The sequence below is a fragment of the Limanda limanda genome, chromosome 22 (assembly GCF_963576545.1).
Source record: "Limanda limanda chromosome 22, fLimLim1.1, whole genome shotgun sequence".
NCBI lineage: Eukaryota > Metazoa > Chordata > Actinopteri > Pleuronectiformes > Pleuronectidae > Limanda > Limanda limanda.
Window position 1 is genome coordinate 6,286,590 of NC_083657.1, and position 72,089 is coordinate 6,358,678.

Genomic DNA, 72,089 nt, shown 5'->3' on the forward strand with positions numbered 1-72,089 from the left:
AAAAGTTGTCTTATGTGTAACTCATGATGAACATTGTGAACTCAGCTACAATAAGTCATCAAGAACATTCTCTTATTTCACCTAGTTTCCTTATAGTTATCATTTTAACTTTGACAATGTTCAGCTACTCTCATGGAAACTAATAAATGTCCCTCCTGTTGTTGAACAAACACATATTAACATTAAAGTGTGATAAATAATAATATCTGTTATTTGTTACTTTAAGGGTTGATAGTATAAGTAATAAGCAATATTTATGCAATACATAGAAATATATAAAATATGCATACATACACACAGCCTTGTATTTGTCATTTCACACGGTCCCCTATCTACGAGCTGAGTGTTTCCTCTGATTGGTTAACCTGTGCCACACGTTGCAGCTTCTCCCTCCAGGAGACTCGGGTGTGAACCACTTATCATCTGAGTGGATTGACAGAGGAGGGAACACGTCTCCTGTGTCTCGTCCATGGAACCGTCTTACTCCCGCTTGCCTCCTGGAGACGGCAAAGGCCAACAACCCTGCTGTTTCCGGGGATGTAAGGAGGAGATGGTGCACAGTTACGGTGTGTCAGGGTTCACTGAGTGACACTAAGACAGTAACCTCCCCCCACGACAACTCTAATCCCTCAGCAGATGGGTCGATCAGCGCCTTGCAGATCGATGGACATTGACAGGTTTAATTGATTTCTGTGGGAAAAGCGATGATGGCTCATCCGGCTAAAAGCCTCCAACCCCCACACACAGAGAAAGCAGCACACGGATTTGGATTGTGTGTGTCTGAGGCATGGGAGGCAGTCTGAGAGTAGATTAAGAGGCCAGGAGAGACCTGCAGTCACTAATGGCTCTTCACACAACTGATGAAAGTGTGCAAAGGTGTTAAAAGTCGGACATTATTCTCCTTCCACTTGGGATGAAGATGAAATTCAGGACTCGACTGAATGTAAACAGGAAGAAATCACATCCCCAGGTATGAAATTAGATGTGTGATTTATAAATGAGGGATCTAATCACAATTTGTCACAGTTGACAAAACATACATTTAAAACACAAGCAGCATCAAGGAGATATAGATTTGCTCTTCACTCCTGTCTCAAGAAAATCTGATTTCATTACCTACATGTGCTGCTAAGACACACACGTGCGGAGATACACATGCCTGGGGTGAAAAGGCTTTTAGAGCCAATCCCACATGGGAAGCATCTATCCGACCTCTGCATGTGTGAACATCTTCACCAGTGAGTTTAGACCAATCCACGCCGCTGGTGGGTAATCTGCATGGATTAGTCAGAAAAACCTGGGGGCAGAGATGTGCTGCTGGACCCTTAATGAAAGTTCCTCCAAAACTCAGTATGTTAAATCTTTCTCTAGAAGAAGACTACTAAGTATGTTTGCATTATTACATCTAGATCACTTTGTATAATGCTTTTGAGGTGCCCATTTGTTTATATTGAAATAGCAGAAATCAGGGACCATTTACAGAAGGCTGAAGAACAACCACAGGCACAGACCCATCATTTCTCCTCCCTTTCAGAGTGTGAGTAGAATCACGTTGTGCACTGGTGATGACTGAGCCTGGTCCAAGACCTCTGAATCTCCCTTTTATTCAGGGTTTCCCTTGGTTCAGGTGTTGTGCCGATTGACAGCTGTTTCCTCGGGTTGGAGAGAAAACTGACCAATCAAGGTTTTGTGGGTGACTGTATTCATCTTCCCACATGTCCAAATAGCTACATTGACATTGAAACTAACGGAAAAGGGATAAACAATATTTTCTGAATGAACCAAACCTCCTCAACACACAAACACGACCGTCGAGCCAGGCCACTATCAAGGTAACAGTTTACAGATGAGTGATCCAACCCCTGGAATCAGTGTTCACACGATGCACCAGCTCACTGAGGCAGCTCTCTGGACCCGGTCCAAGCAGAAATGCTTGAATGCAACGTTAAAACTCAGCACATTTAGCTGATTTCTTGGCACACGACTTGCACCCTGGCAGCACCAGCTCTTTTGATTATCCCTTAAAACTTGAGCACTTAAATGGCAGGACATGTTTTGATTGCTCGGGAGTCTGCGTATTCCTTTAAACACCATTTCCAATTTTTTACAGACCAATCAACGGCGTTGCACTGCCTAATTAATCTCCTTGAAGTTCTCGTGATTCATCATTTCATATCTTATTTGATGTCTGCTGTTCAATAGTATGCAGATTTCTTGTTTTACCTCAGCAAACAGATGGCAGGGAGAGACAAGCTGCATGTGCTTGGACGGCTAACAAAGTATATGGACGACTGGATTCGAGCTCGGATCGAAATCTGTGAAGAATAACATGGGGTCACATTTATTTATATTCCTTAGCTCAAGTCTCGGCAGAAATAAGGGACGGAACTCTCAAGGACGATTTTGATATTGTTTATGAAAAAGGGAACTCCAACAATTGTGCACAACAAAGTCTGTTTACTGGTCTAGAGGAGAATTACTGCACGTGTGAGAAAAAGTTATCCAACTTTTGTCTATGTGAAAGTCTGATAAAGAAATTCAAAGGCTCCGGGTCCAGAGAGTTAAACCAATGCAGAAGTGCCTGAAACTTGTATTCATAAATAATGACCCTGCAACTGATTAATAATGACACTACAACAACAAGGTCTAGATCGCCCCCTGGTGGCATAATCCCAAATCCTCTATGTTAGCAGATGGGATGTGGAACAAACTCAAGAGTATCCGCTAAGCATAGCAAACTGTATATAGCTTTGATTATGTTTATTAGAACTATATATGTGATTATATTTGGAGTAAAATATTTAATAAAAACCTTCGGACAGTTAATGAGTTTGCATTTGTATGTTGAGCCACGTGAACAAAAAGTTGTGCTGTGCCTGAACGATACTTAATGTGCGAGAGGAAATAAAACTGATTAAAATACAGTCTGCAGCCTCAGAAGAAGCCCCCCCCCCCCTCTTCTCCAACATGTTCATATTAAACACAGTTTGAATGAAATTAAAAAATATGTGCCTGGATGCGAAGAAAAGGCCCTCCACATTATACAGGCAATAATTTTTTAATTTCACTTTAAGTAGGCGCCTGGAAGGAACATTTAATTTGCCTTTTGTAATTGCATTAGGTTTCATACGTTTAAAACTTCGGCTGCATAAGTTGTTGATTAAAAGAAGAAGAAGAAGAAGAAGAACGGGAAAAAAACAACAACTCACAAATCATGGCAATTAATTCTATATTATAAACAGTCCCTGGATGTTAAAGCTGAGTTTGGCCTCTCATCATGAAAACATGTATTCATCTCCACAAACATGCACATTCCTCTTCTGTGACACCGAATGGAAAAGTAGTGTGGATTATCTTTTAAGCATCACTCTTAGTTTCCTTTTTTTTTCTCGGGATCAAATTAGTAAAAACATAAATAGATTTATGTTTTTCCAGTTAACAGGAAATTATCTACTTAGCGTTTTCTCAGCCGATCCATCACCTTTTGACTACGTGTCACATTAACAACCCGTGACTTTAGAAGTAAGTCTCGGCATAAATTAGACCAAATCTCGGGGAGCTGACTCTCGGTGGAAATGCTTCCTCCTGCCACACGGTTCATATTTCACAGCACACCCGCTCGCATTAATTGCGTTCGCGTAGCAAGATATTCAGATGCAAACTGCTTTTAATACAAATTACTTCAGACAGCAAGTAATAACTTTTCCCTCTTTCACAACAACAGTTGCCATCTCGCACATCTTTCATATTCGTGGCCCAGGAGAATACACCCACGGCCTTCTAATCCGAGCTCCATCCTCACACCCCTCACTCACACTGCTGGGTTCTTTCCACCAATTGCTGCTTGTCTCCATACTGGTTGAGGATCAACTCCATTTCCCCATCAACAAAAAATTCTGTGTGAAATTAAATTCAGGTTCTTATCAGTATTCTAAAGATATAAACACTGTGACAGATCGAGCGTCTTAAGACAGTACATGTTAATAATTGATTTGCCATCGTGGGTTTCAGGCAGACTGGCTCCTCTTCCAACTCTTCCTCAGCCTTGATCTCCTTCCACCTCAACCCCTCGTAGTCGAGCATCAAGCAACGCCGGCGTGGACATGCTCTCTCCTCTTCACCCGCAGGTGAGCCCGTCCACTTGGTATTCTGCTGGAGTGTGGCTGTGGCCTGGCCTCTCCTCACCTGGCTAACCCCTTGTTCTGCTCTCCCAAACTACCTGTGTCTATTAAGGTCAGGCCGGGGAAGTGGCCAGTCTGCAGCCCTCAGAAGCTCAGTCGGGTAGGAGTAAAACAGAACGGACTGAAACAGGTAGAAAGGAGAAACTAACCGCGGCTCCACATGACTAATGGCTGATCTGAATAAAGTTTTAATTGGAACAGAAAAACACCCAAAGTAAAACTACGTGCCCGTTAACAGACTGAGGGCTTTGGAGTATTTGAGCACTTAGAAAAGTGTTTAACAATATGCAAAAACACAAACATGACTAATGAGTTGAGAAAGATAGAAAATGCTAATGATTCTTTAGGCAGCGCCACAGGTCGCTGGAAGGTTTGAGGAGTAGGAAAATTATACGATTCATAAAAAGTGGAATAATAGTTCTCTTATAGAAGCAGAACTGCTTTTCTTCCAGTGTTTCTTCTTGAGGTAGGCCTGCAGAGAAGTTTGTGTGTCACCCATGTAGCTGTATACAAGTATTGACCCAAATCATCCTGAAGTCAAATATGAGTTAAATCAATATTATTTACTTCTTATCCCACTGATCTATATGAATGTATCTGGCAATAGACTATAGAGCAACCAAGATTATTGACACTGTTTCATTTACTATATTTCTATACAACAATTTCTTGAAACATAGCCATTTTAAAGCTGGAAAAGAAACAGGAGTACATGAGGTGTCCTAGAAAGTTGTGTGATTCACTGCACCAGTGTGAGGGCAGACACTAACCTAATTAAAGTGGATCAGGTGTTTTCTATGATGTGACCAATCTGTGTTTATTACCCTGGCTTTGTTTGGCTACGGTCCTTTTAAAATTCTGTGCTTCTTCTATTAGTTACTTCTCCTTTAGTCACAGCGAGCTCAATCAGCCTCTATCTTCAGTGCCACAGTAAACCATGTCCTCATGAAACCTTGCATACAAAATGACACCATACACTTTCAGGCAGTGCGCTGCAGAATCCAATTCTAACATTTATTGTAATTTACAAGAAGGTGCTGTGTGAAGGTGGGTTTTTAGAAAAGAAAAGTAGGTTCTGTGAATCCTTCTAACATAGACGTCTATCAAATTATGCCTATACAAATTGATCCGAGCTTATTTGACATTCTAGTTATAAAAGAGTAGACACCTTAATGTCTTCTTGTGTTTCCTAAATTGAATAGGTTTTTAAAAGCAGCTCCTAGTACCAAGATACAACACCCTGATGATCATTCATTTCTTTTTCACGTTAACTCCTTCCAAGATTCTCTGAGCTCAGTGAAATGTCTTAGATGAAAGATTATGACACCGCAGGAGGTCCGTTTTCCTGATGGCAGGGTGTGTTTAAAGACGGAGAGGTCACTGGCGGTGCAGCGCCAGCCTTTCCGCCTTAATGACGCCTCAAAGTGAGAGCCCATCATTCCCCCTAATTATTGTTGATTGCATTCATTATGTCAAGGCCTGATATCTTGGAGGCACTGCTGGAGGTTGGAGCTAAATGGCAGCTACGGGTTGCGCTTGTTTCTCAAAGCTAATTGGACGTCGGCTCGAGAGGCAAACAGAGAGAGGAGGAAGTGTCTCCCATCAGCACTGTCCATTGTCAAATGCATTTTTTATGAGCTGGCCGACCCCCTGTGGAGCCGACCGAGGCCCAGGGTTCTGGTGCTCGGGAGATGTCAAGCACCTCTTCCCAGAAAACCCCCGGGCTCTGTTTTAATGAAATTAACAAGGCTTTGCTAAAGAGCCGTATCTAAAAGAAAGAATCAGCTGCAGTGACATCTGACACAGCGGTGGACTACATTTCTTAAATAAACTTTATACGAAGAAGCAGGATGTCCTTGAAATCAGAACGGAGACGAAAGAAAGAGACATTTAAATGTTGGCTGCTCCTCACGAGCGTCTCCATGTATTACTCTGCAGCTGTGTTAAAAGAATGTAAATAACACAGGCCCTAAATGCATCTGAAGGCACCACAGGGAGATATTTTGTCTGCAGGTTACATTTCTCCTGAAAAGAGAAAGAGAGGAGATTAGGAAAAAAAAAGCACTACGGGAGCAATTCTAAATCTCACAGATCAGCAGTGAAGGGACGGCCAAGCTGGCAGCCAAGATATGGAGGCACAATGGTGAATCACTCCCACGCGTCCCTCTACAACGCACGACAGGGCCAGTGACTCTGAAATACTGATTCACCTATATGCCTGCTAGTGCGGATTTGTTCCCACACTTCCACGCACCAACATGGAAGGTTTTTTTTTTGCGTGCTCAGGCCAGTGATGCTGGCTGCCTCCCAAATCGGGTAAAAAACCCACAGAAAGGGTGTGAACATCTAACGCAGAGGGTAACGTCTGTGAATATTAAATATGCCTGATTACTCCGGTTCCTCGTGTCCCGTGCGAACGTGTGTCGTGTGTCATCGGCAGTGTTTGCATTCACGAGAGCTCCGTTTCTGGAGGTGAGGCAGAGAAATTCCTTCCCTGCCCTGGTTTCCCTCATCAGCTTACTTCTCCAATGGAATCTCCTCTCTGTCCCCTTAATGCAGCTTTTTGCTTGTGTCTGCACGTAAAAGAGCTCAGGGCTCTTCTCCGCATTACGGAGATTGAAGAGAGAGCGAGAGCACGAGCGAAAGAGAGAGAGAGAGAGAGAGAGAGAGAGAGAAGGGATCCATTTCTCAGCTGCTGCTCTATCTGTAAACCGACACAAACACGTCTGATGTGTGTGTGTGTGTGTGTGTTAGTGTGTGTTCCTGTGCGCCACTAACTGAGCATGCTGCTGTAAATTGCATGGTTAACGCCTTGTAACAGATTTTGCATATCCTGCCATACGCAGGATGCATGCGACTTGGAAGAGTTGTATAAATCCTCAAACTGTCGTGCAGAGCTACTCACACTGCCACGGCAAACAGACACTTCTCAGCAGCTAAGCTACCGTCGTGACTGACAATTACAGGATAATGGAAACGTTGTAAAACAGCAGCACCAGTGTAGACCCTGTTTCAGTTCATAAACAATGATGACGCAGTAAGCTGTTCGGGTAAAAGGAAGTGTGGAAGAGTCCGATAGCTTGTCGAGCTAGGAGAAGGGATTGGGCTCCAAAGATCGTGAATGTTACTTAGCTAAGTTGAGTTTGACAAACGGTGACAGACTTCCAGGTCTGTATGAGATTACTGAGCGGATAGCAGACATTAACCAATATATAGATCGCTCCGGCTCTCACCAATTACACACATATACTGATATGATCATTTGAACATTTGTACATTTGCACTAACTGTTACTTTTTTTACTACTGTATTATCCCGCCTATAGTGTATTGATATTTATATATATTTATATCCTGCTCATAGTGTATTCATCGTCCTTATATCTTACAATTCCTGTTAATACTGTAATATTCCATATATATTTCCTACTGTACAGATCTTATTTATTTACATTTTCACTTTAATATGCACCATACTCTGCAATTTTACTGCCTTTTTTTGCACTTCTGGTTAGATGCTATACTGCATTTCGTTGTATAAGTACTTGTGCTGTGCAATGACAATAAAGTTGAATCTAATCTAATCTAATATTGTTCCTGCATTCAGATAGTCAAATATTCTAGCTGCCTTTCCCCATGCACCCGAATACAGTGTAGAGAACCCTATGGAAGATCTGTCTTTTCTCAGGAAGACAGATGCAGCACAGCCTCCTCACTGCATCTCCACGGGTTCCATATTGTTTTTGCTGCTGGACTGTGCGCTGCTCAGTGAGGAGGCCGGTTTAAGCGAGATGGTTACCGACGATGGCACTCGTCACCACACGGCACCTGTCAGTGCCTGCGCTGACATGAGGGGCCGAGGTGCACCCCCCCTCTCCCTGTAAAACCCTCGGATAGAGAGAGAGGGAGGGAGAGGGAGAGAGGGATATGGCAGGTCGCCTGTAAAAGTCTACCACTTGGCAGCACTGCATCATTAACGGGCCGTGCTGAAGGCCCGAGCCTGGCCCGCTTCCAGGGAAAGAGAGACTCCAGCAGTGCGCCGTCTCCTCACCACCTCCCCTCCCCTCCCACCATATACTCTTCACTATGCAAAGTCAGCACTCTCAAACCATCTACCTTTAACACATCATGCATGCCCGCCGGCCTCCTTTTCAAATTGATTAAAAGAAGAAAAAAAGAGGAGAGAACAACAGGAGCAATGAGGAGGATGTAGCACAGCGTGAGCATCAGAACGGCCACCTGGTGGCTGCTGCTCTCAATTGTCCCTGAAACCTTCCCTTTTGTTTTTTTGTAAGTGCACAGAGTCAAACAAACTCAAGCTCAATTCCCTCATGTTGAGTTTAGATCAAGAGGCTTCTCCCTAATACAATCCTATTCACTGTAAAACACCAATTACCAACAAAAAGAGGCAGCATCCATTGAAAGTGAAAGTTACACCATTAGAGCAAGTGGTGTCTTTAAGGGAATGCAAGGTTAGCAGAACGAAAACAGCGAGGCATCTAAGAGGGGGACATTAAAAGACGCCTATACCTCGACGAGTGGGAATCACTTATGATAATTATCACTGCTCCAACACGCCCCGGACCCAGAGTCGCAAAACAACACACTTCAAGAGAAGGATATAAAAGAGATGGAGGCAGTGGGGCCGTAGGGCTGTCACCTCTTCAACAAAATGAAGTTTGAAACTAATCTGACATGACAGGTGATTTGCTCAGATACATTTTAATGGTCTTTTCAGGACAGTTTTGCTTGTGAGGGACATAACATGTGTGGCTTGCTTCACCGATAGATCTAGAGAACATTCAATAGATCAAGCCATGGACGACTATCCAGAAATTAAAACCAAAATACACCAGATACAGATACATTTACGACCTTTGCTGAACCACACTTCTAGGCAACTCTTTAATCCTTTGGCCTGCAGATTCACGGCATCTTCAGTTGAGCACGAGGACCACGATCTCTGGGTGGGTTTGACAATAATGAGCTGCACAGTCCACCTAGTCACTACAGTGGTGTTAAGATGGGGAATCCATGAAGTCAACACCTCTCATGACTGATTCTCTGACGGCTGCTGCTTGCTTTCTGCTCGTGACACGCTAACAAACCTCATTAATTTCACCACCAGTCTCCTTCTGGTGAATAAATGTGAGTATACTTGTTTTCTCGCTCTTGACCTTCGTGTATGCAATCATCATTTCACTTGTTTTCATCACCGCGTGTCCACAGCTTCACAAAGCGATGTGCCAACAGTGATTGGTCTGATGGGGCCTTCAGGGAAAAGAATGATACTGCATTAAGGGCCATCTGTTGGCCACCGGGGAAATTGACAGTTGCAGTGATCATCTGATAATGTTCATTCTCCTTTCTTTTCTTTTTTTTACTCCCCCTCCAGACTACTTCATCAACACCTCTTACACACAGTTTTGTGTGTGTGTGTGTGTGTGTGTGTGTGTGTGTGTGTGTGTGTGTGTGTGTATGTGTGTGTGTGTGTGTGTTGCTTCTCCATGATAGAGGCCAACCTCCAAAGAAGTTATGCATAAGAAATATTGGAAGCAGCAATAATACAATCTGCCATAGTGTCTGGCATCCACAGGTTTGTGTGTTGGAGAGGAAGCTATGAATAAATGAGGTGGTTGTGCGCAAGTTGGATCCAGAAATTGCACATACATGTTTAATTATCTCTGAGAATCATTTTGCTAACAATGCTTCGATGGCCAGAAAATGTGTTTGCAGCATTACTGCTTTTTTCTGGTCATGTTCCTTGTGTTGTTCCTACTGCAAATCTATTTGTGGAACATCACAAACCATTATTACCTCTCTCAGGCCCCGGTGTTGAAGGGTTCTGCTGCCACTGATACTGGGAATCTAAAAAACGAGGGGTGGGCCAATTATTTCATGATGCCGTGATGGGGGGGAAAGTGCTTGAAAGGGCTTCTTTCTATCCCAAAACTCAGCGTTTCACTCCTGCTCCTCCCGCCTCAGTTCGGCTGCCACGCTTGGCTTCTCCCACAACTATCCACCGGCATTGATCACACAGTAGCGGGATCTTTTGCGAATAGAGCTTCGACCGTGTGTTCAGGCTAACAAGGTGAAAAAGTCATAATGAGCAAACCCAAAGAGGAGGTCTCGGGCTTGTCTCTGACCCTACAGCACTGTTAGCAGTCCCTCAAAGCGAATCATTCAATATATTACTCCCGCGGGAACAGAGGGGGGCACTCAGTGGAAAGTATGGAAGGAAGTGTTTGTTATCCATGACCCTGCAAAGCGCTGACCTGAACGCTAAAGGACAGAGAGTAGAGGAAAGCTCTAGAGTCTTTTTATCTGTAGACTTAGCAACGTGAATTATCACAGGCAGAGGCAGAAACTGCTAATACAGGAGAAAAATAAACTGCAGGTGAACTGAACAAGCGTGCTCAGTGCGGCGGCGGCATATGGTGGCCAGCAGCCACGGTTGCCATTTTCACTTGTGTTGGTTACTTGAAACCCTCTATGAAGAGCTTTTGGCATGTCAGCAAAAGCTGTTTGGAAAAGCAAATAGTCATTATCTCCTACCCAGGCAACTTTGAGCAGCTTGGCGCCCAGCGTGAGATCCTCTGTTGATGATGTAAGCCCATCCACTTCACACGCACCTTCAAAAACATATCATTTTATCTCTTGACTCAGCGCTTGATGTCTCACTTCCAGTACTCTGAATAAAGTCATATCAGACCAAAGCATCGACAAGGACACATTTCGAGAATAAATAGCAAATGAAAAGAAAAAATATTTCCTCCAGCAGTTTCAAGCTTCAGCGAATTAAATTCATCTCAAATAAATATCCCGAGCAGTGAATGACTTCTTGTCACATCTCTCTTCGGGAAAATGTTAAAATCATGCTCTGTGTAACGCATTGAATCAAGTACAACTTTACTCAGGTACTTGTTCTTTAGCTAAGTTCTATCAGTGTTATCTCTTGTGTTCCACATTCTACTGCTGTATCTCCTGAGCCACCCCACATGTCCCATCTGCTAACGTGGAGGAGATATGTGATAATGCATGCAGCCACCGGGAGGCGATCAAGATGTGTTGCCTTCACTTCTGGGGAGCTGTCATTTCAAAATAAAGGAGGGGAAAAATGCCAAGGAACTATTGACCGAGCTGATTAAAGTGATTTACACTTCACACCTAAACTCAGGATTCGGGCTGGAAGGGATTTCATTTTCCATTAGTTCATCTGTCACACTGCAGTCTGTCAGAAAAGCAAGAATACGACGCCTTTGTCTGCCACCGCTGATTAGTGACTCTATTTACTCCTAGTTTTAATCACACTAATATCAAGCGGAAGAGAGATTTTAGGATGGAAATAAACAAGGGTTGTAAAAGCACAAACTGTATATCGTTAAAATGTCATATTTCACACGGGTGAAACTGGGATCTCACTCATTTAAATCAGAAAATTACTCTGATTGTATAGATGGAGGCGAGAGGAGGGAAAAATAACTTTGAGCTAAAGGTCATATATCAACCGACCAAAACTCCAGGGCTGGTTTTTCCCCCCCTGCAATGATTGCACCTGTTTGTAATGGATTTTGAAAAAAAATTGGCTCATATCTGTGGGGCGCCATACATCTCTCCTGGCTGCACTGTCACATGAGATTGGTGACAAATATTTACAGGCTTAATTTAAGACGGCACCGTGCCTTCCATGGCAGGGAAATTTTGATAAATAGGTGCAATGCCAGCATGGACACCGGGGATATGACAATCCATGATTAGAAATTGATTTTTCTTTAACCCCAGGTTCAATTATCGGGGTTTTATGTTTGATGGGACCATAATGGCTCCTATCTGCAAATACAGCCCGTCATGGCTGATGCCATTTTGTTTTCTTTTCCATCAGGTTTGATCGAGCTGTAATTGATTCACTAATTGCCTTTAATTATAAAGTAAATGACTTCTTTCTACCCTGCACGTTGGGTTATCTGTTTCGCTCGCTATCAAAGAAGAAGTTAATAAACTGGATGCTGGGGTTAACATTCACAATCAGTGCTGTAATTCTCATTAGATCCCAATAAGCATAAAGGGAATTGAATTACTTCACGAGCATATAATTACTTCGTATTAAAAATCTGCTGCAATCTTGACAACAATTGAATCAAATTGTTTGCAGGATGAAGCCTGAATCAATCATTTATTACCTTGAATGTCACCCGGGACGCGGTTATCTCTCAAACATAACACTACTTTATCTTTTCTACTCGCCTCTTTGTTCGCTCCGTGGTGACGTTTTCACCGCGGCAGATGCCACTGAGCTATTTGCGACCTATCGAGACAAATGAGTCACATGACGAGACGTTTTCCAGCACATTATTTCTGAAACAAAAGTTCCCCTTGCTCGACGGCGCCTGAGGCGGAGGTGTGAGGAGATTTCTGCTGGTGTTGCGGTTGTTGTCGGGTTAAACCCACTGCTTGCTTGCTTTGCCACCCCTGATAAATAAAACATCCAAGTTCTCCGGGAGGAAGCCACCCAGCCTGCATCACTCTTCCCCTGAATGCACTGCGGACACTGTCTCTACTTACCCACTGGTCTTCACCCCTGACTCCCTCTCTCTCTCCCTCTCCCAATCCTGCACCCTGCATTCACATTCCCTCCGAAAACATTCAAGCTTATTCTGAAACATTAGCTGCTAATCTTCCTCTCTGTGAAACACGCCTGCGCACACAGAGACAAAGCTGCGATTGGAAACACGGATAATTCCTCGCTTTAATGTTGGAATAATCCCCTTGAACGTTTGTTGGTTTCCCTTCTGGGTAATATCGCTAATAAATGTTCGAGACACTGGAGGGGGTGAGGGATAAACTAAACTGTCGCTGCAAGAGAAACAGGAGAGACTCTTCTATCCCATGGACTCAAACGTGACTATTCCTAAAACACCTGATACTGTGCTCGGTCAGCAGCAGCGGCAGGTCCATATAAAAAACTGGCTGAGTGCTTTCTGCACAGTCAAACATCATACATTCATAGATAAGAACCCCATGCATAATTGAAACCACACAGGGAATGCCATGACATGAGAGAGTGAAGGAAAAAATATATATATATTTATCAGTGCGGCCGCGTCTGGGCACCTTTTACTGCTGGGAAAATAAACAAGAAATGGACAAAATGGGGGGCCCAGAGAAGCCCTATGAAAATTTAATGGTGGAATATTATTTAGCTCTGCCCGACTGAGTGGCTGTTGTCAGGGTCAGAGGATTTCTTTTTTTGTCTATAGGGTGAAAGCTGTGTGTAGAACGTGAGCTGAATACAACACGAGGGGTTTCTACAAGCGGGATTTGTTCTGAGACAAAGACACTTGAGTTGATGAAGAACTAAAGATGAAACAGAAGTAAAGAAAATATGTCTACGGATATAAAAGCTGATGGGTTTGAGATATTTGGGATAAAGATAATTATCGCGAAAGAACAATAATCTCATTCCATCCATGTTGTGACAAACATAAATTTACCATCTGAAACAGAAATAGTGATTTGATTTGTCGTGATGTGTATTGATGTGAAAATGATGAACTCCACGAGTGAGCGAATGTTGAGTTGACTTGCATTTTCAGACGCACACATGGAGAAAAGCCTAAAAATAAAATTACATAATGCGAGAAATAAATAGTACCCCTGAGAGTGAGTCAGCTGCCAGAAAGTGCTTCCTCTTCTCTTCTTCTATTTTCCAACTTCACCTTGCTGAGAAGGTATTGTGAGGAACAAAGGGCTGATCCACTGAGAGGTGTCATGGACTATTCCAGGTGAAAAGGAAGAATAAAAAAAAAGAGCTGCTTCAGCAAATAGCAAAGTACAGGAGCAATGACAAGACGTCCCCCAACCCTCCTCTACCCACCGTCCACACTTTACATACAAATAGCTGTCAAAATAAGATTGCTTATTTTGAATAAGAATATGTCGGGGACGAAAACATGAATATATGAAAAGGACAAAGCGGCCCCACTGGAACAGACAGAGAAAGCATGAAATAAGATATTAATGTGTTCTAAATTGAAAGACATTGCATTATGACTTTGCAGATAAAGTAAACTCATGTCACTTTCATCGTTTTTTTTATTTATTTGACTGTTATTATTTTTGATATTCTGGTCCCCGGGTGTCTCCCTGTCATGGTGCATAATGATGTTTTTCACTCAGAGAGAGATCAGTGGAGGAGTGCACGGTATTTGAAAGAGCAAGGTGAACATAATATTAATATTAAGAGGGGTATAGGGTAATTATGTTAGTGCCGATATGGATATTAGGGTATAACAACATTCACTGATGTATATTGGACAATATTTATACTAGAAAAGGGCAGTAAAACTTAATTGAGGCTGAATATTTAACCATAAACTTGATAAAAGAGAAAATACAAATACCACCCGTGCACTTGACATGATACTGCAGCAGGACATATGCACGGAACATAATCTGATCCGTGATGAAATCTGCGGCCGTCACTATAAATCCCGGCCGATTAATTTGATCACGAGCGAGCCGGTGAGGTCAAAGGTCAAATTGCGTCGGAGCCGCCGCAAGCTGCCACTTAATTTGGGCCCCGATGTGTCATAATCACCGGCCATTAGCATCTCCGGCACATATTCTAAGATAAGTGACACAGGGGGGGGATTGCCAGGGCATTATGTTTGTGATATTCAATTTTGATTTTAAGCAACAGCCATATAGATAAAATAATCAAGAGAAATGAGACGATTATCCATCAAGGGCATTTCACCGGGCAGGAGCCAATTTATCCCCGACGACCGCGGCTCTGAATGGGCCTGATAAATCACCGAGGGAGGGGATATCATTTGGCCCCACAGCGAAAAAACTGTAGCGCAAGCATATTTCAAACCATTAAGGGCTAAAGTTAGCTCTCACCACCCCCCCCCCACCCACCCACCCCACCCTCTTCCTGCCAATCTATCAAAGCAGCGCTCTTCTGTGTGAGCCCACCAGCAGGCTCGGCCGTGTGCCTGTGAGGTGAAGAACAACTGTTTAATTTTCATAAGTTACCAGGTAGCCGGGCCTCAGGGCTAGGGCGGGCTCCCTCCCTCCCTCTCTCTCTCCCTCTCTCTCTCTCTCTGCCCGAGTGTAAATGTCTCCTGAGAATTTAGGGTCTGGAGAAAAGTTTCCCGACCACTTTGCAGTTAGAACAAAAGGTGTACGTGTCCCGCTGCAAATACTATGAATCATAGGAGGATATTCATCTTACTTTAAGTAGCTTTTTGCCTCCATTAGAGCCGTGCTGATGTGGCCGGGCCTCCTTCTGCCACGATTATCACCCAACCTCGCCTGTAAGCTTAGATATATAGTGCATCTGAATAGAAACTAATGACCGACCATTAGTTTAATTGCCTTGTTTTGGCAGAGAACAGTTTGTTCAAACCTGCTCATTTCATTGCTCACATCAGTTTGCATCTTTCATGGCCACTACAAGCTTATGAAATGCATCGGTGGGAAATAATTGAAACTTGTTTGGTGGATTGTGGAGAAACAGCTTCTCCGTTTTGTCTCATTAAAAGCTTCGGCTCGTTTCTGCAGGTGAAACAACTGGTTTTGGTCCAACTCTGGTTCACGCCCACACAAATCTTAATCTGCACAACATGGTGCGAAATTACCACTACCTCATTCACAGTATTCATTCTACATGGACAAAAGTGGATTTAGACAGAAATGTGTGGAGAGTTCTGCATAGTTTAGCTGCAATATCCTGTTGAGTCACAATCAGTTGATGAATCAATTATTCAATCAACAGGAGAAAAGCCCATTTGTTCAATTACCTCCTTAACTGTTTGAATCGTTAGTAGTGGAGTCCGTATAGTTCCTGTTGCGGATTAAAGCAACAGTATGTGACTTGTTTACCTTAAAACAGCAGCGTCAACATTAGTTTGATGGTTCAGTGACTTGGAATCGAAGGAATGTTTCCTCTTTGGTTTCCTCTCCTCGCCCTGAACATCTGCTCGTGCTCAACAAAACGTTGGTGAGTGGGTTCGATCTCCTGTGAGAAGAATGAGAATTCAATTGTCTGAGCCAGATCCGGCAAGTTCCAGAGTTAAGCTGAACAATCAGTTAAACAGACTTAGAAGTCATTGAAAACAGAGTTTATCTCCAACTTTCAGCAGGAAACTTAAAATATCAAGAATTCTGAAAAGAGATTGGTGGATTGTTACAGCAGGAGCTACAAATGATACAAATGGTTTTGCAACTTATCTGCAAAAATATCAAATTTTAAAAAGATTCCAGCTTCACATGCTGGTTTTACGAAATAAGACAATGTGAGAAAAAACAAATTAACAAGGCAAATTAATTGCTAAAGAAAAGTAGAGCTGGAGTTTAAACCACATCAAAAAGCAGCAAAACGCATCTTGTGTCATGTCTATCCTTTCTAGCAAATAAATAGATTCTTCTTTGTATGAGTATTTAATCGCAAAAACATCTTTTCAAGTGCATCTACCTCCTTGTTATGTGAACCTGTCCGCAGGGCGCCCCATGCTCTCGCTCTAGGGCCAAATTAGGATGAAACAAATGGAAGAAATTTAGACAAATGTAAAAATGAGGCAAAGAACTCCTGCCACCCCGAGGGATCTGTGTTTCTTTGGACTCTAACACCTTTTCCAAAATGTAATAACTCTATCTCGGGGAGGTTTATGAAGAAGAGAGCCTCTGTTGCTGGATTCTGACAGGCCTGCTAGGACGAGTCACTGTGTGTCCCTTTCATTTCCACAGCGATTGTCCTCCTAAGTGAAACCTGATTTGTTGTCCTGCAGATGTGGCGTGTGGGCGGCGCTCAGGAGGCAGATAGCGGCGAGCGTCCCTCTGCCCCTGAGATCTGATGGAACTTTCCAAGGCTAGTTAGAAATGCACTCTATTCTTTTTCATACAACACCGTGCAGCACAAACCAAACCTCATACCTGTGTGAGTATTAGTTTACGATATTTACCCTCTTTGGTCCGGCTGAACAATCACTTTGGCCTTTGGTGTCAAAACCAGCCAGTATTTAATGATGGTACAGCCAAACGTGTCTTTTTCTTGTGTAAGGAGAGAGTTTATAAATCTAAATCAAGTGACAGCTCTGCAATCATTTCACTCTCGACTCATTTGCACTGGTGATAATGGAAAAATCTGAAAAAGCAAATAAATATGAGGCTGGATAATTGCTGGTAACTCGAGACAGGCTGACTGACACGTTTTCAATGATTATTGATTGCCCGTGATTGGACGGTTAAAACGCTCCACTGCGATAATGGAAATGGATAAAAAGCAACACAATGCCGACCATCAGCAAACACATGCATCCACCAGTTCATGTTCTGATCTTTCATTTGTGTAACAACAACCTGAACAAAAATAATCTGTTAGAAGTGCATGTGTCCGAGCTTTCACAGTTCCCACTATTTCACAATATTTATCATCCCTGTTATGATCATCAGTTGAAAAAATAGTGAACCAGAGTCAAACATTTGCCAACAGGAAATACACTTAATGTACATGTTAGCACTTGTGTTGTAGGAAGTAGTGACACAAGAGTTCTGCATTGAATATAGTAAAAGTATATAAATTTAAGAAGTCTTAAGAATATTAGTATTCAGTAGCAGGAAAATGCTCCCTATGATAATTCTATTATTTATAATGTAAAAGCAGGATTTTACTGTAGTAGTTGGTAAAGGGGAAGTGTTGCAGATATTTTCTGAAGTAATGAATTGATAAAATTTCTGAAAATATTGACAAATGCCGTCAGGGATCAAGACCATTATCAATAAAAAGTTGCACATTCTCTGCAAGTGTGAGACACTTTGGCCAGACGGATGCTGAGATGTGGACATTTTTTTCAAACGCATATTTTACGATCGTCTTTCAAATATTCACACATTTATTTGTTCGAGATTATAAATACCATTTAAGAGTAGGGCTGTCATATCTATTCGGAATTATAACATTTACTCGAAGTGTGATAACAAACTTGATTTTTATAAAAAGTGACACTACTAATCATGAGGAAAATCTGCCATCATGTACCAAGTTGTCTTATCTGGTTTTAAAAACACTTTTGGAATCAAAATCAGAATCAATAAATCTTAAATGGTGTAAAAAAGGATCTGATTGTTTCTAATTATTTAAACTTTACACTCCCCCGCCCCTCCCACCTCTCACCAACATTTCTTTCATCCACTTTCTTTCACTATTTAAATATTGCACCAAAACCATCAGATTTTAATGCTGCAGATGAAAGTGCATATGCTCCAGAGCTGGAGAGCGACTTCACACTAGATAAAAGTATCTATAATATGATCTATAATATGATTTGACTGGTCAGGCAGCATGAAGCCGGCATGAAAAGACTCCATACAGCTTCCCTCACTCATCCATCTGTAAGAGTGCTGCATGTGAACAGCCGCTCGCCGTCTCTCGTGGTTATTCTCAATCTGCTCAGATGTTATAGACGAGGCTCCTTCACACAGTTGTGCTAACGTGCAAAGTGTGCAGTCGGAAACATGTGATGTGCGTAAGATTAAGAGGTTTTCTTTCTACTCGGGAGGAAATCAATCTAAAACCTCAGCGTGAGATGAAATTATACAAATCCACAATAATTAAGTCGCTCTGAGCCGCACTCATCTAGGATCTAATTAGATATGCCGACGATTAGTCAATATCTGACCTTTGTGTTGGAGTCATCAAGTGCACTCGTGAACAGCAACACACTCCTCTACTTCTGTGCATGTGTGTGTGTGTGTGTGTGTGTTATAGTGTGAGAAGCCTCTGTATTGCGGGGGTCATTTTCTCCTTGATAGGAGCCAAAGAGAACAGCTGTCAATGAGAGTGATCCAAATGATAGATAGCCTACTCTGCCGGGCCAGCGAGGCCATTTGAACGCCGGGACATTCACTTAGGAAACACACGCCGCCACACACACAGACACACACAGACAGACACACACAGACAGACACACACAGACACACACAGACACACACAGACAAACGCAGACACACACAGACACACACACACCCTCCCAGTTCTCCTGCAGAATTTATATCTTCCATCCACCCCCAAATCAAAAGCTCCGTGTCACTGTCATTTTCACTACAAGCCCATAGCAGGACCCGCAAGGGGAAGCAGAGCAACTTCTTTCTCGGGGAAAGAAGAAAAAAAAAACAAATAAGCAGCACAACACAACACCAGCTCCCTATGGGGAAGCCTTGAAATGGATTATCTGACTTTAAACACCCACACTCCTTTCCTCTGTTTCTCTATTCTCTTCCCGACATCTCGTGTTCTGTGATCCAAATTATAAATCTCAACTGAAGGGAGGGGAGATAAAGGTTCCCACAGGAAAACAGATTTTATGTAAAGAAGACGGAGCCGTGTGTTGTTCAGAGTTGCAAAAAAAGGGGGGGGGGGGGGGGGATGACACAGAGCTCAGGGTTTAACATCCAACCACAGTTTTCTCTCTCGTGTGTAGAATGAAAGTAAACGGCTACTCGTCTTTAATACTACGGACAAGGACATGGTGTAAAATGTGTCCACACTCATCGACCTCTTGTGTGCACGAAGACTGAAGCACAACTCAAAGTGGTATCCAGTCGTAATTGGCTCCGTGTCCCTTTGATTTAAAGGATTATCCAACTGTCACCCAAATGTCACGAGAGGAAAAAACACTTCACTCTGAAATACTCGTGTTACTTTTCCATTTGTGCGAGAGCAGATTTCATGGTGAACGCTGACCCACTTTCCAGAAAACGAGTGCGCTTCTTTATTCTTGTAAAAAAAAAATAAAAAAATAACACAAACGCTTTCTCACAAACTCAGACGCCGGGTGCCGACTCTACCTATCACCGCCTCCTCCTCCTAATGGTTGAATTTCAGGGAATATTTCTCCACGGGCGCAGATCCGGCTTCCATGGCAACAGGCGTACACTCGCCTGAACCGAAAACTTGGTCTTGTTAACCTCGGAGCTCACAGGGAAACACACACTGCTGCAGTCATGACATGATGTCCACACTTGTGTTGCACTCACGACAGTGAAGCACCGACAGGGACACATTCCTGTTCATGTCCAAATCCTCTTTAGTGCAACTTTTTAAAGTCAGACTAAAAAACTTCAATTCTCCCCTAATGTTCCATGTGAGTAAAAGAAAAAACATATAATGATGCTGCAGCAAATGTGTTTATTTTTCTATTTCTCAATAAATGATAGTGCTCGTGTCCTCGGGCGTCTTGGTGGGTGTTTTCCAAGGAAGAGGTTGACTGAGTCAACATTGATACTGACTGGAGTTCACTATATGTTGCATAAGCAGTTTAGCTCACTGAAATGCATATAAGGTCCCATTTAAGGAAAATACATTCTGACGGTTTTAAATATTGAGTTCACGTCTTAAACTATCTCTTAACTTTTCACTAAATCTGTGCCAGGAAACCAATAAACCAATATCATGAGATCTTTACTTCAAAATGTTGGTATTTGATTGTTTGAAGACTCATTCTGCTCTCAGGATAATAATAATAAAGCACTGCCAGCTTCGAGATTTCAACTGTAAAGAAGAATGAAGACTTTTGGCAATTTTGAAATGAAGAATGAAAGCATCACTCGCGCAACTAAACACAAGTCCAGGAACTTTAAATGTGTTGTGAAAGCAGATCATGTTATTATTAAAATCCAGCCCCAGATACTTTGTTCCAGCCTTGACAAGACAACATTGAACCTAAATTAAAACCAATGTCTCTTGACTTGCACCACGTTTGGAGAGCTTCACCCCGACCTTGTCTGGAGACATCATTATGTTCTATTTTCCTCTCAAAGAGTCACTGCTACTTGTTTAAAAAAAAACGTGTTTATGCTTGTTTGTTTCCCTCCTGACCTCCATTAGAACTTGGCACAAGGCGCACCCTCACTTTTCATAATGCCGCTCTGATATACTCACTGGCCACAAGCAGCCGGCAGAAATGTATTCTCTGGCTTCAGCAGCAGGTCAAACATATTTGTTGTCTTCGTATCGGCCCGTAAGTGCCATGAAATGAAAAGGAAATCCAAAATATTATAGTAGTGGTATCAGAAGATCCGTATAGAGCAAGAGGGCGATTGAAAGTTTCGGTAAAAGTTTCCTGCCAGACGAGGAGCGCTCCACCAAATCACTCAATTGGCGTCGCTTGACACAAACACAACATATCGTACACATTTAAAACACGCGAGTGATTTAGAGATTCGATCCAAGGGAGCTGGAAACACATTTAATTACATTGAGGACGACCAGAGGTGCAAATCCATGTTGAATTCTAATCTGCAAAGCAATTAACAACCAAATACATGCTTTTGAGAATATCTTGAAACTGTCATGATTAATTAATCAGAGATGAAAATCATGCGTTTAGAGACATTAAACTAAAGTTCCGAGACACATGCACAGTTCAAAAGTTTTTCCAGGTTTTCTGCAGGTTTAAACAAGTTGAATTTAAGACCTTACAAGACCATTAGATCTGACATTTGGAAGCAATTTCAAGTACGACAGAAATGAAAGAATATCAAACATTAATGCTCATCTTTTCATATCTGCAAACTTCTCCTGGTTTTATTGGTCTCTGCACATTACAAACAACTTTCAACAAATCCAGTGTTGCGATGGCTGCCTCTGAGGTTTTGGATGTACTGGTGCTTGAGGAGCATCCAGTGCCCTCCCATTAAGTTCGCTCTGTGCCAGCTCGAGAACCTCTCCTCCACGTGTCAGGGTAACTCTGTGGGAGTTGATTAATGAAGCAGATTTCCAGCCATCAAGCTGGGTGCAAACTGTTCAATTATGCATCTTGGAATCTCCTTATATCATGTTTTAGTATCCGAGCTGGCTCTGTGGGGCTGATACGTGTGGGAGGTCTTCGCTGGAGAGGAGCCTCTGTGGCAGGAGCTATATTTGTCCAAGTGATGACCTTTGCCACTGCGACAAATTAAAGCGGAGTGATTGGTGGCAAACTGTCAATTTGCTCTTCGCTGGGAGCGTGGCAGCGATCCTGGCAGGACTCCATTCGTATTGTGGGAGTTAATCAGAATGCATGAGGGAGGCATGTGAGGAGGCAGACGCTGTAAACAGTGAAGAAGCCGTTTACAACCTGACGCAGACATCTGTCCCCATCAGGCACAGCTGCTCCGAGGCTGCCTTGTGATTGTGTGCTTGTTTTCACAGACACTCGTACCACTTTCATATTTCATATTGCAGCAGCGCAGTTTGTTTTACACCGGCCTCTTTAGCTGATATAATTCGTGGCGGATAAAAAGCCTTTCGGTGTCGCGCCGCCGGGCTTTGAGAAACAGAAACACACGCACCTCAGCAGGTGAAAGTTAAGATGAGTGTGCTCCTTGTAAACACTAGGGTCTTTTTTCAGAATCTCATTCAATGCTGCTCAGAAGAAGATTCTCATTCTCTAACTTCAAACAAAACCACCAACACCCGCTTTGGTTTTGTTTGAATCATTTGGCTCAATTACGGAGAATGTAAAAAAAAAAAATGCATCGTCAAAATCTGCTGAGATGAAATGACACACGATATAATGTATAAAACACATATGTGGTTAAAAATGACACAAACTATCTATAAACAAAAATGTATTCAACGTGTATTTTGAACAAGGAGGAGGTCGGGTTTATGACTGATACGGCAACCAGCCACCAGGGGGCAATCAACCAATTGTTGCTGTAAAGTCTACAGTCATTAGTACAAACAAAACCACCAACACCTTCTTTTCTGTTTTGTTTAAACCATTTGGCTCAATTACGGACACATGCTATAATGTATGAAACACATACGTGGTTGAAAATAACACAAACTATCTATCAGAAACATTTAATCAACATGTATTTTGGCCCATGTCCCATCTGCAAAAAAGGAGGAGGTGGGGTTTATGACTTATACTGCAACCAGCCACCAGGGGGCGATCAACCAATTGTTGCTGTAAATTCATTAGTACACAATTAAGCAAATACAACTCATAGAATAACCTCGCCATGTCGTACCAGTAACAGCCGTAGATATAGAACACAATTAAATGCGTATATAACAGATGGGAAAATACAATAACTCCTATCTACATGTATAATTAATAAACAGCTGAGTGTACACTACATTCAATGTTATACAGAACTATATATGGAAACTATATAGAAAAGAGAGATGGTTTTCTGCAGTGCACAAACCACCACTTTTCTCTCTGGGCGTCTGTGTGTTTGTTGTCGGGGACGATTCCCCTGCCAGCAATGTAACAGGTGGGTGGATGGACAAAACAAAAGATCAAATCAATAGTTTCAGCCGCTGCTTAATTGCACGGAGGGAGCCAAAGGTTTTTTTATTACGGGCCCTGGTCAAACTTTTAATATACCTTGGGCCTCTGGAGTATGATGTTCCCACACACACACACACACATCTGGCTTTGTCTCAGAAACAAAAGCGTCCTCTCAAGGTTTTTTTTCCACAACCTGTCTTCCCGTCGACACCCGAGCAACTCGCTGGGTTTTCAGGGGAATTCTTCACAAACAGCCGAGAATGTAATGAAGTCACAGTAACTAAATTAAGCCGCTTATGAGATTAGAGCATTCACCGCACCTTCTGTGGCGTGGAAATTATTAGAAAACAAAAAAGGTTTTTTTTTTTTACCAGGCGAGGAGATTTAAACTGAACTGGAGATTTTCCTCCTCACTTCAAACGCGACGCCACCGAGTTGTGTGTGTGTGCGGCAAATTAGTAACGCCGTCTCGCTTTTAATCAAATGTGGGACTCGGGGAAAGAAAAGGAACACACCTTCAAAATACACTGCAGACATTGACTTAGGGTTATGGTTATATGCGATTTTTGAGTCTTGGATAATTCCACAGAATCCATCAATAATGAGAATATCACAGTTAAGGTGTTGACGATGCAGTGAGGCAATTTCAAAGTGACGCATTAGAACGCGATGTTCTCCAAACACGATCCTAGATGCACGATGATGGATTACACCCGTATGAATGCCGAATCACGAATCTGATGTAACTCACACCGCGACCACAATGAGGAGTTTTCAAGCGTGACCCATCAATTTTATTAATCAGGCTTCCGCTGGCACATTAATAAACTCTCATTAGCTCCACAAATCAGTCAAACGGCAGCGTCGGAGTCGTACCTGTGCTTGATAAAGCACATCTCTGTTTGTGTAAACAGCTTGTTCCTTCAGACAGAAACACGTATTCAGGCTGTTACATCTGAGGGGGTTCCATGTAAATAATGTATGAGTGTGAAGCTTGAGCAGTGGATTGTGTGAATAACCATGTGGCGTCTCACAAGGCCTGTGTCCTGGGAGCTTTTTGCTCCCTGCAAAACAGCCTGAGTGGAACAAGAAAAGTGCCACAGATAAAATTCATCCAGTCAGTGTCAGTCGTGAGGACAACACTAAACTCCAGAGTTTACAGCCGTGCCAGCAGCTCCAGTGCTGCTGTGAGCGGAATACTAATGTCCCCACTATAAGATGCTCAAGTGACAATGTAAACATGCTGATGTTTAGCAGGTACAACGTCTACCATGGTTACTAGTTCTTAGTCAGAATGCTTACATTCAATAACAAGCACTAAAATAAAGGGTATCATATTAAATTAAAATGTAACAATACGGAGAAAGAGGGAAGAAATTACATTACATTACATTTCACTTAGCTGACGCTTTTGTCCAAAGCGACTTACAATAAGTGCATTCAACCCCGAGGGTACAAACCAAGAACAACAAGGATCAAGAAAGTACAATTTCTTCAAAAATAAAGCAAAACTACAAAGTGCTATGAGCAAGTGCCATTTAAGTGCTACTAAATTGTTAGTTTCAAAAAGGAGCATTCTCTGAAGGAAAAGGTACAAAGCTATCATCAGAGTACAGTAAAGTTGGTAGTCAGGATACTTACATTCACTAACAAGCACTAAAATAAAGAGTACCAAATTAAATTTAAATGTTAAAATATGGAGAAACAGGGAAGAGAATCTTTGTAATCGTTCATCTCAAGTCACATAATCTGTCAAACCTGGAACTAGTCGACCTACAGTTGCATCTTATAAATGTCCAGTGCTCCCAGAAAGGATAAATATTAAGTTTTAGGAATTACATACAAGTGGATGATTTGAGCATGTAAATAAAAGGAGATTTCTCTGAAGGAAAAAGTACAAAGCTATCATCAGAGTACAGTAAAGTACACAAGTAGAAATGTGTTGTGAGCTTGTTTTTTTGCAGCAGTAAAGAGAAAAAGCAACTTTCCTCTTTAGTTTTTCTGAGATGAAACGAGCTCTCTTGTAACTGCTGCCGTCTGGCTCACACTCTCCCTTCTCCAGAACATAAAAGACGACGGAAAAAAGCTATCGGTCCATATCAGCTTGCTTTACATAAGTCCAGCTTGGTCTTGTGTGTTTGATTTGGATTAGTTTCACGCCAGCTGCTCACTGGATACCGTGAGTTTCAGAGGTCTTCTCTGTCCGGCCTCTTTCCCCTTCAGCAAACAGACGTGTGGCCGAGGCACAAACAAGCTCCCCAAGCTTTGCCTGCTCCATAAATAACCCGTTTGTCTTAATCCATCACGTTCGTGGATGCGGGAACCGGTACCTCTGTATAGAACGTAGGGGCCGAGTACTAGCTGCACGTCTGCAGTATCATGATGTATAAGCTTGTTCCTTGAGCAGGGGTCTGGTCCACTACAGGGCTATTATGCCTGGCTAGTGCCACCAATCCATCACCCTTAAGCACTGTACAGCCTATTTCACTTGGCGGCGAGCCACCACCGCCCTCCGCTCACCAATTTCCATACTCAAATCTATGGATGTGACCTGCTCACGAGGTCGCAGGTTCTCAGAGAAATGCTCAGAGGCTCACAGGGATACACTGGAGTCTTACGCTTGACAGTGGGAGAAGCTCCATCCTGCATTGCTGTTGGAATACAACGATATCTAGAGCAGAAATACGCAGATCGAATAAGCATATTTGAATATTTACACTACTGCACAAATTGAACTGTTGTTTTATTTTCTCCTCATCTGTAAAGATATATATTTAGATATATATATATATTATTTTCTATTTTAAAGTTTTGATATGCTATTTTATTCAATTTTATTGATATTCTATCTTATTCTATTTTATACTATTTTTGGTTGCAACTACTGAGCATTGCTTAAAGAGAGCCTGTGACCCCAGTATTTCAATGCCAGCGACTGCTTCATGTTATCTCTGTGCATTTGACAATAAAAATCTTGAATCTTGAATCTTAAGTAAACCTACAAAATCTGAAAATACATACAAATAGATTCTTAATACCTCTGAATAAAAGTAGGGCGAGCAACTGTACTTAAAACATCCCTGATATTAATAGATATTTCATCATGTATTACATTATTTCATTCGCATTACATATGCCTTAACACATAAATAACATTTCCCTTCCTTAGCTGTCACAAGCTAAAAAAAATAAACAAAAACTGAATTGTTAAATGATGATTTCATATGTTATTACTTTTCTATTAGCTTGGCATTCATATTTGAATATTAATCTGGAAAGTAACTACTAACTGCAGCTGTTCAAATACATGTAGTGCAGGAAAAAAGATGCAAAACATTCCACATGATTAGAACATTACAAATAAAGTGTCAGAGAGGAAGGGAATATTTCCTTATCTGTGTTTTTCCGAAATTAAATAATGAATTTTCTATAAAAAGCACTGAGAACTAGACAAGTAAGGCACAGGCACGAGGCACATCTGGCTCCACAGCTGGAACGTGTGTCTCTTAGCACGGTTTGGTTTTACAAACGCACAAGAACGAGAAAAATAAAAAAACAAAACACTGCCCTCGTTCCCTCTGCAGTCATTATACACTCTGAGCAGGAGTGTTAGTTTTTCCCATTTTCTAATTATATCCTTTTATCGGGCCACACGGTGATTGGTTTTAGGTGATAAGCGCGGAGTCAGAATGAAGAAACAAGCAATCGTAATGCTGAGAATTAGACAGAAGAAAACTGCTTTTTGGTTATCTCACCCCAGAGTGAAATAAGAAAGTGGGAGACGATTTCAAAAATGTTGCATGAGCATCATGTGCGAGACAGGGTGTGACAATCAGTGACTCACTTTGTCTTCCAGGAACTTGTATTAATTCTCTCTCTTCTATTTTTGCAAAGATTTCCAGTGCAAATATATATATATTTTATTATTCTTGTAAAACTTTGTTAAAACTAAACTTTACTGCTTTTTCTACTGTTTTTTTTTCAACTCCACTCTGAAGTTAGCTCACTTTTCTTGGCAATCACCTCTCTGATTATCCTGCTGAAAGATCAAGACGAGCCGGTTTCAGAGGGGAGTCGCTGTGTTAGCAACCACTCCCACGGGGGAACTTTTATGCAAAACTGCTCCTTTTGTGGAGACGTGGTGGGACCGCGTGGGAGGATGTGAGCTCGGGTGCATTAGTCGAGCGATTTCCTTTCACTTAGACATCACTGGGGGTCACATTAGCATTGGTAATAGGTGATGGTTTAAAAGAATGCTGTGAATTCTCTGAGTCTTTGTGGTATTTTTCAAAAAAAGGTAAAATGTTTGAAACGCAGGTAGAGGGAAGAGATATTTCTCCACTTTACTTTTAGTGGTGAATTTAAAAGCCTGATCATTTCGGATCTTTTGATACCAAGGCCTTGCTCGTCATTCCTCTGTCCCGATTCAGAACCGAAGGTAACTGGACCTTTTCTGTTCAGGCCTACAACTCTTCAGGTAGAATATCCAAAGAGAAGATTCCACTGTCTCCTTATCATCTTATAAATCCCTCTAAAGCTGTTCCCACACATGCACTGAACATTTTCCACATATTTTTCACAGGGGTCGTATGTCTGAGTCGGCTGCTCCTTACACTTTCAGGAACTTCTCCTTCCACCCCCCCTTAAAGTAAAGAAAATCTCAGGGTGAGCTCAAATTCGCAGCGACTGAGGACACGTCAATGTGAAATATATCAATAAAGAAATCTGTTGTGTGCAGTGTGATCTTCGCGAACAGGATTGTGTGGTCGGGACAAAGAGAAAGACGTTTTTTTTCCCAGAGACCTGCAGAGACTGACAAGCCCTCGCAGTCTATTTGTTTGTGAATCTTCCCGAAGAGAAGCTCCAGATGCTCAGTCCAACAACGGAATCCAACCAAAAACACCAGACGCTTGTTTTTTTCATTTGTTTGTTTTGGGTTTTCTTTTTTTCCCGGCTCTGAAATAGTGGCAAATGGCTTTTCGGTGCCAAGACACATTGTTGGAATATTGACGGATGCCAACTGCTTTGGAAATTGGCTCTGAAATGGCCAAGACAAACATGAGAAGCGGGCGTCTCTAACCGACCTGTTTGTATATCAAAGCTGCGCCATCGGAGCATAATGAGGACGAGACAGATATTAAAAGTTAATCCCTCGACTTGTGTTCACACGCGCAGGTTTGTTGTTGCATGGCTGCCGTCCACTTTGTGCCTTGTTAACCGGCGCTCAGACTCGGAGAGCAGCCGAGTGTGGAGAGCCGGCTGCGGCGCTGCCAGCAGGTTTCCCCATAAAAAAAAATCCAATAAGTTCACTTTATCAGACGTTATATATGGTCTCACAGGATGTTCCCCTGCATTCTCTCATGCCTCTATTAAAAAGCAATTATCTTGTAAATCAAACTTTAGCAGCAGGTGTATAAACCTGGAGTTTTCTATTAATCACAGTGGCTTACCTCTAGATATAGTAATTGATCCTTTATGGTCAGGAGTGCTCTGCAGCCTGAGCTGTAATCACAGCCTGGACTACATTTACTCTTATCCTCCATCATGAGTCTGGACTGTGACCAACAGTCTTTTGCTTTAACTGTGCAAAACCTCTGTTGTAGTTTTTTAGGAAATTCATAACACAGAGAAAGTTCTCGAGGAAATTTCCTTGTGTTTTAATAAAAGTTACAGCCACAGGCGCTGAATCTGTCCAAAATCCAACCTCACTGTCAGTTTTGAATATATTTGTGTTTGACAATTGACATCAAATAACTATAAATGTTATTTATTATGAGGTATTATCATAAATCAATATATAAAAACAGCTGCGTTCAAATATCCAAGTTGCTTCTAACAATATTGAGCAGTGATACACTTTTGGCATTTTAGTAAGAAGAGTGTAAATAATCCAAGTTACAACAAAAATAAGAATCTACTGCAGATTCTGCTCTATTAAGACATTAAAACCAAACATATCCTCAGAGAAAGAGACGAGCAGCCGATTGTAAAATACACGTGCAGCTCTCCTCTAACATAATGGCCAGTGTTGGGAAGGATACTTTCAAAACGTATTCCGTTACAGAATACAGAATACATGCACAAAAATGTATTCTGTAACGTATTCCATTACATTAACTAATCTGAGTAACGTATTCTGAATACTTGGAATACTTCTGGTTTGTATTGCATTTTTTAAGTGTATGATTGCGGCGTTGTTATAGTCAGTGGAGCAGCAGCAGTTTAAACTCTCTCTGCACCGATGCGGCGGGCCAGCTGGATGTCCGGCTCCCATCCACTCCCACCTCTGTGCCGGTCCCACCGGTGGCTGACCCCCCCCCCCCCTGCGCCAAGGCTGCCTCGTGCCGTGCAGCGATCGTTTCGGCGTCGGGTCTATTTTTTGCGCTTGACGCTAGCGTATCGCTCCAGGAAACACACTGAAAAATGATTTTAAACGATATTGATGACATATTTTGTATGATATAAATGATAAAGCATGCATCCCATAGTTTGTATTCCCCTTCTGTTGTCCTAGAGTTTAAAATTTACCAATTTGACCGATCACATTATTAAATGCCCCCCTCCATACAGACACACAAGCAGTCATAAAGATAAAAAGAGAGGGGGGGGGGCGGAGAATACGTAATTTACCCTCGACACCCGACATTGAACGGAGCAAACAGCGGAGAAGTTCTTGAAGATGGATGACATTAAATTGGGACGCTGTTGCAGTTAATGTTGGAGAAACAAGTGACCAGATGCTACTGGGTCAACGGGTGATATTATTAGCGCTGCCCGGCGCTTCAGCGTCCGGTGTGAACCCTGCGTGCCTCGCTGGTCTCCTGCAGAGCCATGACAGCGGAGCTCTGGAAGCGCAGGTCGGTCTTCTCTCACCAGGTGCTGGAAGGGCAGCTTGCGGATCAGCAGCTCCGTAGATTTCTGGTAGCGACGGAACTCTCTCAGAGCCTCGGTCCCGGGCCTGTAACGGTCCCGAGCCGGTCGCGGTGAGGCTTCTTCACGCCGCCGGGGGCCCGGGCGCTCTTACGGCAGCCCTGGTCTCCAGCTGCTTCCTGGGGGCTTTGCCTCCGGTGGATTTACGAGACAGTGATTAAACTCGTGAAACAGAGAAGTACCGTCATGTAATCCACTGATTTCAACAATGTAACTGTATTCTGAATACCATCTATTTAATTTGTAACTGTAACAGAATACAGTTACTCATAATTTGTATTCTAAATACGTAACGCCGTTACATGTATTCCGTTACTCCCCAACACTGATAATGGCCGCTGTAAGTAGCAGCTCTTATTTGTCAGAAAAGGCTCTTTTGAAAACCTCAAACGAGTCTTTTCAAGGTTTAATCGCAGAAGAAATGCACAGTGAAAGTTTGAGAGGTTTGACTCGGAAAGTAACTGTGGGTGAGAAAATCGAGCGCTATTACAGAGCGATGGGAAAGAAAGAGAGAAACGCTGGTGTGAATGCCCAAGGACAGGTTATTGTGTCCCTGCTATCTGCTAGATTGATAGCTGCAAAAATCCTGGGTCTGTTTTCCACGCTATCATCATGGGAGCTCGTTTACACAAACAAATCTGAAAACAGCATCTGAGAATATACTAATGGCTCATGCTTGCGAGGCCCACACAGGTCAAATCGATGGGCTGCTCCGGCTTTGAACATTCTTCTTATGTATTGCCAAGGGTTTTCCCATGTCGCCCAATTTACAAGTTGGAAAGATTTGTACACGCCGATAAGCCAAGAGCTCAAACTTTTTTGATTTTCTTGCCCTTGCTCCTCCACAAAATGTTCCCTAATAGAGCATTAGCAAATAAAGCATTAAAACATGTGTGTATATGAGGGGCGAATGCAAGATGATCCCTATTATTGACAAATGTATTAGCACATTTACTGTCTTTACAGTACAATATGAAGTATTAGATTGACACCCGTGCACAAAATGTACATTTGCATACCCGCAGCTCTTGTTTTTGAATTTGCTCTTTCACTATTCATCAAATCCCTGGATGAAGAAATCACAGGGTGCACATTAGACACTGCTGCAGAATCATGTGTCATTTTAATACCGACAGCAGGTTAAATAATTAATAACAAAGTTTCCTGGTGGTGATATTTTTTGTTGAAAATATGACTTCATTAAAAATATATTGAGGCTGCTTAAGGACCATTAGGGAGCAGAGAGAGTCCAAAACAAACTCGCCTCAGCACACCTTGTTGTACGATTTGTCAAGTTTATTGCTCGCGTTTACAAGACAACTGCCGACACAACACATGCAGCGGGAAGAGCACAACAGAGACTTTATTGGATGGCCTATTAAACAACTGGAAGACCAGTATTTACTGGTGTTGTAGTCTGTCCCTTGTTTGCTGCGCCGGCCCCTGGGAAAAATATCTGGATGTTCGTGGATGAACAGAGAAGAGAACACGATGAACCCTGAATTTACAGGAAATATACTAAACTGCTTTTTACCAAACAAATTGTAATATAACCAGGATTAAGTCAATTGGGAATGAGAAGAGACAATGTCTAACCTAAATTTTGAGGTGAATCAATGTTTTAAGTATTTATACAAAACAAAATGTCAAATTAAGACTTTATTATCTAAAATTATGACAGTTGTAACTCTATTATTGTGATATTATGACTTTTTCCTCCTAAAATGCATTAATTGTTGTAGTATTTTGATTGTTGTAGTATTTTGATCAAATCCTCAAAGTTTCTGATTTCTCTTTCTCAATAAGTGTCCTTAACTTGCATTTCAAGACAAATCACTTTGGTTCCAAGTATTTTTTATTATTTTATGTTCACAATTAAAGCTCTAGACAACTATGTGAAGGATTATTCAGCCTTGATGGAGGAATGAGCTCTACAATCTAGTTTAATCTAGTTAATGTTCTAAAATTATACACATTTATTAAACTGCAAGAATACTGGTGTTTCAGAGAGAAACACTGAAATTAAACCTTTCAGTGCGCCTTAAGGTGACAGGTCCTTCAACAGAATAAAAAGGTTTAATTAAAAGTATTGTTAAAGCAGATTTAATATATTCTCTGAGCCTTTCCACTGAATGTATTATATTCATATTTTAAAAGACATGCTTCTCACTTTATTTATAGTTGAACAGCATAGGCTTGTTTGTTTGGAGGTTTGGAAGCTGCTGTCGATTCAGTGGCATTAGTACTAAAGACACCGCTGATGACTTTTTAATGCAGTGCTCAACACAACACAACTCTGACAAAATCTCATAAATCTGAAGAGTATGATTAAATCTACACACAGTTTGCTGGAGTGACTCCCTCCTACTATTCAATTATTTTGAAGCAACCATGAGAAAAACTTCCTTAAGGCTCAGATTTAAGTATGATGTACATTTCTAAGTGTGTAGTCGTTAGTAAGTGCTTCTGACCCTCACTACCATCAGCGGTGCCCACCCCCACTACTTCCTGCAAGAGGGGAACATTTGCTCCGTGATGAAATATTCATGGAAATGCTAAGGATTCAACTTAAGAAGTAATTTGCTGTACTTCACTTCAAGTGTGTCTTGAATTTCCCGTTGCTTTGAAGTGAGTGCTTCTTTTCTGTTTGTATGTGATGGAGTGCACACATGCACACGCACACACATGCACACACATGGCACTCGAGGCACCCGGCCCCCCCGCTCGCTAGCTCCTCATTGTCACACATGTCCCTTGCTCCACGAGCTTCCCCTTCCCCTGCGGACCCTCCACCAAACCTGTGGTTTATGTACACTTCATATCACCAGCAGTTGTCTGAGTAGGGGGGGGGGGGGGACCTGCACTGTTATCCCAGCAGAGAACAACACATCATTTTCTCCTGTCAAGCCTTCCGTTAGGCCTCATCACAGAGAGCAAGCACTCGGGAGCCAGGATATTATTAGTCTCCCAGGGAAGGTTGTTCGTAGAATCTCTCCTGAACCAAGGTCCTTCAGCCCGAGTGAGAGAGGTGAGGAATCGTGTTCATCTGCCTGATGAGACGTGTACGGTGGACACAAGGAGATACGATGTCAATGATGTTCATAGATGATCTGTGTAAAATGTACGTTTTCCTCCAGTGCCTCTTCACTCTCATTACTGAGCATCTGTATTAGCTTGGTGGAGGAATACTATGAGATCAATGCAAGCCCTCAAGTCTTCCATACAATGCTGCAACAAGGTCATGGACATTCTCCACACTGATCTACTTCATACGAATATTTCTACCTCAGTAAACGCAGGAAATGTTGCTTACAAATAACGTCAACGAAAAGGAAGTGGATTCTTTCCCCCATGCAGCGCACCCAGATACAATCTGGAACATTCAGGGAAAAACTAATGGTGCTTCTGCTGTATTTTCAACAGGCCTGCACGGTTCAATCCCACTCTCTCCCTCTCAAAGCCCAAGGCTTAATCCCCTCACCGGTGAAGGCGTTTGTTTGAAGATCGACCTCACCGCCGGCGCCCGCCTCTTCGTCCTTGCGATGCCCTTCGAAGGCGGACTGGCAGATCTTCACTCTGGATTCCTCTTCTTTAAAAGAAATGAAATAAAGCCTTCTCTCCCCAAGCCAACATCGCCCCTCAGCCCAACTTCTAATTTGTTTCTCTCGCAGACACTTGGAAAATGGTTTGGTTTTGTTGACAGCCTGAAAGTGATGTCCACAGACTGTACGTAAACATGGACAACACGTCTCCACCTTCTTTCACTGTCCAGTATTAACCCAAAAATAAAAGATTCGAGCAAAGTTCACAGAAAAATTAAGACTACAGTGTAATAACAACTTCCTCAAAATACAAAACATAATTGAGAAAAACTTGTTTGACGTTTGATTTGACTTTTTATGTTTTGTCCATGTCCCATCCACTAACGTGAAGGAGACAGGACTAATTACCTATACTGCGGCCAGCCACCAGATGGCGATCACGATGCTTTAGCTTCCCTTTTGGGAGTTAAAGTTAAAACTAACTGTTCCACTTCGGGAACTAAGGCCTAAATGTTGACATTCAGCACATCCAGTGATAAATACCGACTTATTTTGCCAACTTCATCAATAAAAAAGTAGGAATATTACACTTTTTTTCAAAGATGCAGAATCATGGCCATTAAAATCCTATTTTACATTATGTCCGGACAGTAAATAGGTTCTGCCTTGATGAACTCTTGGCCTTCACAATAAAGTACAAGCTATTAGTAAAGGCCACTGCCCAAAAGGAATGATGGTGCACAGCTTAAAAGTGATAGGTTATCCATTACATGCAAAACAACCTTTAATTTTTTTTAGGGATGCAGCAGAGGAGGTGAGGAGTGTACGTTTATGTATTTATGTTTTCTCAAACAAACCCACTGAAGGGATATTGTGTGTTTAGCTTTCAAAACACAGTAAATTCCCGAGGTTAAAAAGGTCAAACTGGCCTGATCTATAATTCATAAGGTCGACTATCACAGCATTTTGTTTAAAAGGAACGATTTACTCACATTTCTTTTGTTGTTTCATGGGCATCATCAGTGGCTTGGTTACCAGTGCGGCCAGTTAAAATCTTATCTAAGCAGTCTGCCAATCCCAACAGGCGGATATGAGCGTTATCCTTTGAGAATTTACCCTGATGCCTAATGAGGCATTTAAGCTGCCGCGGTCGCCTTTGGAAAGGAAGCAAGGGCTCAGCCGAATAATGTCCTCATTCAAATTTGACACACTTGAAGGAAAACGCTGACCACTTTGAAGTCGTGAAAAGTAGGAAACGGGTGAGGGAGACGGAGTCTTACTCATAATTTTTCACTCCTATTCAGCGGTTTCGGACCAAACGGGTATTAGACCAGGGACTTTCCTATTAGATCTAAGCCGAGCTCCTCGCCAGCCTGCTGGGAGAAATCCCCCACTGGTCTGTGGAATCAAGGAAAATAATCTCAATCTTTGCATCACTTTTCATCACTTTTCAAGGCATCCAGTGCTCGTCAAAGCCATGCATATGAAATAATAAACAATCAAATGCAGATGAAACTTTCAGCAGTCAGATCTCTCCTCATGAGTTATTATGATTCAAAGACACATATTTCAAACTGCAGCCCCTGCCTGTTTTGGGGGAGGATGCTTTTCGTCTTTTCCATGTTTAGTTGACCACTTTGTCAGGCGTTTTAGAATAAGCAGCAGGAGAAAAGTAAACATTTTTTGTGTCGACAGCACCAGATAATACCAGTTTCTAATTCTTGAAAATCTGGGCTGACTCACTCCCACTATAGGGGATAAAGCAGGAGAGGAAGGAGGAGAGCTGCCAGTGATTGATCGAGCTGAGCTGTCGAGCCGAGCTGCAGACAGGGGGACTGGGAAAACTCAGATTTGAGAATATGCCAATAACTCATTTTCGAAAAAGAAATAAACATCACTTGCATTTACAGCTAATCAGAGATGCTCCCGAAAGGAAAATGTTCATTTTTATCTACAAATGCCTGACAACCTCCTCGACTGCACAAAGTAATCAAGTCATTAAATATCACACAATCCTGGCATAATAAAGAGCGATGTGGTGAAGTGGCTCACAGCTGTAAAAATGTGGGTGGTAGTTTGATTGTTCTCGCTCTGTTGTTTGGTTAAAATATCAAACATTATGCAAATGTGAAGATTATGATGGAACATATGAATCTTGCATAACAATGTGTGAATTAAACATTAATAGCAGGTTGCAGCGATGCAGAGTTGACACCTTCAGAATGTGAAAATAACCAAGGCTTCTACGGTTTGTAATATTTATTCATATTTATTCATATGATATTTGGGCGTCAATCTTGTTTCTCTCACCTGACGGCTGCAGGACAACGTATATACTGGGACCAGTGTCCCCCAGCCCAAGAAGCTACTCTCAATCTATATCATAACAGATAAGCCCAACATGGTTCTAGTCAGTGAAAAGAAATCTAAGTGTAATTCTGGTCTTTGATCAAAAATCTATAAAATCTTATATATTTCAAAAACATTGCTGTTTCGTAGATTCTAATTTATAGTAGGCAATAACATATTTTTGCATTTGTTTTGTGATAAAAATTCAATACCTGAGGACATCTAAAAAATGAGAAAATGGATACCACTCTTGGGTCTGAACAATAAATGTGAAGCGACAGGGAAATAAAAGAAATCTGTCAAACGCCTGAATTAAAACTAATTCCTTAAAAGGAACACTTTAATATTTAGAGATGTGCCTTTTTGGCAAGGTAAATATGAAGGAACAGCTATCAGCTTGTTGGCTTAGCTTTTAGGAAATAAACAACATAATCTTAACTAATGATTCCAGAGATCAGGATCAAATAATCTCCTGCACCTGCAGCCACATCCAGAGTAGGGACACGCCCTCGAGTACACATGCACACCACGGCAGCAAAACATTTTGACAAGTAAATATGAGAAAACATTTTACTCTCCCTGGGATTGTGACGGTGGTATTACAAAGCTGAAACGAAAAAAATAAGAGACAAAGAAATGCTGTTTGCTGCTTTACCGTTCATATTAAAGCAAGCAGAGAGCAATCATAATATTTATTGCTGCATCCTGGAAAAACGTGTGGCGTATTTACATTTACTGTAGATGAAACATCTGCTGTGGGACTGTTTGTGTTGTGTGTGGTGAAAGAGCAGGAAATCCATTCCTGGCTGCAGAAAGCAAAGTAAATTAGAATGAAAAATACATATTTGTATTACAGTATGATAATTCAGGGTCTTTTATATTCAGTAAGACACAGGCTGACATGATAATATAGTTATACTGACACATGGATCAGTTTACATTCGGAATTTCCTCGGCTGAAGTGAGTTGTATCAAAGTGGAAATAGATTGCATTCGACTTGAAAGAGGAAAAGTTGCGAAGCCTCAAAGGAAGTGAACATCTGTATTTCCGTCCATTTCATTTCTCTTTGAGAAAAAAGAGCCTTTTCATTTCCCTGTGGAGGGAGAACAAAAGTTGTCAGACATGATTTGTTGATTCGTTCCTTCATTTCATCCTTTAAACCGTCGCAGCTTATATACATGTTGGAGGCTTCAGACTCGGTTATCAGAGGAGGCAACGTGGTGAGGATTTGAAGAATATCAAGCGCATGTATGTAGCGGAAATGCACACAACAATGCAACTTGTTGAGGGGTTGTGCGTTTGTGCCTTTACTACATGTTTACTCAAGGAATTTCCTGGCTTTGATTGGGCCCGAGTACACACCGAGGGGTTGTGGGGTAACATGGATGTCAGCTTCGTCAAGCAGTTACAGTACGTTTGATTCAGACCAGTTCCTCCACAGACGGCTTTGTTACTGTATCTCCACTCCCACACAACATCACTGCATAAACCCGATAGTCCTATGAGTCAGCGTCGGTGTCAACAACAACAAGAGCTACGTGTCCAGCTCGAGCTTTGAAGGAGAACGGATATCAACAGCGGCGACATGTGATTTGCATAGACAGCACACAGGGATTAGGGGATATGATGTGTAGCGTCTCGGAAAAAGCCAAAGCGAAAAAAAAATGAAATAAATCAAATGTGCCACAGTAATTCATGAGCGACGCAAGCTCTCAGATTTGTTTTTCATGCGATTCCAACCAGCAAATCCCGATCAGACAGTTATCCTGATAGGAGGAAAACACATTTAAATATCTGTGGTCCCAACTTTTATCAACGACAGACAGACAACGGCACGTCAGACGAGCATCATCTGGAATTATTGCTACTCCATTTTCAGCTCCGTATCTTTCGAAGGCTGCGTCGCAAAAAAAAAACAACAAACAACAGGTCTCTCAAATTCTGTTTCACATTTTTTGAGAGCATTATTTTTTGTTGCCCTCCCTGACAGGCCTTTAAGGGAAAGTCATTTTTTTTTCCAGGAGGCAGATGTAGTGTCTATCTGGATAAATGTAGTTTCTTTCTAAAGGGTTGGCAGAAGAGGCTGACATTACACCTGCTCCTGCTGCGCTCGCTGAAGGGGGGGAATCCCCGGTGGCACCTTGTCAAGCGGCCATGTCAATTGTCCTGTTTGCATACTGACTCGCTCCGGGCACCGTGTTGTCTTACTCGGAGAATAAGCAGCTCGTCGCAGCCTGTGGACCGTCAGGAAATCTGCATGCCAACCAGGAATATTCACCGGCCATGTAACTGTCATTAAAGGTAAAGGGACACATCTGCTGGATTGATGGAAATGAGGACAAAGGAGGCGAGTGCATGTCACGCTAGGAGGTGAATTAAGGCTCATTTAAGTATACAGACACAGTCAAACAGAATAAAATAGCAGCACCTAATAGGATGAATATTAATAGTAACTGACTTATATTATGAATAAGAGAACGTTATTTTATCTAGGCTTTTGATTTGATTGATTGGAATTTAATTTAATTTATTTGTATTTGTATAATTATGTCTTTATTTACTTCCATTTATTCTTATATTTTTATATATGTATTTTTTTTAATTATTTAATTTAATTTAATTATTTATTTAAGTTATTTAATTTCTGCCTCCTTTTCTTTACCCTGAGTGTTTGATTGTTGGTTTGGGGTGTTCATTAACGTTTGTATGTTTATAAATGTTTGAATGTATGTTTCTTATATGTAAAACTCAATAAATATATTGTTAAAAAAAAAAAAAGTACACGGACACAGTCAGAGGTTTCTATCCATATTCTGCTTTCATTTCATCCAGATTTGCTTACGTCTTCTGAACCCTTACAGATAAAATAGACAAAACTGAGCAGTGCCTCAGAAACCAAAGGGGGGGAAGTAGCCAATAGTTTAAGCGAATTAACTTTTTGGGGAGAGACTAGGTAAGAAAATACAGACACAACATCACAATGTCCTCTAGAAACTAACTTACGCTTTTCATCCGTGAGGACATCATTAAAGAGCCTTTAGGGACTAGAACGGACACTTCATCTCATTCACCAGTTCATTGTGAACTCTCTTACCACAATGCACTGGAGAGAAGTTGTTGCTCCGCTAATTTGGGCAAATTGACTTCCCTTGATGTTCACTGCAAAAAAGCAAAGGTATGAAGATGAAAAGCAGCTTGTCACAGAGCTTTGACTTTATTGTTGCTCCTGATAAGGTCAAAGATTCCGATACCTCAACATGAAAGTGATTCCCGGTCCTTTAATGTGGTAAACTGTTTTCAATTAGTGTTTACCCTGAAGATTAAAAAGGTAGAAACTTTCGGGAAAGTTTGGAAATGGTTGATAAGTGTGAGTTCAAAAGTGAATATTCGCTATAGGAAACGATACTGATGAAGGATAAGAGGCGAATGTGAATCAATTAGAGCCTTTCATTTTCTGTTTCTACATTAGAGGGCGTTTTAAAATCACTCACAACGTAAAAGACGCGACAAATCTCGCCAGACAAACATAAGAGCACACTTTCAGCCTCAGCTTTCCGAAAATAAAAACTTGTTTGTTAATTTAATCTAAACGTATAAATATAACCCTTTCCCATTTGGTGCCATCTCTCCATCTCCTCTCAGTCCACTCAGTTAATAAGAAATACAGCTATATCGCCTCCAACGCTGTCTTTATTTACTCGGGTTACAAATAGTGACCCCTATTTTCTTATCTGCGCTTGTAGTAAATTGAATCTCCTGGGAAGCCTGACTGCATCTAGGTCAGTCATAGTGACTTTGAGGAACTGCAGAGCACATCTGATTGATTCCCTTATGACAAGAAATATTTTCAGCCGTGACACTGGTAGCAAACGAGACCTAAGCATCTTAACTAAATACATATATATACAGTACTTATACATAAACAGGCTGCAAACTGTGAACACTTGTGAATATCCTATCAAATTCTGCAGCGTTGAGGTACATGCTAAGGCCCAGATAAGAAATGCAAGCTCCCATGTTTTGTGCCGCGGCCACATGACACATTTTTTCAATAGCATGGTGTAAACATGTAAGTAAATCAATTTGCATGTACTGCACAGCTCTTTCTTGCCGCCCAGCGCCAGTGATACGGTTGGTCCACTGGGTTGCCAGCTCCCTCCTTCCCTGGGGATAAATCCTGGTGCATCTCAAAATGCTATTTAGATCGGCCCTGTGGGACTTGAGCCTCTGAGGGGCCCTGTCTGCAGGAGGGAACACCCGCTCCTCTTTTTGCATGGGTGCATTTGTGAGGGAGGAGAAATGACAACCTGGATCCAGTGTCGGTCCTGCAGCATACATCATTTTTTGACTGGAATATTAAGGGCAATTTAACATAATCCTTAATTCACTATCAGTTAATTCTTTGGTTTCCTTCTACCTCAAATATGCTGCAGTTTGTGTAATCTACGACATCCCAGAATGCAGATTACACCTGGCTTCAGGAGCCGTTTAGAGGAGTACACATGGTAATTGGGTCAGATGAAAATCGGATCACGTTGCCAACACAAACAAATCGCTCCAGAGTTGGTTTGGGACTGGAAAGGCTCTTGAAAGCAATGAAACATCTGTACCTGCATCTGTATCTGGAGCCAGTTAGCTCATCTTAGCATAAAGACTGGAAACACGGGGGGTTCTGTTCAAGAGGAACAGGTCAAATTAAATCTCTTCAACTCCAAAAGTAAATTGCTCCACTTATCACTTACATCTTCAGCTGCTAAATGCTGCATTATGCTAAAAAGCAAGTTGCTAACTTCTTAACTTGTTTGATGGTGGGTGGAAAGAAGAACATGAAGTGTTGAGGGCAGTGAAACTGAGAAAAAAATAAGTTTAAAGGCTCTGCAGGGAACTGGATCCTAATACAGTAAAATAAACCTCTCGACATATAATCATTTACTCAGTTGTTTAAACAGCAATTGTATCATCTTTAAAGAAGTGTAAGGGGAAAGGACGATCTATTAACGATTAACAATAGAGGTAAAATTATTGTTTCCGTTTCCCTGCTCCTCTTTCTGTTTATATTCCGTTTTAAATGCAGACAACACGATTGCAATTATTCAAAGCGTCAAGTTTCTCCTCTTGCCTACTGATGCTCGGCACTCCTCTCTGCAGTTCACTCGCTTGATGTCTCCCGAGATAATTTGATGGGAAATTTATTTCATTTACACATCATACCACACTGGCTGTAATTAATTGTTCCGCTGTTCGCTGTACAATAGTTCACCAACTCCTCTGTGTAACTACAGGCTTGTTATTGTTCCGTGCTATGTGGCGCCACGCTGACACCGGGAACAGATGCTGTTGTCACCTAAAATGTCCGTGAAGATGACTTCAAAACAAAAGGATCCCTGTAAATGATAAACAGTGAGGGGGTTTCAATGCTTCCACTTCTTTCTGTTAGGGAGCCTCATCAGGGAAATACTAGTTTTTCTGAGCTTATAGTGGATGATATGTTTGCTTTTGGAATATTAACACACAGATAGAGGATTGTTATGTATAAAAAGAAAGCATTGTATTCTAAACAGGCTTATAATTGTTATTCAAACTCTGGTTTTCTCTTTTCAACTGCTTTAACCTTATGATTCATCTTATGTTTAAGGACAACCAATGGAATTTAAAGTAATATCATGGACAGTAATGACCTATGCTCTGTAGCAACTGGCATATTCATAGCCATTTTTTACAGTTTAAGGTTAAGTTGTGTTTTAGGTAAAAAGCAAATTATGCATTTTCCAATAAAAAAAACGAGTAAAGGAATCTAAATTTAAATGCCAGCTTCATTCAGGTCAACTTTCATGCTAAATGTCCATGTTCTTTGCTGCAGAAAAGAAATGCAAATTTGACTGCACTGAACCTTCTATTAATTTGGCAAGAAGAAGAAGAAATGTAGAGAGGCTTGATATGTTACAGTTCAACCATTGAATGTATCGTAAATAACTGTTAATATAAAGAAAGCACAAAAACAAACAATCATATAGAAATTGATTTTAGAAAATACACTTTTTTTACGTTCAATAATCATGAGAGCACATCTTTTCTGCATCGTTGATTCTGTATTCAGGATAATTTTTTCAAACTTTGAGAACATAGGCCTCCAGATCAATGAAGGACATTTTACCACTTTTCTTTTTTACTGACGCAGCTCTAATTGGTTTATTGTCCCTGTAATGCACCATTATATATCACTTATGAAGCACTTTATTAGGAACACCGTGGCCTGGATTGAATTGAGGCTGTCATGAGAGCAACAAGGACATAACACTAGTATGGTGTTTCTTACAAAGAGTAATTTGTTTAGACGTATTATGGGATAGGAGAGTTATTCTATGGATTAAGACTAAGCAGGCAGTCCTCACCTTGAGAGCAGTGTTCGGGAGGTGATAACACATCACTGTTTGCTGCTGTAATTGATCTAATTCCATTGCCCTTCATACTCCACAGCTCCCTTTAGTTCAGTCTCTTCTTTAGAATACTTTGCCAGTTTATAGACCGATGCAGCGCTGCCAGAGAAACACACTCCTGCTGACAAACATGCCCTGCAACCATTATTCTTTGTCTTCATGGAATCTGATGAAGGACGCAGAAAACAGAGCCCTGAGCTTCGCTGCTATTGTTGTTTCCAGAGCTGTTGAATAATTGAAGTAATATTTGAGGGATATATTCAGGGAAGTAATGAATTACTTACTCTATACTTTCGTTATACATGTTAATTTTGTGGTTTACATTCATCTCACTGTTCTGTACTTGGAGTTATTGGTACTTTTAGTCCCAAAAACATAAAGTGTACAACATATCTGTGTACATGGAGGGATTACTGAACAGGAACCAACAGAGGGGCACTAGAGGTCTGGAGGCCCCTGGACCACTGCCTCTGTTTGAAGTGACTACACAATGTTGTTGTTGATAAGTTAGTAAAATGGCGACAAAGACACACAAAACAACCAAAAGAGACGCAATGCGAATACAAAGACACACAAACAGACGATACAAACAACTAGAAAGAGAAGCCGAGCGACTACAAAAAGACAAATAACATCTGTAGTTGAAAAAATGTATGTAAGATGAACCGACCACAATAAAAATGTTGCGGTCAACATTATTTAAAATGTATCTATATGTAAATATAAGGCTGTGACTATCAGCCATGAATTTGATGCACAGATTTATTGCTCAGTTTGTCTATCGATCATTTTAAACCCAAAAGATATTTAGTTAACTACAAAAGACAAAGAGAAACAGCGAATAATCATATTTGTGAAGCTACAACCGGCGAAGTTTATATTTTGCTTAATTGATGAATCAATCATCGAAACAGTCTTCGATTACTTTTCTGCTGATCGGCTCAATTATTAATTGTCTCAGCTGTAAATGAATACCTCATTTAATTTTATTACAGGGATCTACAGCAAATGCTGGATACTTCCACCATCACTGTTTATTAAACTGATGGCTGATTACATAGTGCACCTGCTGAGAGGCTTCTCTTGGGTTTCATTTCAAACTGCTGACTGGAGCTTCTACCTCTTAATTGTCAAGTCTTTTTCTATGTTAGTGTAGCCACCATAGCACGGTGACAACATATAACCAAACAGACCAAGGAATATGAGTAAAGAAGTTAATAAATACAACCGGCAAGACAAGCACTAGGATTTAGAGGTGATGAAAAAGCATGTGAAGAATACCAGAGAGTGCAGGGACTGACAAGATGGACAACATGACTGGTTGGGGACCAGTGAGGCATTGATCGCCACCTGTTTGAAATAATTTCTCAAAGATAGTTTCTGTCATTTTAGGTCGTTCTTCTCACACTGATTTATGATCAAGTGTTTCGGAAAAGTTTTGTTTTACTTTGCCGACGCTGCCTGGCCATTGGTGGAGGGAGTGTATCGGCAGGAGGATAATATTATAGGATATTTTAGCTTTCTTTCTGGATAGTGGGAGGAAGTGAAGACACGTCACCCATCTTTATTCACAGTCTACGTGGCTGACAATCTTTGAAGAGCTGGAAAAGAAGCTGAAGTACAGTTAGACCATAAAAAAGAAGAAGCTACCACTGAAATTATAATGTTTGAAAGAAACACTTCTATATATATCGGATGTCTTTGTTTAGTCACGCCGTCTGAATGATGTGCTTCGTCTGAACTTCGACCGTCACCAGCAGAAAAGTTGCGGTCTCCTTGGGCCGACGTGTAAAGTGACTTTGTCACCGCTGAGCCGCAGGTCCGATGCTCATTGAAGCAGATTTGACAAGAGACGTGGAGGTCGAGAGAAAGACAAGCCCGCGTGCGAATGAAGCGTTATATAAAGGTCTGTTAAAAAACTTAATATGAGTGAAGTGACACAAATTATGAAGAGGGCCGGCTCATCTGTGCGTTTCCAATGCAGGCAAAGTTCACCGAAAGGGTTTAGGTCCCCTGCCATTATCTACTGTCATCGGAGCAAGGATGACGAGCAGGGACGTCTCTAATTAGCCCTTGTCAGCCAAATGACATTCTAATCACGTGTTTCTGGTAATTACTTCACTTTTTACGATCTCCCTGCTCATCTCAGGTTGGCATGATAGCACTTGTCACTAAAATGAACCTCTTAAAATGTATTTGGAGCTTGCTGGCGAAAGCGGTAGAAGGAGGGGATGTAGAGACGGAGGGAATAACTGCCTCGATCCTCTTCCTCTCGAGCCCTGAGGCGCACTAGTGTGGAAAAAAAAGAAATCTTCTCATTTTATCATCTCCAGTGCATAAAATTGGGGAGTGTGTGATGTATTTACGCCGAATAACAGAGTCTTGACACTGGCAAGTCTGCACTTATCTGTTTGCACACCTTTTAGGTGGCTCTGCTCGATAGCCCCCCCGTCCTGAACCTCTACCAACTGAGCTGGTTACATGTGAAATTAAAAAAGGGAAATTATTAAACAGCCGGCTGAAGCTAAGCACGGTTCCTGGACACAGGGGCCCAGAGAGAGATTCATTTTCATTCCATCTTAGGCCTGACAAAATTGATTCAAGCATTTACATATGTTCACATTTTTCCGAGAGTGTGTTCAATTCAGTTCAATTTGGTTTGTAAATCGCAACCTATACTATGTCAAGGCGTTTCGGGGAGTCAGTTTTAAACCTTATAAAATAACCACGTTCAAACATAAGGCGAGTTCTCGTATCTAGAGCCAAACCAATATGGAATTTTTTTGGGGCTGGATTCTGATACTAGGGAGTAAAAACGTTTCCAATGTTGATATATCTGCCAAAATATCTACTTAGGTGCTAAAAATATGGAAATGATTCCTAACATGTTGTTATCAAAGCCAGAGAAATGTGATTGATGTTTTATATCTCACAGTTCAACAGTAACTGCATTATATTTATAAATTGCATTTCCTGGCTTAGACATTACAAGCCTCATTCTCACACACACAAACACACACACAAGGCTACTTCACACAGTGCTTTCCTATCACACATCATTTACACACCAATGGTTCAGGGACCTGGGGCAATTTGGGGTTGGGTATCTTGCAGACTGAAGGAACTTGGGGATCGAACCACCGTCCATCTGGTTATTGGACAACCCGCTCTACCTAATGAATCACAGCTGCCCATATGGATATTTGATAACTATAATAAGAAAACACAAATACATCTAGTTAGATAACCTCAAAAACAAATTAAAGAATGTAAAATGTAAACAGATGCACATTTCTCTACATGTTTATACTGTAAAATAATTATTCATCATATTAGCATAAACAAAACCGCCCATACACGTCTGTGAAAGGCTCATATCGGCCATTTCCTACCGCCAAGCTATAGGAACTATATGGAGCAGGTAAAATGAAGCAGGTAATTTAAAGAGATAACGAGTAACTAACCAGTTCTCCCAGTTTTGTGTCCAACTAACCAGCAACTCTTCTCTCTCACAGGAGGCATGTGTGCTTCCCGGAGAGCATCCCTCACTTATTAGAAGCACTGGAGGTTACTTCCTGGGAGATAACAACTTGTGCTCATTGCAGAGAGTATATACTGTGTGCCTACCTCCTAACGGGAAGAAAAAATAGAAGCAGGACTTGAATGTTCGGTGTGTTTCTGCACAGACTTGCACCGGAACAAAGATCCTCAACAAACTCTGAAACCTCTACCCTGCAGGGAATCATTAGTTGGGACACGTGTGACATCATTTGAATCGGCGACCTTGCGAGCCTTACGGGACCACTGGATCGGTAGACACATCATTGAATAATACGCAGCTCTCTCTCTCTCTCTCTCTCTCTCGCTCTCGCTCGGTGTGAAGCACAGGGGGGACGGCGAGGGGGGGAAGCGACAGAGCATTAATGCTAAAATATGTACCATTTCCACTGTGGTGGGCTGGGCGTCGGCGGCTGTTGTTTGTGCCGCGCCGGCTTCTCGGGCTCGCTCCGTCTCTCCGGCTCGGGCCTCATTACGTGTGACAGCGCTCGCAGGAAGCAGGTAGAGGCTGGAATGAAAGCGAGAGAGGGAGGGAGGAGAGGAGACGTGGGCCTCCTCTTCCTCCTCATATCATGGATGAATCAATTGATGCTGTTTTGTGCACTTTTTCTGCTGACCCAGCGAGAGGAGGGAGGGTGGGGGGGTGGTATTCGGCCAGTTGCCTATGGCATGGCAGCCTGAGTTTGAGTTTAGCTCACTCTGTCACTATTATACCCCCCCCCCCAACCCTCCTATCCTCATGCTTCTTGCTAGTGCAAGCACTCACACAGGAGATTTTGTACAAACACACACACACACACACGCACACGCACACACACACACACAAACACACACACCATCCCTTTCCTCTGAAATGCATTTCTCGCCTGTGGAGTTATGGCATTGGACTGTCTGCTAGATATTAGGGTTGTGGGGGTAAATCTAGATGATGGATGATTTCTGTTGTGCTGTCAAAAGCGGCGCTTGATAAAAGAACAACACAGGACAGACGCACAAGACAAACGGATAGTGGTGGGGGGGGGGCGGAGGGAGAGGGAAAGCAAAACTCACATCAATATCTGCTCTTACCACATTCAAGACACTGGAGCGATTTGAATGAGGAAGTCTCCGTGACGGTGGTCTATCATTTACGATGACACCGTGCCGGATGCTCTGGAAGCGACCGGCGCATAAAGAACGCCGGCCGCAGCTGCACTTGCAAGGTAAACATTATTACAGGTCCTCAATCAAAAATGTGTTTCCCGCCCGCACGTTGTGTCAACTCGTCGGGCGTCTGCGGTCGACTGTGGGCAAAACAAACGCGACTGCTGTCTTGTCTGCGAGAGGAATAAATATTGATATGCTCCAGTGGCCTGTGTGTGTTAATTAAATACATGCTTATTGAAATTCAATGACAGCTGGATTCTTCGCAGTGAGCAAGGGGGGATCTCGCTTCTCCCCAAGAGTGTAAAACATAATTGGTTGACAGCAAAAAAAGTAACACACAATTAGTTAGGGAGGTTTAATTAATATTATTCAGGCGAGGTCCTGGGTTTAGATGCGTCCCACCGAGCGCCGCCTCTCTGTTGTGCAGATGCGGCAGATGTGGCGCTGGGAGCTCAAGGCGACTGGTGGATGCGTGCTACAGGGGTCCGTGGTGGGAGCTGTAAACCCTCAGTGGAAACAAATGACGGGAAACAAACAAATTCCCTTACGCCCGATTGTGAAATGTCGGCTTCAAATTGTCATGCAGATTTGTTTTATTAGTGGCGCCCTCCTCTCTCATTCTTACGTTCTGTAAAAGCTATTATCAGTAATTTGTGTGCGAGTATAATATTAGGTGGACATAAAAAGTATCGTAAAGTAGACTGAGGGTGTGGCTTTACCAGGCAAAGTAGGTCATTAAGCTAAATGCTAAAAGTAACATGCTCGAAGTGCTGACGTAAATATGTTATGAGGTTCACCACGATCATGGTAGCACATTAGCATTGCTTACATTTGCTACTTAGCGATAAAATAATAAACTACAGCTGAGGCTAATGGGAGTTTCATAGCAAATGTATTGTCATAAACTAAGGTATTTGATTCATTATATTTTTATATTACATTTTATCTTTCAGTAAGAGAGAGGCTCACAATACAACTACAGGTAACATTAATCAAGAGAAACAGGAAGATCAGATAAATCAGAATAGAGAAACAAAAGTCATGGTATATATGTTATGAGGGTTCATGTTCATTGTAGCACATTAGCATGCTAACATTGGCTACTTAGCGATAAAAAAATACACTACGGCTGAGGCTAATTGGAGTTTCATAGCAAATGTATGGTCATAAACTCAAGTATTAGATTAATTATATTTGTATATAACTGTTTATCTTTCAGTAAGAGAGAGGGGGGCGGGGTTATACTCAGACTGTCAGACGATCTGAAGTAGTTAACATCCCCGTCCAGGAGAGGGCGCTCACTGTTAGATTGACCTCTTGTCAGGTCAAGTTTTGTTGTTTTACTTGTTTGGTGGATTTTCAAATATACTACAACATAAGATATGAGCCATAACTGTACTACTGTATATTCTATGGCACCCAGAGTTGCTTAGCTCTTTCAGTCAAAGACGATCAGGTCATAATAATTGTTGAGCTACAGAAAGTAAAAAGTGGGGAAATCACTTAAGTCAGTAGGATGCATTTTCTAGGAACCATGAATGTCAACACAAGATAATCCCTTATTAGTCCAACAAATAATTGCCATACTTCAACAGCAAAGGCCAATAAACATCAGGAAATGTAAAATATGATGTAAAAACGTGTAGTAAATATTGAGTTTGCAGTCACACTGTAAGTATTGCACAGTTTAAACTATAGATTTACACCTGAGATATTTCCATCTGAAGCAAATAGAAACCAACTGACCGACCTCAGCCTTACACTTAAAGTCTCTAAGTCACTGGCTCGGCTGATGAGAGATTAAGATCCGCTTTAACGCTGAATCTTTCACACAGATCTTGGGCAAACTTCGATTCCCTTACATTTAAACTGCGACCAGCTCACTGAGCATTAACTCCAGCCAGCTCAACATAAAGATCCTTGAAAGCCTTGCACTTAATTCACGCTCAGCATCCCCCCCGTCACCTCGGCTGTCTCCTCTCTCCTCCCACAGCGGCGTTGACACCTGGCCTCCTCTGTGAGTCGTGTATCACACTCACTTAAAATGGCCTCACATGGCTCATGGACAACAATCCGCTTTGTTTCGTGCTATTGTGCGACACATTAAAAAGCAATTTGCTGCCAGACCTATTGAGCAGACCTGCAATTGTTCCCCCAACATCACTCCCCTGGTGGACTGTTATTGTCATTGAGTGGTTTTGGGGGGGTGCGCGGGGCGGGGGGGCAGAACTGACAGTGGGCGATTGGGAAATTTCAAGCTTTATTGAGCTGGGCTCCACAAAAGGCAAATGGAAGTGAGTTTGAAGAGAGGATCACTGAGATAATGTAGATACAGACACACAAACACCACAGACACTGAGCAGCCAAGTGTCACAAAACTCTGATAGAAAGATAACACACACAAAAAGACTCCAAAAATAAGAATAAAGATGAAATATGATAATAGAACAATGAACGGGATTTATAATGCAGCCAAGTGAAAGATTTACTCCAGAAGAATAACATTCAACGAGTTTAAGAGTCGTCTTAAATCATGAAAATAACCTTTAGCCGAGAGCTATTCAGCTATATGCAGGAAACAGCAGCATGTAGTGTTGACTCCCTGAATAAGTGCTGAACAGATGTTCATCGTATACAGTGTTGGGGAGTAACGGAATACATGTAACGGCGTTACGTATTTAGAATACAAATTATGAGTAACTGTATTCCGTTACAGTTACAAATTAAATAGATGGTATTCAGAATACAGTTACATTGTTGAAATCAGTGGATTACATGACGGTACTTCTCTGTTTCACGAGTTTAATCACTGTCTCGTAAATCCACCGGAGGCAAAGCCCCCAGGAAGCAGCTGGAGACCAGGGCTGCCGTAAGAGCGCCCGGGCCCCCGGCGGCGTGAAGGAGCCTCACCGCGACCGGCTCGGGACCGTTACAGGCCCGGGACCGAGGCTCTGAGAGAGTTCCGTCGCTACCAGAAATATACGGAGCTGCTGATCCGCAAGCTGCCCTTCCAGCGCCTGGTGAGAGAAGACCGACCTGCGCTTCCAGAGCTCCGCTGTCATGGCTCTGCAGGAGGCCAGCGAGGCACGCAGGGTTCACACCGGACGCTGAAGCGACGCTAAAATAATATCACCCGTTGACCCAGTAGTATAAAAGCATATGGTCACTTGTTGCTCCAACATTAACTGCAACAGCGTCCCAATTTAATGTCATCTATCTTCAAGAACTTCTCCGCTGTTTGCTCCGTTCAATGTCGGGTGTCGAGGGTAAATGACGTATTCTCCGCCCCCCCCCCCTCTCTTTTTATCTTTATGACTGCTTGTGTGTCTGTATGGAGGGGAGCATTTAATAATGTGATCGGTCAAATTGGTAAATTTAAAACTCCAGGACAACAGAAGGGGAATACAAACTATGGGATGCATGCTTTATCATTTATATCATATAAAATATGTCATCAATATCGTTTAAAATCATTTTTCAGTGTGTTTCCTGGAGCGATATGCTCGCGTCAAGCGCAAAAAATAGACTCGACGCCGAAACGATCGCTGCACGGCGCGAGGCAGCCTTGGCGCAGGGCGGGGCTTCAGCCTCCGGTGGGACCGGCACAGAGGTGGGAGTGGATGGGAGCCGGACATCCAGCTGGCCCGACGCATCGGCGGAGAGAGAGTTTAAACTGCTGCTGCTCCACTGACTATAACAACGCCGCAATCATACACTTAAAAAATGCAATACAAACCGGAAGTATTCCAAGTATTCAGAATACGTTACTCAGATTAGTTAATGTAATGGAATACGTTACAGATTACATTTTTGTGCATGTATTCTGTATTCTGTAACGGAATACGTTTTGAAAGTATCCTTCCCAACACTGATCGTATATTATGACTCGCTGCTGTAAAAAGCTGCAGAGAACACAACTACTGTCAAATGATAAATACACAACAAATTACTCCAGATTAATGTTCACTTCCCAAGTTTTGTACGGTGTTCAGACACAATCGCACAACTTTCTCAGTCCAGTGGGAGCTCGACACAATCAAGCATCATTTCCACACACACACAAAAACACACACAGACAAATTCACCCATATATAACAAGCAGAGTATGGAAACCACACATGACAACTATTCGAGCCACTAGTTATAGATTAGTAGAATACTGGATGTGTGTGTTTGCATTGTGTTAAAAACTAATGTGGGGATGAATGTGAATATGTGTAAACAACAAGGCCACACACACAACTGCATAATCAACAACGGTGTAAACAACAAGGCCACAAACATAACAACAAGAAAAGTGTAAACAACAAGGCCACAAACACAACTGCATAAACAACAGCAGAGTAAACAAAGCCACAACACAACTGCATAAACAACATCAGTGTAAACAACAAGGCCACAAACACAACTGCATAAACAACAACAACAACGACACACATTAGCACACCTGTCCAGGTTATGCAGAGATAACAGTGCCTACAAATAAATGTAAATATGTCACCTTACCTTAAAGCCCTGGAGAACACGTGACTCCTGCAGCTGTCAGTCTGTCCAGGTGACGTCCTCCAGGACCCGGTCCACCACGGGACGAGGACCCGGTCCACCACAGGGTGAGGACTGGTCCCTCCCTCTGATAGCAGCCGGCTCTCAGCCTCCTCTCACGGCCTCCACCTCAGGTCAAACGGTCCTTACTTGTGTTAGCATGTTAGCATTAGCAGCCGCCGGCAGGGGTTATACAGGTAACTTCAGGCTGGTTCACTGATTACCAGCACCTGTCAACAGAGCAGCTGCTGACCAATCAGATCACAGGAAAACCATCATACAGGGTCCTGACAGGGACACAAGTGTTTACTATGAAGTGAGGAAAAATAAAATACAGCAGATAAATACTATAGACGAGTGGGAGAGTTTTATTCTATCAGATCAACATGAGGAATAAAAACTAAAGCCTCAAGTCTAAAGTCTTTTATTCGGAAAAATCCACACACAAGTTGAATATTTCACAAGATCATGAATAAATATTTAAGTCAGACTGAGTACATCTCACATTCACTACTTTTCTTACCTTTATTTTATGTTTATTTATTTAGTATATGATAACATCGATATTTCCCTTGATCCACATCTTAGACCGAGGACAGATGTGAGACACTTACATTTTTAACAGAAAATATGTGCCGTGGCAAACTTTGCTGGATGCCTACAAATAAAGAAAAGTTGTCCAAAGCAGAAACCACCTCCTAATATAAACATGTTTTCAGTATATATAGAGGGAACATTGAACCATCAGGAAGTAACAACAAAATAGACAAACAGGGCTTATCATAAAACTAATAAATAATATAACAACATGTGGAATAAACAAGTAGAGAAGGTTGAGCCATTAAAATCCCAATTGAATGAAAATATGAAAATGAGGAAGAGGGCAGAGTAGAATATTCAACATGTAGTTTCCTCGTATGGTGATTTTGACCTTTTTATATTATTGTTATGTATTTGTATTATGGTCTAATGATGATATACGTTCACTATGCTTGTTGCTGAACATTACTCCTGCCTGGGCAGATGGTGCCGCCATATCTTAGCAACTGTAACTTGGCACAGTTTTCCCTTAAGCTTTCTCCAGATGTCAGATTAAAGCACACTCGAGTGAAGTAATGCACCGTGTGCATGCAGTGGAGGGTATTTATGTATTTGAGCATTTTCCAAAACCACGAATAAAAGGGCAAAAGAACATGGAATCAGTTAGAAGCGTAGTAACTCACAGAAGTAAGCAAAGGCAATGCACAAAATCATGAAGGATATAATATGACATCTGGGAAGTACAAACTGTTAGCAGGATATCTCCATCTGTTACCAAAATAAGACCCTCATTTTAATAGAATAAATCAGTTTTAAACAATCCAATCAGAAGCTGCCACAATCCTTCGGAGGCTGCACTAGAAGAACTTGGATGTTCCATTTCCACGGCTCCATCGACCACAGCAGACGAACGTATCCTTCCACTTCCCCGAACACGAAGGATTAGCGTAGCTTCATTAGCTAGCGACTGTTGTCGTTCCAGCCAGCCAAAGGTCACTGGTTTGAAAATAAGGAGCCTGTTTATTTCCACCTCCGTCTGTGGGAGAGATAAAGAATTTCAAGAGGCAGAGCGTGCCCCTGGTGTTTTTTCTTTAACTGCACGCCGTGGTGTGCCGTGCAAGAATGGAGAGCTCAACATAGTTTAGCAGCAGAAACTCAGGGGACGGGTTTTACAGTAGGGCAGTGTATCCTAAAATTCATAGGCTACAACCATCCAGACGGGGGGGAGGTTGAGGAACTTGCTTCAACCCGAGGCTGAGGAGATATTGAATCCAAGGTTTCCAGTTAGGATCCTGGTGGACTTGCCAAAGGCCTGCAGCCGCACTGTCAGATAAGAGTTCTCCTTCCAAATCCATTCCAGCGTTGAAGCCGTCGACACACACACACACACACACACACACACCGTCCCAATCCATTACATCTACAAGATAGAAAAACCCTTGCTGTTATAATTGTCATATCAAAAGCATATTTTCTTCCTCTAATAAAATACAACCGTGCGAGATTCCGTGACCAATGATTTGATGTCTTCATATTATGATTAATTTCACATCTGGTCACAGGAGTGATTATATGATTGATGTAGTCACTGTCAATTCGCTACTGATATAATAGTAGTGGTTGTTGGCAAATGATTAGACTATTAACCACAGAGGGAACAAAGAAAGAGTAGTGTTTGCCAGTATCTGTGGTTTATTATCCTGTGTTGGGTTTGAGTGTCATTGTCCAACCTCTTTCCACTGCATTATATATTATTTACTGCAGTGTTACCTTGTGTTATCTTTAACTTTATTGAAAGGGCCATGAAACACTTGAAAGGTGAATGGTTTGTATTTATGTGGCGTGATGACCACACATGGCGGATCACAGGACGGTTTTCTTATCACACTTCAATCACACACTAGCAGCAGAGACGTCAGGGGGCAATGTGGGGTTCAGTACGTTGCCCAAGGACACTTCAACATTCAGAAGGATGCTGTGAACCTACACATTTTCAAACTGTATTCTCACACGAGCTCAGTCAGACAATTTCCAGATATTTTACAAGGTAGCCGGCAGGAAAAGTTCCAGAAAATGTCCAAAGCAACGAACTCGGACATTTGAATTCTTACATACAGCCCCTCTGGAAAATTTCAGGAAAAAATTGGAATGTCTGCAATAATTTAATCTGAAGTAAATAGCCTCAGTTCTCCTGAGTCGTGATACCTTATATTATTTAGAAACAGTTTTAACTGATACGTTTAAAAAGGGAGATGCACTTCCACATTCAGAAGGATGCTGTGAACCTACATGTTTTCCAGCTGTACTCTCACACAAGCTCAGTCAGACAATTTCCATATATTTTATTAGGTAGCTGACAGGAAAAGTTCTAGAAAATGTCCGAAATTGTTTGACTCTCTGCAATAATTTTATCTGAAGTTAATCTGAACAACTCAACGTATTGGTTTAGAAGCCTCAGTTCTCTTGAGTCGTGATACCTCATATTATTTAGAAACAGCTTTATCTGATTCGTTTAAAAAGGGAGATGCAGTGGAGGATAGTTTTCATTTTAAATATCCAGAGGACAGAGGAGAAGTGTCCACAGGCAAAAGTAAAGACGCCTCTGCTGAGAGTCCATCAATTAGCTCACACGTCCCTGCGCCTTGGCACTGGGACAGAGTCATCACGGCGCCAGGACAGAAGAAATTAAGACAAACTTTGAGCCTTGCTTTTTTTCTTTTCTCTCCCAGCACAGATGATAATTTTCCAGGCAATTAAGATGTGCTGCGCTGTGGAAGGTGGGGTCAGCGCGGCCTCATGGGAAACTCGGCGTGATGAAACCAGCCCAGTGCTGTTGTGGGCCATGAAAAAGAGAAATGGAGGAAAAGCTGCTCGTCAGCTGTCCTACAAGCGTGGGTAATTGACCCAGCTTTGAGACACATCAGTGATATCAAAGAGTCATTAAGTTCTTTCACATCAGATTCCCTCATGAAATGTTTCCTGGATGCAGCATTTTTTTTTTTTTTTAAACCGTGTCTGTAACAATTTTGTCGTCATCCGTCTCAAAGTCAATGAAGACATTCTGCACGACTTCTTCTCCGACCAAATCTATAGTCAATTTACCGTGAGACATGTTCAACGACTGCATCAACACTGAAAGCACATACTTAACATTGCATAGAATGTGTTTCATATCCAATCACCAGCTGCCAGGTCCGTTTTCCCTGCTTCACATATGAAGTAACATGTTATGGAAATGGATTTTAAGTCGAGCCAGGCTTCACACAGACATGGACCCGAGCACAGGAAGCTGGAGGGTCGTGCTCTCAGTCGGCTTCAGCTGGTTAACTGCACACAAGCTGCACTGCGGAAAGGGAAGGATTGATCACTGGGATTCAGGAGGGTAACACAGTTTGTCTTTAAGTAATTCAATACTTCAACCGGACAATTTGGATCGGTTGTTTCCCTTTATTTATCCGTGTGTAACTCAATTGGCTGAAAAACACAAACAAATGTGTTTATATAGGCCCTCAAAAATGAGGCTAAATTAAATGTTTCCAAACAGGAAGTTCAGTACAGTCGAACCATTCACATGTGAATATATAACATCTGTCAATGAGGTTTAATTGAATCTATTTTGAATCTTGCATCTGGCACAGCTCTTGTGAAAATCACGTATCTACAATCTAATACAAACTTTATTGTGGCCACTGTTTTATGAAATACACACGTCCTGAATATCCTGTTTCATATTGTTAGATGATAAATCCAGGCCGCTCACGCAGCTGTCAGTTTCTAAAAAAATTTAAAATGTTAAGTGAAACAACATTTTACGAGGGTCTGAGCCGAGAAACAGCGAAACCCATATTTGAATCAGTTACCTTCTGCACAATTGGCTCCGAGCTGCTGGAACAGGATCTGGCCAAAGAAAAACTGAACATTGATGAGTCAAAACACTAAACAGTGTCCATTGTCAGGCTCGTTTGTGCATTTTACTACTTGAAAGATGTTTCCTTTGGAACCAAACTGGATCAGAAATAAATGGAAAAACTCATTCCAAGTGTGGATGTGGTACATGAAACAAAAGAACCCAATAATATGTATGGTATCAAAGGAAACATAAAAGTACAACAACCTTCACTGCGGCTGGCTCCTGCAAACACACACCATCTGTGTGGATGGAATTCTGTTTGTCTGAAACTAGCCAGGATCTCTCCCTTTTTCCAGAAAGCAACAGAAAACATGAAATCTTTGCATGTTTACCGTTGTTAATAGAAACCACGTTGCTCTGCCTCCTGTGTGCGTATGTGCACATTCCCGCATGTTACATGTGTGGAAGCTTTGAGGTATTCGCTCAACCATATGGAAATGTTTGAAGTTATTTGCATTGATAAATATAAGTAGTATATTTATTTATATCGTACTTTGAAGTGTGTGTTGTCAGGAATATCTCAACAGCTACACGATGGGTTTGAAACACATTTTGTCTGGATATTCATGGTCCCCAGAGGATAAATCTTTGAAATATTCATCTAAAAATACTTCAGATACAGGTGCCACCATCTTGAGGTCGTCTGGAGTCTGAGTCGGTCTCTCAGTCGTCGATCCTGATGTTTCCACCTGTTTTTATAACATCAAGTGATTAATTCAAAACCAAACTTGCAGGAAAAAACACATTTGAACACGTATCACTGTGCTGAGAACCACTTGAACATTTTTATTACGGCTTCAACAACCCTGATTTTGACAGTTTGCAGGATTTTAAAATAAAAAGATGAATTAAAGAAAACATACAAAAGATTTCATAGATACGGTTAAATTAAAAATACCAAGCGGTTGTATGTGACAATACCAGTAAATTTATGAAAAGGTTTCAGCGAACCCCCCCAACATGAATCCAAGAGGGGCACCTTGGTTCACTTCAACAAAACAGTTGAAATTCAACACAATCTTTAGAATTCATACCCAGATGATGTCATCTGGAGGACGCTGACAACAGGTCCTCTGAAACACAGCCGAGAGGAGGAGAGGGTGAGAAGCATAAATGAGCTTTGATGGTGTGAAAACAGGATTCTTCAAAACCGTCGGCGCTTTGCATATTTAACGGCGCTTTCCGTCATTTCAAAACAAAACTTAAATCTACATCATGAAAGTGTTTGTCCTTTTTCGCGGCTCGGAGAAATGTATTAAACTAACACTCGCGTCTCTTTCTAGTATTTGTGAAGATTGTAAAGAGTTCAGTAGCGCGCAGACAAAACAAAAACCCAGACACATCCCTTCATTGTTCACAGCAGCGCCCTGAGACGCTCCAATTTGGTAGTTTCATTTGTGAATGAGACACCAAGGACGAGCTCATGCATATATCCAGCGTTCAGCTCAGAGTTTTCTGGCCGTAGCGTCGTTAAAGTGGGAAAAAGGCAATAAAATGCTTCTTTCTCCAAGGGCGTTCCTGATATAATAGACTATTGCTTTCCAGCGTACAGTTTATCCCAGATGAGAAAAGGGACGGCCGCGCTGGCATTATCTTACCGAGTTCTGTCGGAGCCTTTTTCCTCTTCGCTTGTATTCATAACCCGACACATTTCACTCATCTTCCACGTTAAATTATTGAGCAGCACAAACCTGCATTAATGGGGGCGATCCATCTCTGGAAGATGGGAGCTGGAGAGTGGTTATTTATGTTCAATACCAACCGGGGAACTAAGCATTGTGTTTCAAATGTAGACGAGTGGAGAAATGTGGGGATTCTGAACCGGGGCGGCCCTTGGGTTTTCTTTTTCTTTCTCCCAATGTGGGAAGAAACAAGCTGTGAGTGAAAAGTTACGTTGGTAACTTAGACCGTTGGCCACGGAGCAGAACAGAAACGGAGAAATCCCTCATGAATACACGACATGCGACGACGGTGGGCGTGCATGTTCAAAAATAACACACAGACATATGATGCTACGAGAACAGATTGGGATACATAAGTTTGTCTCATGGCCTTTGAGAAAAGAGACGCGTTGCTCAGCCAACTCACACACAGAGACTTTCTATAGCTGCTTTCAGAGACATGCACTGAAGTCTGAACATTTTCCTCAGGGGCTGTTTCCTTTTGGCTTTTTAATTTGGTGCCTGTCCCATCCCCTAACACGGAGGGAGGAGTCACCCGGTGGGGACCCAGATGCTTCGGCTTCACTTTTGAGGAGTCGTCACGTCGTCCATCTTTGTTTACAGTCCGTGCTCCAGACATTTTCCAGAGTTAATTTCTGAAAAGAGGACATATAAAGTTTATGTTGTGCTCTGACTCTGTCGCTGCCCACAAGCCTCCGCTGGGCTTTGCAGAGAGAAGAATGAGAGCGCCGATAATAATCCCCCACATTAGCTGCCAATGCCTGCAGTTACATGGAATCTACTACCCTCTGCGGCCATATCCCGACAAAGCATGTCTGCCATCGCAGTCTATACACAAGCTAGTGAACTGGATAACCCGGCAATCCACCTGACTCACACACACACACACACACACAAATGCAGCAGAGAGTTATTAGCTTAACCACATCACACCATCAAAAATTCACGACTTGGAGCAGACTGTTCTTGTCAAACGTTCGGCAGCTCTGATGAGCAGGAATTCACAATTAATGCCGATGCAAATGCGGCGCCGAGGATGAATGACAACAGAAAATTAGCATCCAGCGAATGTCATGATGGTGCCCACACGCAGAGCAATAAAACAGCCAGCGGTCCCAGCATCCGCGCCGCTGCCTGATATTGCCTAAGCACACAAACCAGCGAGTGTTTGCAGCTGTTTTACATTTATTTACAGCAGAGTTTGCAAATTGGGAGACGGGTGGAAAGGTTCGGATTTTAAACAGCCCCGCGTTATTGCGAAGGTTGCATTGTTTATACTGCATTAATTTGAGTGTAGTCAACAGTATCTAGAATATTATATTAATATTATTTTCTCTTAGTGGTAAAGTCAGCAGAGATCAAAAGCTTAAGTTTGGCAAGTCGGGGACCGGTTATTATCCCTGTTTATTTATTTAACATTAGTGGAGAGTCACAGCTGTTTGTGTGTGTCTTTGTGTGTGTGTGTGTGTGTTTGTGTGTGTGTGTGTGTGTTTGTGTGAGCCAGAGGAGGAGCCAGGGACATAAATCTAGTGACAAAGAGCCCTGCAGCTCTGCGGCGACCAAACAAACAGGCGACTCTGTATGAAACTTGTGTCCATGAGTGTGTAGCTCTCATCTCCACGGTGCTGCAGCCAGGATTTATTGGAAATAAAAAATCGACACTGAGACACTGAGGTGCAGAAAGATCTCAACACAAAACTTCACAAGGCTGTACAACTTTCATGTGGAACGCAAACCTGTTACACATCAGAGTGAAAGGCTGCTCTGTATGATGGATGAGTGTCGCACATGTGGATTAATGGCAAAGATTAATGCAAAAGCAACAACACAACCCCAAAAGATGCAACACACCCTCAAGAGATACAACACAACTGCAAAAGATAAAACGCAACTCCCACATCCACAACACAACCGCAAGAGATACAACACAACCGCAAGAGATACAACACAACCGCAAGAGATACAACACAACTGCAAAAGATACAACACAACTGTAAGAGATTCAACACAACCGCAAGAGATACAACACAACCGCAAGAGATACGACACAAATGCAAAGGCTGGACTGAACTCACTTACTCACCCAGGAGTCTTCATCTACTCCCTATCACAACTCCCAAGTACACTAACTAACTAAGTGCCCTACAGAGGCTCTGAGGGGGGGGGGGGCACCCTTATTAGACTCTTCATCTGTCATTAACCTAAGATCCATCCTCTCCCCATCATCATGCTAATGAGCAATCTCATACTCCTGAGTGATTTGTAACGTGCACAGGCCATCGATCACAGCCCGTGGTAGGATAATGGCCTCGTCCAATCAGAGATGTTCCATTGTCGCTCTATTACACAAGTGTAGCCACTTCAGAGGACAGAGCTTTGTTAAAGGTCTACGCTTTGAGTAGCTTTCACACGTACGTTGTTTGGTACAGATGTTCAAATTATGTGAAATGTCCAATAGACAAAATAGTTTTCTCGATCTGGATGCATGACGAAAACATTTGCTTATTCACACTGTAATTATCTCACCTTAATTTTGAGGAATATGTGGAAGCATCCTCTGAGCTGGCGTCACCTTAAGAGAACCCCATTGATCTCGATGAGCAGCGCCCCCTAGCTGTAAGAAACAGAACAACATTATGATGAGTGGAATCATGGAATCTAAAACTGAATTACATCTTTTAACAAATCTGTGTATACAGTACAATTTGCTACATATCGAGAAATTATATTTATGTGTTGCTTGATGGGAAAGCTTTTGTTATTTTGGTTTTATTAACTCCTCCATCATTCAGCAGCCGCACACACACACACACAGACACACACACGAACACACACTTCAACAGGAGCTACATTACAGTAATTGATATTTGTATCCCGAGACAGTTAAGTAAAACAACCTCTCTGGCTCAAGGCAGGAGGATTTCCCTGAAATGTAAATGGAGCTGAGAGAAGGTTGGGAGTGATTTAAGACCGGGTGACATCCACACTGGTTTGCTAAGTCAGTGAAAGTGCTGAGTGCAGGGCGCCAGGTCCGTCTCCCTCTCTTACACTCGCTCGTTCACTCCCTCCATCACTGTCTCTCTTTCTCCATCCCACCCTTTCCATTTCCCTCTTAAGGCAGCTGCCATAACTCAGGCTCTATCTTAATCCTTTCTGAGAACACAAACACACAAATACACACACACACACACAGACACACACACTGGAAATCACAAAAGGCATTTGCTAGAAGTATGATCCTGTTAATCGCCTCTTGGACTTTAAGGTGAGAGCGCAGACCAGCAGCCGAACAGAGGCTGAGTGGGAGGTTCTGAAGGCAGCCACAGTTATTTGGTTTCACAAACAGAATTCACTGTTTCAGAAACAACAGAAACAACAGTAGGGTCGTGGTTCTCCCCTCATCTCTCTCGTTCAGCTCTCTCCCTCTTTCCTCCCCTCTTCTCTAAACCTATAGTAGTTCCAGGCAGACGTCAGCCAAGCGCTCGCTCATTGGTGGAACTGTTTTGATTTAGATCTATGACGTAAAGCATTGATCTGCACTGTCCCTTGAGACAATGCATAGTATGATTCATTTGACACTTAATGATGCACATGGCAACTTCTCGCCACTAGAGGGCAGGCATACTAAAAAACATAATCACAGAAATGCGTCGTGATTGACTCCGTGTGACGATTGTTTTTGCAACCAGTTCCCTGCTGTCCCCCCCCCCCCAGGCTTCCATTCTTTATGTTTAGCGCCTCCTGGGCGCACACTTGGACTAAACCCAGTAACGGGGTTACTCTGTGGGTGCACAGCAATTAAAGCCATATGTAGCATCACCAAACTATGGTGACGGTGGATTCCTGTGGATGCTACAAGTGTTTTTCCTCTTTTTTTGTGTGTTCGTTTCTTAGTTGGAGGCCTCTGTCAGAGCCAATCAGAGATAAATGAGGTGATTTAGCACGACAGTCAGAGATAATAACGATGTCGTTTGGGAAGGCACTCAGTTCGTAGCCATGTATGGTCAGACGTGAACATAGTAATAAAGGAAGGATAAAAATAGTCAACGTCTCTTACGTGAGGGAAGCTCAGCTCTTGTTAACCTAAAATATGCTGAACGCTTCATTCTTCAAACAAACTCGCTGCTTTGATCATTCTGAGCTGCGTGGAGGAACAGAGCAACAATAGCACACATGCTAATTTATTCCAAAGAAAGGTTGTAGTGCGTATTTACAATTAAACGTGAATTACCGTGGGGAATAGCAGCGTGCACGAACACACACGTCTCGAAAATGAAATTGTAACCTCGTCCTCTTCCGTGGTGGTTCAACAGCCAAAATCTGAAATAAGAGTTTCCCGTATATGGAATAAACGGACAAAAGGGCCCCATTGTTTTTGCCTCGGTGGCCTTATCTGGCCTCGGCCGGCTAGAGACGCATCAGTGGGAGAGAGACCCGGTGTATCACATCTCAGTGACTGTGGGGAGTCAGTATCACAGCAGATCTCCAGGTCATTTACCAGGCTGGGTGGTTTCATTAGTCTTCTCTCGCAACAATACTCGCTGATTGCCATCTTGTTTCACGGTGATTTATAATTCCGGCCCCGCGGAGTTTGCAGAAATACCTAAAGCAACTGCTCAAATAAGATAAGGGTGGTTCTTTGTATATATATGGTGTTGTCGGTGGTGTACATCAGTGAAAAAAGAAAAGAGAGGGGAAAGGGGGAGGGAGGGAGAGAGAGAGAGAGAGAGAGAGAGAGGCCTCGGGGTGACGTAGTACTTTCTTCCCTTCCCTTTTTTGCAAGCATTTACAGTTTTTCGCCGGAGATGCAAGAATGCAAGAATGCAAAAGGCTGTTGTTTCTAACTTCTGGAACAAGCTGCGGCTGCAAATGAATGAGACAGTTGTCAGGTTGGAAGATCGCAAGAGCATCGAGGAGAATAAAGCAAAAATATCCACAGACACGCGGGGGGTGCGACTGTGGCAGCTTTTGTCATTTCAGAGGAGAGATTCTGTCGCCTCTTTTTTCATCACTGCTTTATTTACATAAAACTGTACAGCCCCTGGAATAAGAAGCGAAGGCAGATGGAGAGAAGCGAACATAAACAGACTGTAAAAGAGAACAATTACAGGAGGACAGAAATAGGAAACATCTTCACAGAGGTGTGATGGTGTTAATTGGATACAGCGAAAGAATGATGTTTAATTACTGGAGATACTTTTTTTTTATTTTCCTAGAGAAATTCGACATTAATAACCAAACAAATGCATGTACTTTGTATCCTTTAAAACGCGGCGAAGTTCAAAAAGAAGAGACGGATCAATCTTTACTTTGAGGCTGTTTTTATGGCTTATTCTAAAGTTGATAAGCAGTTAACTTCAAGCTGCTCTTACATCATGACAGTGGCTGAGAGCACAGAGCCATGAATCTTGCACAGGGACTTTATTACTGCCGCAAAACAGCTAATGGGCCGTGCATTTGCTCAGATTAACATTGGCACTGCTCGTGTGTGTGACAGTGTGTGTCTGTCTCTGTATGTGTGTGTGTGTCTGTGTGTGTGTGTGTTAGTCTGTGTGAACACGTACGGCCGGACCCGTTCAATTCAATCCAATTTAACTTTAGATCATGGTCCATAAAAGATGAAACAGCCAGGACATAAACTGCACATCCCACAGAACAATGGAAATCATATCAACTAAAACAAAGCAAAACAAAACTATCATGAACACTATAAACATACTTTATGAAACCTTAAGGCTTTTTGTTTCATTCTAAGTTTCAACATGCAACAAACGCACAAAAGAACATTTGCAGCAATATTTAGCACAATTTAACTTATCATCCGGTTAATCATGGTATGTAACTGCCGATCTGTTCAAATTGAGATAGTCTGGATATATTTCAAAGTAAGACAATATAAGAAGATAAAAAAAACTAGGGCTACGTTGTAGCACTTGCGGGCCCGAGCACCCGTACGTTGAAGCCTGTTGTGGTCGGGGCGAGAGAGCGAACAATGACCAAGCGCACGTCTCCGCGTTGGATGCGTTTTCCTCTCTGTGGCAAGGATAAACGCTTCACATTCCCAGAAGTTGAAGTTGATCTGATGAAAGCCCTATGAGTTCGTCAAAGTACAAATGTGGAAAATGGCCAAAATAGCCATTGAAGTCAAAATGGCGGGCTTCCTGTTTGGTCTAGCATGTCTATCCAGAAGAGTTATTTGTTTTTTATGAAAAGACATATGTCCCTATATATTTTTGTAGATGTCGGCAAATCATAGTGCCGGGGCTGCCCTTTAGGGGGCGCTAGTCAGTTATTTTGCCAGGCCCATTACTTAAAACCATCTGAATGTCGGTGGGGTGGCTACACACGTGTAGTTTTAGGGAGATAGACCCATATACAATACAATAGGGCCCCCCCCGCTTGGTGCTTGGGTTCTTTCAAACACATTCATGTCAGTGTAATTATAGATTTCTGTCTTGACAAAGTGAGAACCAAATATGTGGGATAAAGGAAGGTCAGTGCTTGATTGACAGCTGATCTCTGTGCGGAGCAGAAACGTCACCACGACGAACTTTGATCAACAAACATGGAGACAAAAGAAGTTAAAGATTTACACACAGAATCTAAATCACTGCTTTTAATGAATCAAGTCTATTTGAGTTTACAGAACTCAGCTGTGGATCCAGGATAAAGCCAAATTCCAGCATAGAGCGACTGAGTGAATGTGGTCTGGACTCTGTGGAGGAGAGTCATGGTGTCAGAGACGCTGTAGAAGGACAGAACTCCTGCACTGTGATCCAGGTACACTCCTACTCTGGAGGACTCAGGACCTGACACTAGAGTCTTGATGCTGTTGTAACAAAATTCATAACTGTTTCCATCACAATATAATGACCAAGATTTATCATTGTATCCAAATACACATTCGTTTACGTTTCCTGCTCTGCTGATATTCTTGTATGTGACTGCTACACCAACTTCTCTCCCCCCCACCTCCACCTCCACCTCCTAGTAACAACGTCCAGTCAGACTCTCTCTACGCAGGACCTGAGGCCAATAAGTGAATCTGTCTGGGTGATTAGAATAAGACTGATCTTCACTCATACATGTTACTTTTCTGTTTCCCTCAGATAATAACAGATGTGTGTTTACTGTGTTTGGATCCATTGTGATTCCCTGTGAATATCTTAAGAAGTCAGCTCTGGTCTCTGGCTCTGGTTGTGGCAGTAAAACATCCACTTGAGACACAATCTGTAAAATCCCTTCTCTGTCTCACTCAGAATGTCCTGTAGTCGACCTCTGACCTGTGACACAGCTGCTGTCACGTCCTTAAAGTACCTCAGAGGATGGATCCTGATGCTGGATGAGTGTGTAGATTCACTGAGTGGTGACAGTGAGGGGTAGTTGTGTATAAACTGGTTGTGATCCTCTGTGTCTGAGAGCTGCTCCAGTTCATGGTCTTTCCTCTGCAGCTCAGTGTTCTCCTGCTCCAGTCTCTCCTGAAGCTCTCTGACTCGACTCACTTCAGTTTCCTGCTGGGATCCGATCTGCTGCTTCACATCAGAGCTTCTTTTCTCCAGCAGACGGATCATCTCAGTGAAGATCACCTTACTGTCCTCCACTGCTTCATCAGCAGAGCCATTGATGGCCTCCTCCTCCTGTTGAAGCAGCTTCAAGTCCTTCTCTGTGTCCTGTCTATTCATTGCTGGATTGTTTGTCTCCTCAGCCCGAGCTCTCTCTGCCTCTCAGTCCTTTCTGCTGCAGCTGTAACTGTGTCGTGGCCTTTATGTTCCTCCACAGAGCAGAGATAACAGATACACTGCTGATCAGTGCGGCAGAACATCTTCATCAGCTCGTCGTGACGAGGGCAGATGTTCTCCTGGAGCTTCTCCGAGGGCTCCACCAGCTTGTGCTTCTTCAATGCAGCTGACTGAAGATGAGACTGAAGGTGTTTTTCACAATAAGAGGCCAAACAATTCAAACAGGACTTGAGAGATTTCCGTTTTCTCCCAGTGCAGACATCACAGGCCACATCTTCAGGTCCAGCATAGAAGTGATCAGCATGAGCAGCTTGGAGTACAGTCTTCTTCAGCTCCTCCAGTGAATCAGCTAACATGGTGTTTTTCTTCAGGACAGGTCTCGGTGTGAAGGTCCATCTACACTGAGGACAGCTGTAGCTTCCTCTCTCCTCCTCTTTGTCCCAGTGGGTGTTAATACAGCTCTTACAGTAGCTGTGTTCACAGACAGTAGTCACAGGATCCTCCAGTAGATCCAGACAGATCAAACAGGAGAATCTTTCTCTGTCCAGTTGATTTCCTTGCTGCTCCATTTCAGCAGCTGCCAGAGACTGTAGAATAGTTTCACTTCCTCCGTACAGAAACAGATCTCTGCTCCTCCCTCTCTCCTTCACTTCCTCTTTTTAACACGTTTTAACACACTATTGAAAAGAGCAACAGTATGGTCCCTCAGCTTCTGCTGCCTTTATGTCACACTCTTCAAAGGCATCTGCCTTTATTGTAGCTGCCTTTAAACAGTGTGACATACTGTTGTATTTTTAGACTTTGATGCGGGCCAATTAAAAGTGGATTGCAGCCGCAGTTGGCCCGCGGGGCAGTAGTTTGGACACCCCTGGTCTAGGCCCTGAAAAAGGCCACCAAATCCAAAATGGTGGGCTTCCTGTTTGGTCTAGCATATGTATCCAAAAGACGTATTTCTTTGTAATGTAAAGACACATGTCCCTATCGATTTTTGTAGATGTAGACCAATCGTAGTGCTGGGGCTGCCCTTTCGGGGGCGCTAGTCAGTTATTTTGCCACATCCATTCCTTAAAACCATATGAATATCTTCAGGGGGGGGGCTGTTGATACACACATGTAGTTTGAGGGACATGGACCCATGAACACGGAAGTTACAGCAATTTTGTGTGTCATGGCGAGCTGATGAACTTTGATACCACTCCATTAATATGGCGCTTGATGAAAAGTCACAGTAATCTTATATCTTCATTATCAATGTCTTGAGACCCATTTGATAGAGTTTGACATGGTTGAGGTCAGTGGATGAGAAGGAATACATACAAGTGTAAGACATGCAAAAAACAAGACATTTCTTGTTGCCACCAGGGGGCGCTGTGATTTTAAGTCATGATTGTAGTGTAGATGTCATCAGGTCGGGACTCTTGTCCTACATGTCTAGTTTGGACACGATTGAACCAAATATGTCCGAGATACAGAACCTCGCGTTTTGATGGCGTTTAATCAAACTTTGACGCCACGCCACGGTCACACGGTGTGATGAAAAATCGATCTCTGAATCAGTTTTTATCTTGTATCTTATTATGTTTTTTTCTCCATCTTGTTGTGATGACACTCATCTAAATTTGAAGTTGATCTGATGAAAGCCATGGGACAAGTACGTCAAAGTAAAAATGTGGAATATGGCCAAAATGGCCACTAAATAGAAAATGGTGGGTTTCTTGTTGCGTTTTTCATAATGCCCCTTGAGACTTTTTTGTTTGTCTGGTCATGATACACGTAGGCGACGATTTTTGTGAAGATCGGTCAAAGGGAAACCTAGGGGATGCGTTCCAGGGGGCGCTGTTAAGCCATTTTGCCACGCCTAATTCAAATAGAGTACTTTATTCATCCCCGAAGGGAAATTAATTAAAATTAATTAAATTACTCCAGAATACAAAAATATCCGTAAACCTTGACTTTCATCCAAAGTTTCATAACTTTTTGAGCATGTCTAGACCCTGAAAAACTCCCCCAAAGATAAATAATACAAATCATTAAAGTTTCAATAGGGCCTCTCACCATTCGGTGCTCAGGCCCTAATGATAAGCTGGTTACCTGTCCAGGATGTGACCCCGCCTCTTACCCAATGTTAGCTGTGATTGGCTCCAGCTCCCATCGACCCTGAAAAGAATAAGTGGTTCTATATGTTAATCAAAATTTCACTTTTTAAATCTATCATTTAATAATGAACTTTTAAACGTGGATCAAATTTGACTTAAATCAACACAGATAAAAAAGGTAACACACAGGCCCACACACACCGACTTGTATATAAAGTAGTGTAAATATATATATAATGTGGTTATCTGTTTTGAACACTTCAATCTATCAGTATTGTTCCCTCATGTGTTGGTATGACAGTGCTTTACATGCTCAGACCATGATGGACAGACGGACTGAGGTAATCATGAGCCCATGCGGAGCCTCATTATTCCTCTTGGATGTGCCTCGGAGGCACCGACTCTCCTCCCTCTCACTCACTCACTGTCGGACCCCTCACAGGAGATTAGCGGCGGGCTCATCGATAGCCAATCACGCGCCTCGATCCCGTGTAGCTCTCCAGCCGGGTCACTCGGCCCCCCCCTGTTACCTAAACCTCATGTCTGGCCGAGTTAGCTCGCCGTCTACGTGAACGGGCCGGGCTCATTATGATTATGTAGGCCAGCGCGTCTCTCGGCCCCTCTCTATTATTCTGGCAATGAAGAGTGTAGCCCGGGGCAACCTCTTCGGAGAGAGAGGGCTTTGCCTCGGCCTCCGCTGACGACGAGGAACAGGCAGAGCATGACGTGCACGGAGAGGATGTGCTGTGGTCGCACTTTGCCCTCAAGACACAGAAATTATCCCCCGATGAAAAACAACGGGCCTGAACCCACAACCATCACATTAGCAGTAATTGGTGTTTTTCTTATCACGTCAAACTCGCTTGAACCCACACGCAAGAGCAGTCATAATAAAAGAGGTTGAAGCAGAAAACAGAAAAAAAAACAGAGAGTGTGCGAACACAATTCTTTATGTTTCACACAACTCCTTGTTTTATTGGAACAACCTTAAAGCGAAGCTCCGTTGATTTTTTCACATCAAAGTCTGCAGGTTTCTTGGGGAGATCTATTTGAAAAAAAAAGTTGTATAAAGCGATTTGTGGCTCCGGAGGGAGCTCGGCAATGAAGCTCATAAATTCCCCGAAGTGGTGTCACAGGTCGAATCTGAAGACTCCATGTTTGAAAGTGGAAAAAAAACAGAAAGTCTGGGGGTGTGGAGTTAGAGAGAAATGAGGTTCCGAGACCTCTGCAGCCTGCGCCTTATCTCTGCTCCAGGGGCTGACTCTGCAGTTGCATTGTGGGTAACGTATGCATTGTGGGTCATTTTTTTGTTCTGCTGCATCTGTCCGTCACAGGCAGACGATGGCGTGGCAGTGAAATACTACTCGTTTAATTTTTAGCTTTAAAAGGCAAATGTTGTACCTGAAAAGAGCAGCTTCAAAATGAGTTTGATGGTTCAGTGACTTGGAATAAAGGGAACGTTTCCTCTTTCATTCCCACTCCTCACCCTGAACGTCCGTTCGTGCTCTAACGTTGGTGGGGGGGTGCGATCTCCTGTGAGAAGAGCGGAGCAGCAAGGTGAAGAGCGATGCTGAACTGTAGATCAGTTAAAAAGACTTAAGAGTCGATAAAAAACAACATTTATCTCAGGAAACTTTTAAAATATGAAGAATTCAAGATAGGGATTGTGGGTAATGGACCTTTAGGTTGAGTTTTTGTTTTCCCTCCACATAGAGGGCGCTGTTGCTCAGTTAAAAGATGCTTTAAAGGAGGACCTGTGTCGCACTTTTAAGTATTTGAGAGAATACTGAGAATTACTGTGAACAACTCAGACTAAAAGACCATTATAAACGAATATGGTTTAAACACAACTCTCCTCTCTGTTGTTTTGCTTTCAGGATTATCCTGGTGATAATGCTCCGAACAGCCCTGGCATGTTGTGTACAGCGCTCCTGTGTAATAGGCGCACTCAGGTTCCTGGTGTTGACACCCTGTCTGTGCTCCTCATTGATGCACTCCTTGCCTCATTAGTCAGATTCTCCAACTGAACTGCAGGAAGTGCAAGGTCAGCCTTATTTTAGCAACCAATTTCCCCGGCTCCCCCAAGAATATGAGCCCGGTGCTTTTTCCACGAGCTTAATACGACAGGAAAGAAAAAAAATCTCTTCCTCTGTTAGAGGAATTCAGCAAGAATAATTTTTTTTGCGCGACGTGCATTGTAAAGTCACCGGGACAAATACTGTAAGGGACTGTACTCGCTCTAACCTCTGCCACTGACTCGTGCCACGGATGGAGTTCATGCATCATTTAGTTATTAAAAAAAAAAAAGGACTTTGCCACAAGCTCACTTCAGATTGGATTTTCAGCTTAACGGACTCTTTTTGTTCAATCCACCTAAGCTCGTAACCGAACCCGACAGCGATTCCACGAGCGAGCGTCAGGATGTGTCCACCGTTCGAGTCGAGAAGAAAACAGCCGACGGGCCGGGAGGAAGAGGAGGGTGCGACGAAGCACAGATTTAGCCACATGCTTGTCAGCCGCACCTTCCGAGCTGGCTCACACATACTTAATTAGTTGTTTCGAGGGGGGGAAGGGTAAAAAACCAAAGGAATGTGGGTGTTACATGCTGATACACGAGGACGCCTGCAGTTCAGCGGCGGGCGTATTCATTGAAAGAACGCAGACGGTTGCGAAATGATGATGTTCGCGAGGAACGATGGCGGATGGCGGAGGTCTCGGAGGCTTCGCACGCGTGCCGGTGCCAGGCAGCGAAAAAAAACTGGCAGGATGGAGCTTATCGTGCGAATGCCACAGGATCGATGGGGGGGGGGGGAACGGTGCTTGGCGGGACGACAGTGCGTGCGTGCGGCAGAGCGTGAACGCTGGCCTCCCCATCAGCATGTCCTGAGGGTATATGGCGAAGCTTTGGCAGCCATATACAAGACATGTGTTTGAATGAACGAGAGAGAGAGAGAGAGATGGAGGGAGGGTGGGTGAGAGAGAAGAGCAAAACACAAACTAATCCTCTGGATGCATCACAAGGTGGAGGACGAGCGCAGCCACAGGGTTTTCCCGACCCCGAGACGCAAAAGTCCCAGAGACGGCACCCGGGGCGCCGCCGGAGAAAGGGCATCGCTGTGAAGAGCACCAGAGGCCGGGCGAATCAAAAACAAGCTCACAGAGGGCACAGAGGAGGGCGGGCGGAAAAACAATAAACAAGTCAACACAGTTTTATTCCACCAGGAGGATGGCTGAGGTCACTCCACCTCGGCTGAATCATTTAGGAGAGTGTTCTGCAGGAGGCCGGGTTATTAACCCCAGTGGACGGGCTGACAGGTACCGCTGCAATGGGATCAATGCAAATTCAAGCGGCGTGTTGGGTTTTGGTGAATACGCACAAGTTGAGTGGAGCGCAACTTCCACTTGACCCCGACTTCAACCCCCCCCTACCCACCCACCCATCCGTTGCATTTCCTGTAGCCGCTTCCCTCCCGATAACGGCGGCGCTGAAGGTTTGATTCCGTCTGAACTGCGAAGATGAATTTCAACGCTCCGACTTTTTCATCTGCGCCGACTTCATCTGGGAAGAAAATATATTTTGCACGAGTACACACATGCAAGGACTCTAAACATATATAACTCAAGTGTCCCAGATTTCATGGAACCTGTAAAGAATAAGGGAACTCAGCCGACACCCGGGGATCCTATTTTTCTTATCCCTCCCCCCCTCTTGTCTCAGGATGAATTCTGCGGGTCTGAATTATTAATTCTCTCCTCCCCGCATTCGATTTGTACGACTTGTCACTTTTATCAAATTATGCGCCGCGCGGATCGCTCACTCTTCCGAGCACATTCTTTTTAATTCAATATCTGCATTTCACCTTGCTTGAAAATTCAAACATCTTTGGCAACCGTTATATACTCTTGAAATCTCATTCATATCCGAGATTAAAATATAAATATTTATATCACTTCAAGGTTATATTTCCACCGAGGCTTTCACTGCAGATGGGGAATTCTCCGCGGGGTTGTCACACCTTTAACATTTTATATTTGAAGCATTGTTCATATCAAATTAGAGCAGGTGATTTAAAGGAGACGTTTGGGCTTTGTCTTTCATCTAGTGTGTTTGGTTTTTGTAAAAGATCTACAAAGATAAAAAGCCTGAAGTT